At 43.0% G+C, this 72,089-nt stretch overlaps 1 protein-coding gene across 1 annotated transcript; it reads right to left on the reverse strand.

Annotated features, from left to right (window-relative positions):
- Positions 1 to 22,643: 22,643 nt before the first annotated feature.
- Positions 22,644 to 48,263, reverse strand: LOC135556228 (myosin light chain kinase 2, skeletal/cardiac muscle-like). The gene is made up of 14 exons (XM_064989246.1): positions 46,908 to 48,263; positions 39,863 to 39,956; positions 39,290 to 39,644; positions 38,920 to 39,146; positions 35,460 to 35,565; positions 34,187 to 34,280; positions 28,231 to 28,340; positions 27,828 to 27,969; positions 27,010 to 27,080; positions 26,762 to 26,890; positions 26,393 to 26,545; positions 26,183 to 26,261; positions 25,845 to 25,895; positions 22,644 to 25,714 (listed from the first exon to the last, which is right to left on the reverse strand). Exons 1-14 carry the CDS (start codon positions 47,559 to 47,561, stop codon positions 25,652 to 25,654), a joined length of 2,328 nt encoding a protein of 775 aa, XP_064845318.1. The 5' UTR covers positions 47,562 to 48,263; the 3' UTR covers positions 22,644 to 25,651.
- Between the last annotated feature and the right edge of the window lie 23,826 nt (positions 48,264 to 72,089).

A 72,089-nucleotide genomic window follows, 5' to 3' on the forward strand; every position in this document is an offset into this window, starting at 1 on the left:
AACAAGTCTATATACGATGTGAGCAAATGAGGTGAGATAAGGGAGGTAAAGGCAAAAAAAGGCCATGGTGGCACAGTAAATACAATATAGCAAGTAAAACACTGGAATGGTAGATTTGCAATGGAAGAATGTGCAAAGTAGAAATAAAAATCATGGGGTGCAAAGGAGCAAAATGAATAAATTAAATACAGTAGGGAAAGAGGTAGTTGTTTGGGCTAAAATATAGGTGGGCTATGTACAGGTGCAGTAATCTGTGAGCTGCTCTGACAGTTGGTGCTTAAAGCTAGTGAGGGAGATAAGTGTTTCCAGTTTCAGTGCATTTTGTAGTTCGTTCCAGTCATTGGCAGCAGAGAACTGGAAGGAGAGGCGGCCAAAGAAAGAATTGGTTTTGGGGGTGACTAGAGAGATATACTTGCTGGAGCGTGTGCTACAGGTGGGAGATGCTATGGTGACCAGCGAGCTGAGATAAGGGGGGACTTTACCTAGCAGGGTCTTGTAGATGACATGGAGCCAGTGGGTTTGGCGACGAGTATGAAGCGAGGGCCAGCCAACGAGAGCGTACAGGTCGCAATGGTGGGTAGTATATGGGGCTTTGGTGACAAAACAGATTGCACTGTGATAGACTGCATCCAATTTGTTGAGTAGGGTATTGGAGGCTATTTTGTAAATGACATCGCCGAAGTCGAGGATTGGTAGGATGGTCAGTTTTACAAAGGTATGTTTGGCAGCATGAGTGAAGGATGCTTTGTTGCAAAATAGGAAGCCAATTCTAGATTTAACTTTGGATTGGAGATATTTGATATGGGTCTGGAAGGAGAGTTTACAGTCTAACCAGACACCTAAGTATTTGTAGTTGTCCACGTATTCTAAATCAGAGCCGTCCAGAGTAGTGATGTTGGACAGGCGGGTAGGAGCGGGTAGCGATCGGTTGAAGAGCATACATTTAGTTTTACTTGTATTTAAGAGCAATTGGAGACCACGGAAGGAGAGTTGTATGGCATTGAAGCTTGCATGGAGGGTGTCCAAAGAATGGCCAGAAGTATACAGAATGGTGTCGTCTGCGTAGAGGTGGATCAGAGACTCACCAGCAGCAAGAGCGACCTCATTGATGTATACAGAGAAGAGAGTCGGTCATAGAAGAATTGAACCCTGTGGCACCCCCATAGAGACTGCCAGAGGTCCGGACAGCAGACCCTCCGATTTGACACACTTTCAGAACATCAGCTGAACGGATTTGGGAGAAGGAGAAATGGGGAAGGCTTGGGCGAGTTGCTGTGGGGGGTGCAGTGCTGTTGACCGGGGTAGGAGTAGCCAGGTAGAAAAATGCTTATTGAAATTCTCAATTATGGTGGATTTATCAGTGGTGACAGTGTTTCCTATCTTCAGTGCAGTGGGCAGCTGGGAGGAGGTGTTCTTATTCTCCATGGACTTTACAGTGTCCCAGAACGTTTTTGAGTTAGTGTTGCAGGAAGCAAATTTCTGCTTGAAAAAGCTAGCCTTGGCTTTTCAAACTGCCTGTGTATAATGGTTTCTAGCTTCCCTGAACAGCTGCATATCACGGGGGCTGTTCGATGCTAATGCAGAACGCCATAGGACGTTTTTTGTGTTGGTTAAGTGCAGTCAGGTCTGGGGAGAACCGAGGGCTATATCTGTTCCTGGTTCTAAATTTCTTGAATGGGGCATGTTTATTTAAGATGGTTAGGAAGGCATTTAAAAAAAATATCCAGGCATCCTCTACTGACGGGATGAGATCAATATCCTTCCAGGATACCCCGGCCAGGTCGATTAGAAAGGCCTGCTCGCTGAAGTGTTTCAGGGAGCGTTTTACAGTGATGAGTGGGGGTCGTTTGACCGCTGACCCATTACGGATGCAGGCAATGAGGCAGTGATCGCTGAGATCTTGGTTGAAGACAGCAGAGGTGTATTTAGAGGGCAAGTTGGTTAGGATGATATCTATGAGGGTGCCTGTGTTTAAGGCTTTGGGGAGGTACCTGGTAGGTTCATTGATAATTTGTGTGAGATTGAGGGCATCAAGTTTAGATTGTAGGATGGCTGGGGTGTTAAGCATGTTCCAGTTTAGGTCGCCTAGCAGCACGAGCTCTGAAGATAGATGGGGGCAATCAGTTCACATATGGTGTCCAGAGCACAACTGGGGGCAGAGGGTGGTCTATAGCAGACTGCAACGGTGAGAGACTTGTTTTTAGAGAGGTGGATTTTTAAAAGTAGAAGTTCAAATTGTTTGGGTACAGACCTTTGCAGTAGATTGCAACACCGCCCCCTTTGGCAGTTCTATCTTGTCTGAAAAGGTTGTAGTTTGGAATTAAAATTTCAGAATATTTGGTAGTCTTCCTAAGCCAGGATTCAGACACAGCTAGAACATCTGGGTTGGCAGAGTGTGCTAAAGCAGTGAATAGAACAAACTTAGGGAGGAGGCTTCTAATGTTAACATGCATGAAACCAAGGCTATTACGGTTACAGAAGTCATCAAAAGAGAGCGCCTGGGGAATAGGAGTGGAGCAAGGCACTGTAGGGCCTGGATTCACCTCTACATCGCCAGAGGAACAGAGGAGGAGTAGAATAAGGGTGCGGCTGAAAGCAATAAGAATTGGTCGTCTAGAACGTCTGGAACAGAGAGTAAAAGAAGGTTTCTGGGGGCGATAAAATAACATCAAGGTATAAGGACAGCGGAGTCAATCACCACCTTCCGGAGACACCTGAAACCCCACCTCCTCAAGGAATACCTAGGATAGGATAAAGTAATCCTTCTCACCCCCCCCCCCTTAAATGATTTAGATGCACTATTGTAAAGTGGCTGTTCCACTGGATGTCAGAAGGTGAATTCACCAATTTGTAAGTCGCTCTGGATAAGAGCGTCTGCTAAATTACTTAAATGTAAATGTAAATGTAAATGTAATGTACAGACAAAGGTATGGTAGGATGTGAATACAGTGGAGGTAAACCTAGGTATTGAGTGATGAAGAAAGAGATATTGTCTCTAGAAACATCATTGAAACCAGGAGATGTCATTGCATGTGGTGGAACTATTAGGTTGGATAAGGTGGTGAGCAGGACTAGAGGCTCTAGAGTTAAGCCAATAAACACTAACCAGAACAGCAATGGACAAGGCATATTGACATTAAGGAGAGGCGGGTTTAGCAGGACTCAGTGTCATTCCTTTGTTGGGGGTTGGTTGGGGTCCAGACAGCCAGCCAGGCCATCGATAGCAAGCTAGCATAGGATGGACGTCTGTTATTAGCCACCTCTTGCGCTCCGTCAGTAGATTAGTGGGGTTCCGTGTGGTAGAGGGGACCAATCCAAATCACACAACAACAACAAAAATAAAAACAACAGATAAAGCTAGAGGCACAGAAGAAGAAAAAAATAACAATAACAATAAAAATAAATAAATAAATTGTCCGATTATCTATTCAGATAGCAGCCGATAAGACAGCTAATGGCTAGCAGGCCGCAGTTGGGCGCCCAGGCAACGTCGCGACGGAGGAACCAGACGGATAACTCCCTCGGGTTGACAACGTCGGCAGTTCAGCGTCGGCAGTTCGTGAAGGCCCGGCGGGGCTCCGCGCAATGCAAATCCGTAAGGTGACCGCAGCCCAGGAGCGATTGATGAACTCCTCAGCTGGCTAGCTCCGGAACAACCGATGCTAAAATCAAAAACTCCAACTAGCTTCCGATTAGCTTCTGGATTAGCTTCTGGCTAGCTCCTGGCTAGCTTCTGGCCAGTTTCCGGCCAGCTCCTGACCCAGCTTGTGATTAGCTTCTGGATTAGCTCCTGGCTAGCTCCTGGCTAGCTCTTGGCTAGCTTCTGGCTAGTTTCTGGCTAGCTTCTGGCTAGCTTCTTGGAGTTTGGAGTTTCTGGCTAGCTTCTTGGATGATTTCAGACTTGAGGTAAATAATACTTTTTTATACTTTTTAAAATATAAATTGGAGAGTGTTTTGAGGATGAGTTTATGGAAAATTTACATAAAAAAAAGTATGAAAAAAGTTGTAAATATATATATATATATATAACACGACAAGACGAGGACAAATGGCGTCTGAACTGCTATGCCATCTTGGTATAAGTGATAAATACAATCCACCTGTGTGTAATCAAGTCTCCGTATAAATGCACCTGCACTGTGATAGTCTCAGAGGTCCATCATGAAGAACAAGCAAGGAACATTTCCCAAGCTTTAAACAAATGTGCAAGCAAGGAAGGAGCAAGCACAAGGAACACACCAAGCAGGTCCGAATGATAGTCCATCATTAATTTAAGACATGAAGATCAGTCAATTGAGGCATTTCAAGAACTTTGAAAGTTTCTCATACAAGGACTGATCAAGATGCAGCCAAGAGCACATGATCACTCTGATGAAATTGTCTACAGCTGAGGTGGGAGACTCTGTCCATAGGACAACAATCAGTCGTATATTGCACAAATCTGGCCTTTATGGAAGAGTGGCAAGAAGAAAGCCATTTCTTAAAGATATCCATAAAAAGTGTTGTTTAAAGTTTGCCACAAGCCACCTGGGAGACACACCAAACATGTGGAAGAAGGTGCTCTGGTCAGATGAAACCAAATTGAACTTTTTGGCAACAATGCAAAACGTTATGTTTGGCGTAAAAGAACATCATCACCCTGAACACACCATACCCACTGTCAAACATGGTGGTGGCAGCATCATGGTTTGGGCCTGCTTTTCTTCATTGGTTAAATTGATGGGAAGATGGATGGAGCCAAATACAGGACCATTCTGGAAGAAAACCCGATGGAGTCTGCAAAAGACCTGAGACTGAGACGGAGATTTGTCTTCCAAAAAGACAATGATCAAAAACATAAAGCAAAATCTACAATGGAATGATTCAAAAATAAACATATCCAGGTGTTAGAATGGCCAAGTCAAAGTCCAGACCTGAATCCAATCGAGAATCTGTGGAAAGAACTGAAAACTGCTGTTCACAAATGCTCTCCATCCAACTTCACTGAGCTCGATGTTTTGCAAGGAGGAATGGGAAAAATTTCAGTCTCTCGATGTCAAAACTTTGTGCTGTAGCAGCAAAAGGTGGCAGCTACAAAGTATTAAGGGGGCTGAATAATTTTGCACGCCCAATTTTTCAGTTTTTGATTTGTTAAAAAAGTTTAAAATATCCAATAAATGTCGTTCCACTTCATGACTGTGTCCCACTTGTTGATTCTTCACAAAAAATACAGTTTTATATCTTTATGTTTGAAGCCTGAAATGTGGCAAAAGGTTGCAAAGTTCAAGGGGGCCGAATACTTTCGCAAGGCACCCGCAGGTGGTGAAGGTAGGAAACAACATCTCCACTTCGCTGACCCTCAACACTGGGGCCCCACAAGGGTGCGTGCTCAGCCTCCTCCTGTGTTCCCTGTTCACCCACGACTGCATGGCCATTCAATCCTCCAACTCAAGCATCAAGTTTGCAGAAGACACAACAGTAGTGGGCTTGATTACCAACGACAAGACAGCCTACAGGCAGGAGGTGAGGGCACTCAGAGTGTGGTGTCAGGAAAACAACCTCTCACTCAACGTCAACAAAACAAAAGAGATGATCATAGAGACTTCAGGAAACAGCAGAGGGAGCACCCCACTATCCACATCGAAGGGACAGCAGTAGAGAAGGTGGAAAGTTTTAAGTTCTACGGCGTACACATCACAGACCAACTGAAATGGTCTTCTCACACAGACAGTGTGGTGAAGAAGGCGCAACAGCACCTCTTCAACCTCAGGAGGCTGAAGAAATTTGGCTTGACAAACTTTCACAGATGCACAATTGTGAGAATCCTGTCAGGCTGTATCACAGCCTGGTTATCGGAAACTGCACCGCCCTCAACCGCAAGGCTATCCAGAGGGTGGTGCGGTCTGCACAACGCATCACCGGGGGAAAACTACCTGCCCTCCATGACGCCTACAGCACCCGATGTCACAGGAAAGCCAAAAAGATCATCAAGGACATCAACCACCCCGAGCCACTGCTTGTCCACACCGCTACCATCCAGAAGGTGAGGTCAGTACAGGTGCGTCAAAGCTGGGACTGAGAGACTGAAAAACAGCTTCTACCTCAAGGCCATCATACTTTTAAACAGCAATCAGTTGCTCCGAGAGGCTGCTGCCTACATTGAGACTCAATCACTGGCCACTTTAATAAATGGATCACTAGTCACTTTATACAATGCACTCTATGTAATGGTACTTTAATAATGTTTACATATCTTACATTACTCATATCACATGTATGTACTGTATTTTATACCATCTATTGCACATTGCCTATGCGTTTCGGAGGACGCATGGCTTTCGACCTTCGTCTCTCCCGAGCCCATACGGGAGTTGTAGTGATGAGACAAGATACTAAAAATTGGATACCACAAAATTGGGGAGAAAAAGGGGTAACATTTTTAAAAAACATTTTTAAAGAATTATTATGTTGGGGGCAGTTAATTGTAGAGAAATTGACATTAAATTTTCTGGCAAGAGCTCTGGTGGACATTCCTGCAGTCAGCAAACCAATTGCACGCTTCCTTGAGATTGTGGCACTGTGTTGTGTGACAAAACTGCGCATTTTTGAGCAGACTTTTACTGTTCCCAGCACAAGGTGTTATGATCATGTCGTTTAATCAGCTTCTTGATATGCCACACCTGTCAGGTGGATGGATTATTTTAGCAAAGGAGAAATGCTCACTAACAGGGATTTAAACCAATTTGTGCACAACATTTAAGAGAAATAAGCTTTGTGTGCGTATGGAAAACATCTGTGGTCTTTTTTTTCAGCTCATGAAACATGGGACCAACACTTTCCATGTTCCATTTATATTTTTGTTCAGTATATATAGATTCCACAAAGCCTGGCCTCGGCTCCACGCCTTTGGTGAAGTTCATCATAAACTTCCTTCACCATGGAGTGGAGTTTGGTCCTCTAGCTGTTAACACGACTAACCACCGAGCCACGGAGACTTGATGAAAAATGTCTGTATGAACATCAAACACTGCTTTTTATTGCTGACCAGCCAATGTCACTAATGTGCATTGTACAAAAAGCTGAGAGTTTTTTGATGTGGACACGCAGACCTTCAATCAACTGCGGCCCCTCATGATGAGTTCAGATTTTTTGTGGCCCCCACCCCTATTAAAGTTGCCCATCCCTGTTATAGATGGATATCCACTGATCTCCGAAGGCCTTGTAGAGAGAAGCCTGCTGGTGAATACACACACGTATGCACACACACGCACACACACACAAACACAAACACTTATGGTGACTGTTCTCTGAAGGAGAGCCAAGTGTGTAGCTATGGCCAGTCATCTCACAGGGGATAGCAGCATGTGTGTGTGGCTAAAGTGCATGGATAGACGCAGGCCTACTCTAAATGAGCCAATGAAAGCCAATAGAGCCCAAACCCCCCCCACTCTGGGAAGAATAGTAATGCACTGGAAATAATGCAAGTCAGTAAACGTGTTTGTGTGTGCATGTGTGTGTGCATGTGTGTGTGTGTGTGTGTGTGTGTGTGTGTGTGTGTGTGTGTGTGTGTGTGTGTGTGTGTGTGTGTGTGTGTGTGTGTGTGCGTGTTTGTGTGTGTGTGTGTGTGTGTGTGTAATGTGTCCGGTATTCAAATCCTGTAACAGTGTGTTCCCGAATGCGGCCACAGATTCAGAAACCTTGGCAATAGTAATTCCGTTTGACGACCCTCTTCTCGGCAAACCCTCTGGCATAACAATAGTTCCCGGCAGCGTTGAGCATGAGCAAACATCTGGTCAGTTACGGAAACTACCCAGTAAGGGCCAGGCATGGCAATATTGACACAGTGCTTTATTGATCGAGATCAGGTATTCCCAAAATGGGGTACCCCTAAGGGGTGCACACAATGCCGTCGGGGGTACGAGCAATTCCGTCGGGGGTACGCCAAATAAAAATGTGATTCTCATTTGTTTTTTTTTATTTGTACTTTTATCACATTTCCAAATGGAGCTATACATCTGGGTGAGGTTTTTTCTCGCCTGAGTAGCGTCGTTTCACTGGCAAAAATAAAATTAAACCATCTAGTGTTCAGGGAAACAGCACAATGTGAAATACAGGTAGCCTAGTCAAATAATGAACATCCAATCACATTAACCGTTACTCTCTCACGGGAATTCCACTAACGGTCCGTAAGTAGCCAAATGTAGCTGCTGCTAATGTTGGTATCTGTACTGATGGCGCAAAAGCCATGACAGGGAGTCATAGTGGAGTGGTAACGCGCGTGCAAGCAGTTGCTCCCGACGCCACTTGGGTACACTGCAGCATCCACCAAGAGTCCCTTGCTGCCAAGGGAAAGCCAGACAGCTTGAAAGACGTTTTGGACACTACAGTGAAAATGGTTAACTTTGTTAAAGCAAGGGATTTTAACTCTCGTGTATTTTCTGCACTATGCAATGATATTGGCAGCTACCATGTAACAATTTTACCACCTACAGAAGTGCGCTGGTTATCAAGGGGCAAAGTATTGACACGTTTTTTTAAATTAAGAGACGAGCTTAAAGTTTTCTTTACTGACCATAATTTTCACTTGTCTGACCACTTGCATGATGACAAGTTTCTCACACAACTGGCCTCTCTGGGTGATGTTTTTTTCTCCCCTGTATGAGCGTAATAAATGATTTCAGGGACTCTCTGCAACTATATTCAATGTTCGGGACAAAATTGAGGCTATGATTAAGAAGTTGGAGCTCTTCTCTGTCTGCATTAACATGGACAACACACAGGTCTTTCCATCATTGTATGATTTTGTTTTGTGTGCAAATGAACTCAAGCTTACAGACAATGTCAAATGTGATATAGTAAAGCACCTGAGTGAGTTGAGTGCGCAATTACGCACCCACTTTCCCGAAACGGATGACACAAACAACTGGATTCGTGCCCTGCATCCTGTCCACTTACTGATATCTGAACAAGAGAGCCTCATCGAAATTGCAACAAGCGGTTCTGTGAAAATTGAATTTAATCAGAAGCCACTGCCAGATTTCTGGTTTGAGCTGCGCTCAGAGTATCCTGCCTTGGCACATTGCGCTGATAAGAAACTGATGCCCTTTGAAATAATGTACCTATGTGAGATGAAAACTAAATGCAGGCACTGATTGTGTGTGGAAAATGATTTAAGACTGAGACTCCAACACAACCCAACATTGCAGAGTTATGTGCATCCTTTCATCACACCCTTCCCATTAACCTGTGGTGAGTTATTCACAATTTTTGATGAACGAATAGGGTTTTATATGTAAGATGGTTAAATAAAGAGCAAAATGATTGATTATCATTATTTGTGCCCTGGTCCTATAAGAGCACTTCGTCACTTCCCACGAGCCCGGTTGTGACAAAAACTCACACTCCTGCTTATGTTTAATAAATGTAGAAATGTACAGTGTGTGTGTGTGGCAGGCTTACAATTATGGCAAAAAACAACAGTTGAGAGTACGCTGACTCTGGTGCTAGAGGGGGTACGCAGATGGAGGTTGAATGTTTGAAGGGGTACGGGACTATAAAAAGTTTGGGAACCGCTGATCTAGATCAACACATTCAGAACACATCTAAAGGATAGCAGACGACTGAGTCAACATTGTCTTAACATGGTTCAGATAAGCATTTTTAGCTGAGTGGTTCACCTGTTGTGTACTGCTTAGAGTTGGAGTCAATTCCCTTTCAATTCAAGGTCCAGGGTTTTCCATTCAGGCTTCTTATCAAGCACTGAGTGTGAAATATACAGGCTTCTTATCAAGCACTGAGTGTGAAATATACAGGCTTCTTATCAAGCACTGAGTGTGAAATATACAGGCTTCTTATCAAGCGCTGAGTGTGAAATATACAGGCTTCTTATCAAGCACTGAGTGTGAAATATACAGGCAACTTTTCAAGCACTGAGTGTGAAATATACATGCTTCTTATCAAGCACTGAGTGTGAAATATACAGGCTTCTTATCAAGCACTGAGTGTGAAATATAAAGGCTTCTTATCAAGCAGTGAGTGTGAAATATACAGGCTTCTTATCAAGCACTGAGTGTGAAATATATAGGCTTCTTATCAAGCACTGAGTGTGAAATATACAGGCTTCTTATCAAGCACTGAGTGTGAAATATACAGGCTTCTTATCAAGCACTGAGTGTGAAATATACAGGCTTCTTATCAAGCACTGAGTGTGAAATATACAGGCTTCTTATCAAGCACTGAGTGTGAAATATACAGGCTTCTTATCAAGCACTGAGTGTGAAATATACAGGCTTCTTATCATGCACTGAGTGTGAAATATACAGGCTTCTTATCAAGCACTGAGTGTGAAATATACAGGCTTCTTATCAAGCACTGAGTGTGAAATATACAGGCTTCTTATCATGCACTGAGTGTGAAATATACAGGCTTCTTATCAAGCACTGAGTGTGAAATATACAGGCTTCTTATCATGCACTGAGTGTGAAATATACAGGCTTCTTATCAAGCACTGAGTGTGAAATATACAGGCTTCTTATCAAGCACTGAGTGTGAAATATACAGGCTTCTTATCATGCACTGAGTGTGAAATATACAGGCGTCTTATCAAGCACTGAGTGTGAAATATACAGGCTTCTTATCATGCACTGAGTGTGAAATATACATGCTTCTTATCAAGCACTGAGTGTGAAATATACAGGATTCTTGTCAAGCACTGAGTGTGAAATATACAGGCTTCTTATCAAGCACCGAGTGTGTTATATACAGGCTTCTTATCAAGCACTGAGTGTGAAATATACAGGCTTCTTATCATGCACTGAGTGTGAAATATACAGGCTTCTTATCAAGCACTGAGTGTGAAATATACAGGCTTCTTATCATGCACTGAGTGTGAAATATACAGGCTTCTTATCAAGCACTGAGTGTGAAATATACAGGCTTCTTATCAAGCACTGAGTGTGAAATATACAGGCTTCTTATCAAGCACTGAGTGTGAAATATACAGGCTTCTTATCATGCACTGAGTGTGAAATATACAGGCTTCTTATCAAGCACTGAGTGTGAAATATACAGGCTTCTTATCATGCACTGAGTGTGAAATATACAGGCTTCTTATCAAGCACTGAGTGTGAAATATACAGGCTTCTTATCAAGCACTGAGTGTGAAATATACAGGCTTCTTATCAAGCACTGAGTGTGAAATATACAGGCTTCTTATCAAGCACTGAGTGTGAAATATACAGGCTTCTTATCCAGCACTGAGTGTGAAATATACAGGCTTCTTATCAAGCACTGAGTGTGAAATATACAGGCTTCTTATCATGCACTGAGTGTGAAATATACAGGCTTCTTATCAAGAACTGAGTGTGAAATATACAGGCTTCTTATCAAGCACTGAGTGTGAAATATACAGGCTTCTTATCAAGCACTGAGTGTGAAATATACAGGCTTCTTATCATGCACTGAGTGTGAAATATACAGGCTTCTTATCAAGCACTGAGTGTGAAATATACAGGCTTCTTATCAAGCACTGAGTGTGAAATATACAGGCTTCTTATCAAGCACTGAGTGTGAAATATACAGGCTTCTTATCATGCACTGAGTGTGAAATATACAGGCGTCTTATCAAGCACTGAGTGTGAAATATACAGGCTTCTTATCATGCACTGAGTGTGAAATATACAGGCTTCTTATCAAGCACTGAGTGTGAAATATACAGGCTTCTTATCATGCACTGAGTGTGAAATATACAGGCTTCTTATCAAGCACTGAGTGTGAAATATACAGGCTTCTTATCAAGCACTGAGTGTGAAATATACAGGCTTCTTATCAAGCACTGAGTGTGAAATATACAGGCTTCTTATCATGCACTGAGTGTGAAATATACAGGCTTCTTATCAAGCACTGAGTGTGAAATATACAGGCTTCTTATCATGCACTGAGTGTGAAATATACAGGCTTCTTATCAAGCACTGAGAGTGAAATATACAGGCTTCTTATCAAGCACTGAGTGTGAAATATACAGGCTTCTTATCAAGCACTGAGTGTGAAATATACAGGCTTCTTATCAAGCACTGAGTGTGAAATATACAGGCTTCTTATCCAGCACTGAGTGTGAAATATACAGGCTTCTTATCAAGCACTGAGTGTGAAATATACAGGCTTCTTATCAAGCACTGAGTGTGAAATATACAGGCTTCTTATCATGCACTGAGTGTGAAATATACAGGCTTCTTATCAAGAACTGAGTGTGAAATATACAGGCTTCTTATCAAGCACTGAGTGTGAAATATACAGGCTTCTTATCATGCACTGAGGGTGAAATATACAGGCTTCTTATCAAGCACTGAGTGTGAAATATACAGGCTTCTTATCAAGCACTGAGTGTGAAATATACAGGCTTCTTATCAAGCACTGAGTGTGAAATATACAGGCTTCTTATCAAGCACTGAGTGTGAAATATACAGGCTTCTTATCAAGCACTGAGTGTGAAATATACAGGCTTCTTATCAAGCACTGAGTGTGAAATATACAGGCTTCTTATCATGCACTGAGTGTGAAATATACAGGCTTCTTATCAAGCACTGAGTGTGAAATATACAGGCTTCTTATCAAGCACTGAGTGTGAAATATACAGGCTTCTTATCAAGCACTGAGTGTGAAATATACAGGCTTCTTATCAAGCACTGAGTGTGAAATATACAGGCTTCTTATCATGCACTGAGTGTGAAATATACAGGCCTCTTATCAAGCACTGAGTGTGAAATATGCAGGCTTCTTATCAAGCACTGAGTGTGAAATATGAGTGTGAAATATACAGAGCCTTCAGAAAGTATTCACAACCCTTGAATTTTTCCACATTTTGTTGTGTTACAGCCTACATTTAAAATGGATTACATTTAGCTTTTGTGTCACTGGCCAACACACAATAATGTCAAAATGTAATTATGCTTTTAGAAATGATTACAAATGAATTCAAAATGAAAAGCTGAAATATCTGCAGTAAATAAGTAGGGCCTATTCTACCCCTTTGTTATGGCAGGCCTAAATAGGTCCAGGAGTATACGTTTGCTTAACAAGTCACATACTAAGTGTCATGGACTCACTCTGTGTGCAATAATAGTGTTGAACATGATTTTTGAATGACTGCATCATCTCTGTACCCCACACATACAATTATCTGTAAGATCCCTCAGTCAAGCAGTGAATTTCAAGTACAGATTCAACCACAAACACCAGGTTTTCCAATGCCTCGCAAAGAAGGGCACTATTAGCAGATGCTTAAAAGTAAAAAAAGATGACATTAAATATCCCTTTGAGCATTGTGAAGTTATTAATTCCACTTTGGATGGTGTATAAATACACCCAGTCGCAACAAAGTTACAGGCATCCTTCCTAACTCAGTTACCAGAGAGGAAGGAAGCGGCTCAGGGATTTCACCATGAGGCCAATGATGACTTTCAGTATCGGAGTTTAATGGCTCAGATAACTGAGGATGGATCAACAAAATTGTAGTTACCTCCACAATACTAATTGACAGAGTGAAAAGAAGGAAGCCTGCACACAATACAAATGTTCCAAAACATGCATCCTGTTTGCAATAAACCACTGAAGTAAACTGCAAAAAATGTGGCAAAGAAATTCACTTTATGTCCTGAATACAAAGTGTTATGTTCGGGGAAAACACAACACATCACTGAGTACCACTCTTCCTATTTTCAAGCATGATGGTGGCTGCATCATGGGTATGCTTGTCATTGGCAAGGACTAGGGAGTTTTTTTATATATATATAAAAAGAGACGAAATAGAGCTAAGCACAGGCAAAATCCTGGATGAAAACCTGGTTCAATCTGCTTTCCAAGAGACACTGGGAGACACATTCACATTTCAGCAGGTCAATTACCTAAAACACAGTGGTGGAAAAAGTGCACTGTTGTCATACCCAGCAAAATACTACTTGAGTAAAAGTCTAAAAGTATTTGGTTTTAAAAATACTTAAGTGTCAAAGGTAAATGCAATTGCTAAAATATCAAATGTAAAAGTATAAATAATTTCAAATTCCTTATCTTAAGCAAGCCAGACGTTACAATTGTATTGTTTTTTTTAGCTTGCAGATAGCTAGGGGCACACTCCAACACTAAGTTACAAAGCGTTTGTGTTAATGAGTCCACCTGATCAGAGGCAGTAGGGATGTTCTCTTGATAAGTGGGTGAATTGGACCATTTTCCTGTCCTGCTAAGCAATCAAAATGTAACAAGTACTTTGGGTGTCAGGGGAAATACATGGAGTGAAAAGTACTTTTTATTTTCTTTATGAATGTAGTGAAGTAAAATTAGTTAAATATATCAATAGTAAAGTACAGATACCAAAAAAAAACTACAACAGTAGTACTTCAAAGTATTTTTACACCACTTCTAAAACACAATGCCAAATATACACTAGAGTTGCTTACCAAGACGACATTAAATGTTCCTGAGTGGCCTAGTTGACTTACATCGGCTTGAAAATCTATGGCCAGACTTGAACATGGCTGTCTAGCAATGATCAACAACCAACCTCTTTATCCTCCTCGCAGGGACATTTACTTTGCAGCACAGACTAATCCCATGAGACCATTTCTGCATTCCAAATGGAACCTTATTACCTGCATACGGGATTCTACAGAACTGATGCAAATTGGAGGTTGTAAAAAAAAAGGTATCAGCACACATCTTGCAGTATGTCAGATACACGTATCTACTTCTCGCACACTTTGCTTGTATTGTATCCTTGAAATATTTACCTGAACTCCTTACCACCCCACTAAATACGGGCGATAGGTTACATCACCTCATTCTGCATCAGAAAGTAGGCTGGCCCTCTCTTCTTGTTGATCAACGCACTGCTCTCTTTTTGTTTATAAGGCCCTCTTGTGCAAACTTCCCTCATACCTTACTTAATTGTTAAATTGCAGACATGCGAGTCACCAGACCTTATCACAGGGAAGGCTAACTCTGGAGATCCCTTCCATCTCCACTGAGTTAGGTAGATCTGCTTTAATTCCACCTCACATGTGGAATGAACTCCAAAGCACTCCAACATTTGAGAAATTGATGCCCCTAGGGCAGGGGTATTCAACTATTATCCTATAAGGTCTGGAACCTGCTAGTTTTGTGTTCTACCTGATAAGTTTCCCATTTAATTGGAACATTTGGGGTGACAGAAAATACCTTACGGGGCAATCAAATACACTGAGCAAATATCATATCCCTTATTCATCTGAGTAAAATGTGACCTTGTCTGAAAACATCTATTCCCACAGTTAGTCGGTGTCTTGGTCTGTGTCCAAAATGATAACCTATTTAGTGCACTGCTCTGGTCAAAGTACCACATAGGGAATAGGGTGCAACAGTTTGCAGGATGCAACCTCAGTCTGTCGGTAATATTATGAAAGCGCTCACTCTGACTTCCCCGGGTGCATTGCACAGCGTGATGACCGATACAATTCCATTACACCTAAATGTAAATACCGTCTCATTGGCTTTCCAAATGAAAACCACCTGCCTGGTGTCCTGAGAACCACAGAGGCTGTCCATCCACCCTTTCCGATCAAAAGGGAAAAGCTTAGAGCATTCATTTCTTCTGTGGTTTGATCTTTTCATCTCACTTCCTGCCTGTGTGTGTCTCACTGTGTGTGGCTAGGTATGTGAACCTCACTGTGTGTGTTTCATTGTATATCTGCTGGTATGTGAGTCTCACTGTGTGTGTGTGTCTTGCTGAGGAGAGGAGAGAAGCCCTTAGCACCCTTACACCCGTGTGTGTGTGTGTGTGTGTGTGTGTGTGTGTGTGTGTGTGTGTGTGTGTGTGTGTGTGTGTGTGTGTGTGTGTGTGTGTGTGTGTGTGTGTGTGTGTGTGTGTGTGTGTGTGTGTGTGTGTGTGTGTGTGTGTGTGTGTGTGTGTGTGTGTGTGTGTGTGTGTGCGCGTGTGTGTGCGTGCATGTTTGTTTGTGTTTGTAACTGTGTTGGCCACCCAAGTCTTCAGGCAGATCCTCCTAACCGCCCTCAGCTGCTAAAATATTTACAACCCTCACCTCATATCAGACATATGATAAACTACCACGTATACTCACATTTTCAGCTCAAATCAATTCATGCTAACTTTAATGAACAAAATATCAATAGTTCTAGTGCTAAAAATGCTACACAAGAGAGGGGTGCTGCTATTGGTAATGACATGTGACAAGCACGCCCATGTTCTGTGGTGGTCTCTCTCTGTCTCTTTCAGAGAGAATCCCCATGCTCTCTGTTTGTTGTGTTAAGCTCCAGCAAGTCCAGCTGGTTTTGATTCCACTCTCTAAGATCGCAGAGTAAAGGAGTGTGTGTGTGGGGGGGTAGAGGATCTCTCTTTTTCTCTCGGGTCTCAAATGTAGTTTCTCACCAATTTGGCATTGGGCCCCTGACAAGTGCTGGGTGTGGGTGTTCTGGGCGGCTGTCACACAGATATCCAGTAAGCCCTGCCCCCTAAAGCCTCAGACTCCTGAGGGCCGATGAGAGAAGAGAGGAGAGGGGAGGGGAGTAGATATGTGCTGTACTGACATGAATGCGTAATACCCCACTGTGCACTCCACATAATTTCAGCATGGAAATGTGGGTCATATTTGGTAGAGGCGTTGATCAATGAGATTTCATGTTTTATTCATTGTCACATACACCGGATAGGTGCAGTAAAATGTGTTCTTTTACAGGGTCAGCCATAGTAGTACAGGGCGCCCCTCGAGCAAATGGGGGTTAAGTGGCTTGCTCAAGGGCACATTGATTGATTTTTCACCTTTTTATTCACCCACTAAAAAAGACAGCGAGAGGAATGTTGAATTTTTTGGTTTTAGTTGTCATCAACACGTGTTATCACTGCGCTTTCAACCAATACACTTTGATTTTGATTTGATTTAAAAGCTTAGCAAAGAACTAGATGAGATCAAGAGTTAACAGACGATAGCCGACAACAGCTGTCAAATCAGAGCGGCTGCTCGTGTGGTCATTGCCATAAAGCCACGCCCGCCCCAATCCCAGCCACTTGTGTTAAAAGTTCAGAATGAGAAAGTGTAGGCTATGTGGAAATAATGATGCTCAAATTGGAAGTCATTAAACGAAATAATGAGGATTTCTGTCAGCATAATCGGGGGTGTAGATTGATGTAGATCTTTTCGAACTTGCAAATAAAATCAAACAAAATCAAATTGTATTTGTCACATGTGCCGAATACAACAGTGAAATGCTTACTTACAAGCCCTTAACCAACAATGCAGTTTTAAGAAAAGATAAGCGTTGGGACAGTATTTACTGAATTAAACTGTAAACAATAAATTTAAATTTTAAAAATGATTTTTTGGGGGAAAAATAACAAAACCTAAAGAGCATCAATAAAATAATAGTAATGAGGCTATATACAGGGGTTACCGTTACAGAGTCAATGTGCGGGGGCACAGGTTAGTCGAGGTAATTGAGGTAATATGTGCATGTAAGTAGAGGTAGAGTAACTATGCATAGTGTTTGGACCATGACAGTTTGTTGCTGATGTGGACACCAAGGAACTTGAAGCTCTCAACCTGCTCCACTGCAGCCCCGTCGATGAGAATGGAGGCGTGCTCGGCCCACCTTTTCCTGTAGTACACAATCATCTCCTTTGTCTTGATCACGTTGAGGTCTCTGACCTCCTCCCATTGGGCTGTCTCATCGTTGTCGTTGAACAGGCCTACCACTGTTGTGTCATCTGCAAACTTAATGATGGTGTTGGATTTGTGCTTGGCCACGCAGTCAAGGGTGAACAGAGAGTACAGGTAGGGACTGTGCACACACCCCCGAGGGGACCCCGTGTTGAGGATCAGCAGGGCAGATGTGTTGTTACATACCCTTACCACCTGGGGGCTCTCCGTCAGGAAGTCCAGGATCCAGTTGCAAAGAGAAGTGTTTAATCCCAGGGTCCTTAGTTTATTGATGAGCTTTGAGGGCACTATGGTGTTAAACGCTGAGCTGTAGTCAATGAATACATTCTCACGTAGATGTTCTTTTTGTCCAGGTGGGAAAGGGCAGTGTGGAGTGTAATAGAGCACCATCTGTGGATCTGTTAGGGCGGTATACAAATTGCAGTTGGTCTAGGGTTTCTGGGATAATGATAATGATAATGGTGTAAATAAGGCTGCATGGGATTTCTCTTAATACGACTCTGTGCAGCCAATGCCCATGTCTACATTAGGTATAATGCTGGCAGACTCTCTAAAGCAGTTCCACCTCAGACATCATCAAATCAACCGTTATTCGGGTGACGGGTTAGCACGGATCTGATACAATCTAGCCCAAAGTTCAAATGGGAAGACAATGTCAGATATTTTGTATTTTTACAACAACGTAATGCTATCGCTGTACTTCATCTAATAGCACAACAAAACCCGGATTGCAGTTGAGATCACATGAAAAGTACATAGTGCAAGTGATCAATGCTGTTTGAGATTCAGGGCATATTATAATACAAATGCTAAATGACTTAAATGTAAATGTAAATGTAAATGGTGGTGATCTCCATAGACCTGCAACTTTTGCATTCTATCTCGAACAGGCATACTTTATATGATTACATAAGAAGACATTATAGTTACAGTAACCTCAAAATGTGAGTGTGTCACTATTTCTAAGGTTGAATAAATACTGTTACATTAGTTTGCAAGATAGCCTTCATTTTAGGCTATTTACTGTATTGCACAAGTAGTAATGAATTGTGTTTGGTTGACAACACAACCAACAATCTAAATGTAAAAAATAAGACAAAATCAAATGAAACCTAATTTAAAGTGAATTTAAAGTTTGATTTGATTTAGTATTATTCTTTAACTTAGATTTTTGGTTGAGATGATCATGATGTGAATCCAACATACCAGACTGGGTCATTGGCACAGATGGAACTATCCAAGCAGAAGATAAATCTCCTTCAAATGTTGACATTTGGTTGTATTGACAACCAAACACAATTCAACAACCAGTTTGTCTACAAAAAATAATAACTAATATGATGGATTGACGTCATATATATATTATTTTTTTCCATCAATCTACACACAATACACCATAATGACAATGAAAAAACTGTAGATTTTTTTGTTTTTGCTACAAGCTTGGCACACCATGCGTTATAACTGTTTATGCTTTGTCATTATGGGGTATTGTGTGTAGATTGATGAAAAAAAATATTTTAAAAACTAGTCCATTTTAGAACAAGGCTGTAACGTAACAAATGTGGAAAAAGTCAAAGGGTCTGAATACTTTCAGAATGGACTGTATGAGTTGTAAAGGATGGTAACATTTCATTTGGTCCGTTACATCGACCCTTTGGAATTACTTCAATAGCAACAGTGAATATTATTACTATACTAATATTATAGAGTAGTCAGTCACAAATTTCAAAGCTAAGCAAAGGCTTGGTTAAAACCTTGGCTGGGAGATGAAATGAATAGCTCTAGACAGATCAACTCTGCAATAGGCATTGCTGCCCAGCCTATTGTTTCTTTTTCTGATATTGTATGTAACGTTGAAAATCTGACTTTGTTTCAAAGGTACAAATTTAACAAACACCTTACTGCTATTAACCCATACAACACATTGAATCACATTTTCACTGCAAGACATGTAAAAACAGATCACACCATAGACAGTTAGTGAGTTTCACGTTTGGGGAAGCTTACAATTTATCCCACGATTTCAACCTATCTGCGTGCCAGTTACGATTATTTTTATATGCGTATGTCCATGGAACACCCATTTCAATATTAGTGTTTTCTTTTCTCTAAAGTGTAGGTAGTAGGCCTATAACTTCTCTCCTCATCTAAGTAAAATACATAGGCCTAAAGCTGACAAATTAAAAACAGTATAAAATATTCTGCTGAAAATGCAGGTTCTTTCAATCACATAAATCTCTCTAAGCCCCTTTCTATCGGCAACATTATATCAATTTAGCAGATTGGGGTGCTCACGCGCTCCCTCAACTGTATCAGGGCTGAGAAACTAGACACATGAGCATCGATTTACTTTAGGGGAAGCCTGAATCCGAACAGTGCGCTGTGCACCCGCCAACTTTCCTTTCCAATTCGCAAAGGTATGAAACCAAAGATCCTTATGTTATGACGAGATTGTTTCTATTTCCACCCTAACAATGTGAGTCATTGTCCCAAAGCCAGGTGACAAGCGCACCTCAGTCAAATGATCAATATGTCATTATTTGATTTGGACAAGCAAGGAGGTATGGTAGGGCGGGCCAGGCCCCCTAAGGACAGCGAATGAACCCAATGAAACCCAGTGAGAAAGAAGGAGGCTGAAAGAAAAAAAGGACAGAGGGCAAAAGAAAGGAGTGGTGGTTCTTTTGTCCTACAGACCCTGGAACTAAACGTGAGTGTAGGTACAACATGTGATTTCTTTGGCTTCTCCTGAGTCCTCTTCTCACCCTGAAGCAACTGCTGTGTGTAAAGCCCCGCTATATCAGGCTCTATGGACCGCTATGGACACTCATTATACGTCAATAAACACATCAGGTAGATTTCATTAAAATCAATTAGAGTTCATTTGTTTATGTTTCAAGGGTGACTGATTTCGTTTTTGATGTCGGTAGAAATAGATCAGATTCCACAGTTTAGCTATAAGCATATTGGAACCTCTCACACTGCTGGTTGACCACAGGGTGACCGACCAGCTCTGTTCTATTCTTTGACCTACAAAATACTCTACCAAATTTTCTCTCTCTCTCTCTCTCTCTCTCTCTCCCTCTCCCTCTCTCTACATGATCAAAACACCCCCATTAATCCCGCCATCCCTTCAGAGTTTATTTGTTCAGGTGAGGTGAATATATTGGCTTCTCAGTTGGAGGGCCTAATTACGTCTAGAACCTGCTGCTTTCATCTTGCTCTGCATGACACGCATATCCCGCTGCCGCATCGCTCAGGGCCTGGTTTTAAGGTAAATACCTGGAGGCAGGGCACAAGAAGCACGAGTAGCACACCCATGGTAAGAAGTCAGGTCCTGCGGTCTAATCATGAGCCCACCACAGACATCAAGCAGAAGTTAGACCTGTAGGTTGGTTGTCTAGGATCAGGTACTGTAGGCCTAATAGAAAGTTATAATCTAGCCACCGTCTCACTTTTGTCCTATTGGACCAGCATCAGGTCTGACCAGCCAATACATTTACCTCTTAGGCCAGGTTTTCCCAAACTCGGTCCCGGGGCCCCGTTGGGTGCATGTTTTGGTTGTTGTCCTAGCACTACACAGATGTGACAAATAACCAGCTTCTCATCAAGCTTTGAATATTTGAACCAGCTGCGTAGTGCTAGGGCAAAAAAACTAAACGTGTACCCAGGAGTGGCCCCAGGACCGAGTTTAAACTATATGTTTCACAATGATTACGTCTGTGGGGTGAATAAAAAAAGGTACATCTAAATAGGCATTGAAGAAGTAGTGTTAATGGTTTTGTTATAGCCCCTATCCAGAGAATATGTATAGGGTCCATAAACAGCCCATCCAACTACCTCATCCCCATACTGTATTTATTTATCTTGCTCCTTTGCACCCCAGTATCTCTACTTGCACATTCATCTTCTGCACATCTACCATTCCAGTGTTTAATTGCTATATTGTAATTACTTCGCCACCATGGCCTATTTATTGCCTTACCTCCCTTGTCTTACCTCATTGTATATACATTTTTATTTTTTCTACTGTATTATTGACTGTATGTTTTGTTTATTCCATGTGTAACTCTGTTATTGTATGTGTCAAACTGCTGTGCTTTATCTTGGCCAGGTCGCAGTTGTAAATGAAAACTTGTTCTCAACTAGCCTACCTGGTTAAATAAAGGTGAAATAAAATACATTTTAAAAATGTGTTTTCTCCATATTTAGGCAACTTGTCTTATGCCTAAACCTATGTCGTCTTCAAAAAGAGATATAAAATACTAGAAATATGGTGTTGATTCACCAGGGACTATCAAAGCAATATGATGTGGACCTTAAACAAATCAAGCATGAGCCGCACTGCTTGAAATATGGGGCTGCCTCAGTCAGTATGAGGGTTGATTGTTGCCGTCTAATACTGCTCTCTGGTGGCCAGTACCAGACATAAACAAAAGTCTCCAAATTATTACTGATTGATATGCCCTGTACAACAGGGATCCCATAGGGCTACAAAAGAGGGGAAATTTGGTTGTGATTCAGCAGTTTTTCTCTTGCTATTTCAGTCACTCAAATAGCCCATGTCAGCAAAACATTTTTAGATTTATAAATGAGTCTAGCCAGCAGAGAGTAGGCCAGCTATCTAAACTTGGTCAAATTACCGACCATGGGCCCCCATTGATTTTTTTACTCACTCAAATATCCTATTAAAAACTGTCAACATTTCCCTCAACCCTATGGCAAAATTTGCAAAATTGCAGGAAATTAACTCTAAACCTATATTTTTTCTCTCCGCTGTTAAAAGGGGGATGCTAAAATGTTTTGCTCGCAAGGTGGAGGAAACACAAGTTGCCCATCCCTGCTGTAGAAAATAGGAGGATTCTACTGCCTCATGATTTTCCATAACTCATTTCAATTAACTTTCTCTATACTGTCAATTAAAGTATTGTTCACATTGTAGAGTAAAACCAGGAATACATCATGTCAGGATTTGTATTTATTTATCTTTCTACATTTCTATCTAGGAATCATCACAGGAAAACAAACTTGGAAAAACAAATCACATATTTTGTAACAATTCACAACGCTTTTCCACTTTGAAAGGGTATAAAGAGAACAACTTGATATCATGGAGGGCACATCTGACCAAGAAATAATCTGACAATCAATCAATATATGACCAAATAATAATCAACCCACTATCCATAGTTTGAGAATAGCGAGGCAATAATACACACATTGTATTCCTCAAACACTTCAAATGTTATCAGTAGAACACAAATAAATAAATAAACTCTTCTTTTATGTGTTTTATTCTCTCCTGGGTCTTATATACTACTATATACCCTTCTCATGGACGCTAAGCCTTGCGTTTCAAGTAAAATCTGTTTAGGAACCAAGACAACTCATGAACATACATTCTAACTTCATAGCCTGGTCCCAGATCAGTTTGTGCTCTTGCCAACTTCATTGCTGTCAGTGTCAAGCTAATTATAATTGACATGACAAGAAATTGGTGTGAGAGCACAAATAGACTGGCACTGGTTGAATCAGCGTTGTTTCCATGTAATTTCAAACCCAAAAATCTATGTGATGATGTTGAATTAACATGTAAAACTATATGGAACAAAAACGTGCAAAAAATGTCAACAATTTCACTGATTTACAGTTCATATAGGGAAGTAAGTTAATTTAAAATAATAAATTAAACCCTAATCTATGTATTTCACATGACTGGGCAGGGGCGCAGCCATGGGTGGGCCTGGGAGGGCTTCGGCCCGCCCACTGTGGAGTCAGGCCCAGCCAATCAGAATGAGTTTTTCCCCACAAAAGGCCATTATTAAAGACAGAAATACTCCTTAGTTTCATCAGCTGTCTGTGTGGCTGTTCCCAAACAATCCCGCAGGTGAGGAAGCCAGATGTGGAGGTCCTTGACTGTTACATGTGGTCTGCGGTTTTGAGGCCAGTTGGACATACTGCCAAATTCTCTAAAACGATGTTTGATGTGGTTATGGTAGAGAAATGAACAATCAGTTCTCTGGCAACAGCTCTGGTGGAAATTCCTGCACTCAGCATGCCAATTGCACGCTTCCTCAAAACGTGAGACATCTGTGGCATTGTGTTGTGTGACAAAACTGCACATTTTAGAGTGGCCATTTACTGTCCCTAGCACAAGGTGCACCTGTGTGATAATCTGGGATGCAACTTTGGTTTTAGAAGTGGGGGAGACAATAATTATGATTATTATTTTAGAACTTGTTTTCAGTTGGATAAACATTCCTTACAGCCTACCCGACCGCTCGGAGGCGTCTGCATGGTCCTAAAGCACACCGTTGCCTTGTTTAGTATCACATTCCACTGATAAAACTGGGGGGTACAAAAATGCAATTTCAGAATGTGGGGGGGACATGTCCCTTGTTTCAGCTCATGAAACATGGGACCAACACTTTACATGTTGTGTAAATATTTTTGCTCAGTATAATTGGATTTACATTATCAACGTGAGGGCATTTCATCTTTTTTTCACCCAACTTTTAACATAAATCTTTTAACCTAAATAATTATTGAATTCACGTTAGTTGACAACTGAACCAAATGTAAATCAAAACTAGACGTCGAACTGACGTCTGTGCCCAGTGGATGGCGATTAACTTCAGTGATAAACATGAATTATTCAATCATATAGGTAGTGTTCAGTAGTATGCCTTCATGGAAGGTGAGAGGGCTACTCCAAATGGCCAAAGCAAAGCAGGGTCAAAGGTCAAGCCAACAGCATGCAAGCACAGAGGTGGTTTTATAGTAAATTCACACCTGTGGTGCCAGGAGAAAGTAACGTTAGCAGCAATGGGAAGAGCAAATACTAAGGAATAATCTGTTAATGTTCCAATTTCAATCAATTAATACAACAAACTTCAATGGGGCAAATGAAGAAGAAATGGACAGTATTGTCAAATGTAAAGAAGAAAAAAAGCACTCCTAACTCTAGAAACTATGCTGGGAAAATACGAGGAAAAGAAATGCTCCCACACCAGACTTCTAATTCAAAACCTCTCAAATAAATAAAAAAGCACTGGCATGACAAGACTGGCATGACAAGAAAATGTACATAAATAATATGATGGGGGTTCCGTTTGTACTCGATAGTGATCCATTAAAATACAGGGCATGATGCTTATAACATATGACTGTGCAAAATACCTTTATTAATTACACAAAACTATTATGATGGCAGCCATCATATAAACACATACGTTTCTTTATCAAGTAATGTCAAGTTTTAGGTAACCGTCACACCACATTCATTGCAATATGATAAATACTACATCAATACTGGATACAATTTCAACTGGGGGAAAACGGGCACTCCGCTATTTCACGCCACGCCTCATCTTTCATTCAGCAGGATGATGCCTTACTGGGTCCGAGGGGCTGTGCAGGATGTTCTCTCAGACTAGAAGCCCTCCTCCTAAACCTCAGCCCGGGGGCTGCACAAGTCCGCTCTGTCCCAACGGGGTTCTTTCAGTTACCCAACTGAAGCTAGGAGAGCAATACACTGGCCCATAAGGGACATTCAGCTGCTGAACAAACAGTTGTTGGCCACCCCACCTGCAATCCGCTCTTCCCTTGTCAGGGCGAAGCTTCCTTCTTCTTGTGTTTGCAGGACTGAATGACCGCATGGTGAACCGCGCGCCACTGTGGACATTGTTAGCTGGGTTGTTAGCTGAGAGTCTTTGGTGATGTTGTGGCCAGAGTAACAGAGTGGGAGGGGGCTGGCGTTGGAGGTAGAAATGTAACCCTAAACTTCCTGCCGGCCTCACAGCCTCCCATCTGTGGCGAGAGCTATAGCGAGCCGCGGTGCAAAGATAACGAATGCGAGGATGTGAGGCAGTGCAGAGAGTAGTGATCGAGTAGCCATACAGGTACAGCAGTGTTGGTCCAGGTTGGGCCCCGCCCCTGGCCCCAGTGTCAACAATAGGCACCTGCCCGTGTCATCATAAGGTGCCCACAGGGTCTTGGGAGTCCTTTTGAAGGGGAGACTCATTCTGGATGGGGGACTAAACCAATAGAAAAGAAAGACTGAATAAGCCCCTGATGTTTGGCACCTACAGTATATTTGTGAATATAGATGAAAGGAAAGTCAATAAGGTTTGTGAGCTGGTTGGCTGGGTGGTTTTGAGGGCTTACCGGTCTAGATTTTCGTGGAGGGTGAGGGTGCGTTGAGTGGCACTTATTTTTCTGTAAGAAAATGTACAGTGTGTTTACCATGTTAGTGTACTGTGATACAAATGGGTTAAATGCATCATACCAAACAAAACTCAAGGATGGAAAGTAGTTTGTGTGTGTGTGTGTGTGTGTGTGTGTGTGTGTGTGTGTGTGTGTGTGTGTGTGTGTGTGTGTGTGTGTGTGTGTGTGTGTGTGTGTGTGTGTGTGTGTGTGTGTGTGTGCGTGCGTGCGTGCGTGCGTGCGTGCGTGCGTGTGTGCGTGTGTGCGTGTGTGCGTGTGTGTGTGTGTGTGTGTTTTACCTTCTGATGCAGGCGGTAGTGAAGATTACGGTCCGACAGCCAGGAATGTTTCAGTGACTGTGAGGCACTCATCCTCCAACTAGGGAACACACCCACAAACACACACACGCATGATTGAAACACACACTATCACAGGGATACACAGGTCTACAACTGAATAATAATACAACCTTAGACATCTCACAAAAAGTAACACACAGTAACTTTTACCTATTGCTCTTGATCAGCAGGCGCGCAATAAAGTCTTTGGCCTCCTCAGAGATGTCGGTGAACTCCTCCTCCTCAAAGTTCCACTGACAGGCAAGGATGTTGTTCAGTGTCTCGTTGTCATCGTCACCAAGGAATGGAGACAGACCAGTCAGCCTGGAGGCACAGCGAGAGAGGTGAGCCACAGTGATGACATTGAGGATAAGTGATCACAAAAGCTCTGACAAAGGCCAGGAGGCTGAAACATTAGCTATTAATACCATGCAAGCTCCGTTGCGCGGGAGCTCGTTTCCTTTGAATAGTGTTATATCGGTGTCAGCAGATTGAATTAAAACCATGTCGCTGGAAATGTTATTGTTTATGAGAACTCACAGCATGTATGTGATGACCCCCAGACTCCACATGTCTGTGGGGAATGAGACAAATTCATAGTTGATGACTTCCGGAGCTAGGAATTCCGGCGTTCCAAAATTAACCCTCAACTTTTCCCTGGGCTTATACCTGAGACAGGGATAGAGGAGGGAATGAGGAGAGAAGAGTGTTAATAAGAACATGTAGAGAATGCCCCTGAAGAGAGACAGAGAAATAGACCATATATACTGTAGATATTTGTATCTTACCTTCTTGCAAGCCCAAAGTCTATTATTTTGATCTTGTTTGTAGCTCTGCTCACACACAGAATGTTCTCCGGCTAGGAAAGGACACAAAAGAGTGAGACAAAGAAACTGGCTAGCTATTCTAAGACAATTACCGAAAGGTGGTGATACAGGCAAGGTCTTCAATAAAGATAAATAGAGAGAAGTGCACAGTTGGAGGAGAAAATGGGAAAGAGATCCATCCTCAAAAAGTTCTACAGCTGCACCATCGAGAGCATCCTGACCGGTTACATCACCACCTGGTATGGCAACTGCTCGGCGTCCGACCGTAAGGCACTACAGAGGGTAGTGTGTACCTCACAGTACATCACTTGGGCCAAGCTTCCTGCCATCCAGAACCTATATACTAGGCGTGTCAGAGGAAGGCCCAAAACATTGTCAAAGACTCCAGTCACCCAAGTCATAGACTGTTCTCTCTGCTACCGCATGGCAAGCGGTACCGGAAAGCCAAGTTTAGGTCCAAAAAGCTCCTACCCACAAACCCATAAGACTGCTGAACAATTAATCAAATGGCCACCCAGACTATTTAAACATTTACCCCCCTCCCCCATATATAGCCTCGCTATTGTACATTTATTGTGTTACTTTTTATTTTATTTAGTACTTCAGTTTATTTAGTAAATATTTTCAAAACTATATTTCTTGAACTGCTTTGTTGGTTAAGGGCTCGTAAGTAGGCAGTTCGCAGTAACTTCTACACCTGTTGCATTCGGGCGCGTGTGACAAATAAAATGGGATTCGATTTGAATGGCAAACGAAGACCTAAAATGTGTGTCATATACCTTGAGGTCGAGATGTAAGATGTACATCTTGTGCATGTACTGTAATCCCTCACAGATCTGTCTGATGAACAGCACAGTGTCCAGCTCTGTCAGGTTGTAGTTCTCGTCTATGATCCGGTCAAACAGCTCCCCTCCATCCACACTGTGTATAGGTGAGAAATACAGTCACACACATTCTGGATGGTAGAGCGGAGAGAGATCCCGTTACACACAGGAATATAGACCGGTGATATATGGTGTAGCGCAAAGAGGAGAAATACACACACTTTAGATACTTTATTTGAATCTTCAAAATCACACTACAAACGGAAGGATTCAAACATTTCAAAGGCCACAGATACAAACTCAGATATATATATACCTGTATATATACAGAGAATAAGAGAGAGAGAGGGAGACCCACTATTCCATGACGAGGATGATGTCGTGGTGTGACTCGAAGGCAGCGTAGAGCTGGATCAGGTTGGCGTGATTGAGTTGGTTCATCACCTGGATCTCATTCTTCACCACATCCTGGGAAACAGGTCAATACTTTAGATAGACAGAGACAGACAGACAGACAGACAGACAGATAGACAGATAGACAGAGACAGACAGACAGACAGACAGACAGACAGACAGACAGACAGACAGACAGACAGGCAGACAGAGTGGCAGACAGACAGACAGGCAGACAGACAGGCAGACAGACCAAACGAGGTCCGTTTTTGAGACCTACAGCACCACACAGAAACTTGAGCAGGCTACGGCTTTGAGCCTGGTTAACTACACTTTATGAATATCTGAAATGACAACGTAAGCATTCAGCGATGCACTGCCACAGACATCTGATGGCTATCTCATCTCACATGTCATACTAAGCTGAGATGAGACTGACTCATGTGCCATGAGTATTAGGGGGGATTAAGCTATATCTATTTAAAAATGTTTCTCTATTCTTTATGGCGTTGTGGTATTATAAAATATCCTTCCATCTTCATGGAGGGGACATTGGACACATACTGTACAACTGACATAATGGCCCCTTTCCAAATGGCACTGTACTCCCTATGTAGAGCATTGCTTTTGACCAGGGCCCTGATCAAAAGTAGTGCACTAGATAGGGAATGGGGTGTCATTTGGGACATACTGTCATGTCTTGTTATGTCTGTTCCTGTCCTTTCTCTTCACTCTGTCTCTCTCTGCTGGTCTTTTTAGGTTACCTTCTCTGTCTCTCATTCTTCAGCTGTTCTACATCTCCCCTAACTAGCTCATTCACTCTTTCCCACCTGTTCTCTCTTCCCCCTCTGATTAGGTCTCTATTTCTCTCTCTGTTCCTGCTACTTTCAGTGTCTGATTCTTGTTTGTGTTTTTGATGCCAGAAGCAAGCTGTCGTCTCGTTTGCTTCCACCTTGTCCTATCCTGTCGGAGTCTGCCTGGCAGGTGCATCCTGCATTGTACTACGTTCTTTTTGTTCCATTGACTACGTTGGAAGAGGATTTATGCCATTCCTGTTTTTCATTAAAGAACTCTGTTTTCTGTTAAAACCGCTTTTGGGTCTTCACTCAAGTACATAACAGAAGAATCAGACCAAGAATGGACCCAGCGGCTCCGGACCCTTTTCACTCCGCCGTCGAGATCCAGGGAGCGATGCTAGGCAGACACGAGGAGGAATTGTCTGCTGCTCGACATGCCGTTGAGACCCTGGCCGTCCAAGTCTCCGACCTCACAAGACAGGTTCACCAACTCCACCTCGATCCACCGCCCACTTCCAGGGTTTCCGAGTCTCCGGAGCCCAGGATCAACAACCCGCCGTGTTACTCTGGGGAGCCCACTGAGTGCCGCTCATTCCTCACTCAGTGTGATGTGGTGTTCTCTCTCCAGCCCAACACTTACTCCAGGAGCGCAGCCCGCATCGCCTACGCCATTTCTCTCCTTACCGGACGGGCGCGTGAGTGGGGCACGGCAATCTGGGAGGCGAGGGCTGAGTGTATTAACCAGTATCAGGACTTTAAGGAGGAGATGATACGGGTTTTTGACCGTTCTGTTTTTGGGGAGGAGGCTTCCAGGGCCCTGTCTTCCCTATGTCAGGGGAATCGATCCATAACGGATTATTCTATTGAGTTTCGCACTCGCTGCCTCTAGTGACTGGAACGAGCCGGCTTTGCTCGCTCGTTTTCTGGAGGGTCTCCTCGTCGAGGTTAAGGATGAGATCCTCTCCCGGGAGGTTCCTTCCAGTCTGGACTCCTTAATAGCTCTCGCTATTCGCATAGAGCGACGGTTTGATCTTCGTCGCCGAGCTCGTGGAAAGGAGCTCGCGTTCTCCGTTGCTCCCCTCTCCACATCACTGCCACCTGCCGCATCACTGCCACCCTCCTCCGCCGGCTCGGATGCTGAGCCTATGCAGCTGGGGGTATCCGCATCTCGGCCAAGGAGAAGGAACGGAGAATCACCAATCGCCTGTCTCTACTGCGGCTCCGCTGGTCATTTTGTCACCTCATGTCCAGTAAAAGCCAGAGCTCATCAGTAAGAGGAGGGCTACTGGTGAGCGCAACTACTCAGGCCTCTCCTTCTGGATCACGCACTACCTTTCCGGTCCATCTCCGCTGGCCCGGTTCATCTGCTTCCTGCAGTGCCTTGATAGACTCTGGGGCGGAGGGCTGTTTTATGGACGAGACCTGGGCTCGGGAACATGACATTCCTCTCAGACAGTTAGGGAGCCCACGGCCTTGTTCGCTTTAGATGGTAGTTCTCTCCCCAAGATTCAGCGTGAGACGCTGCCTTTAACCCTCACTGTCTCTGGTAATCATAGCGAAACCATTTCTTTTTTAATTTTTCGTTCACCTTTTACACCTGTTGTTTTGGGTCATCCCTGGCTAGTGCGCCATAACCCTTCTATTAATTGGTCTAGTAATACTATCCTATCCTGGAATGTTTCTTGTCATGTGACCTGTTTAATGTCTGCTATCCCTCCTGTTTCCTCTGTCTCTTCTTCACAGGAGGAGCCTGGCGATTTGACAGGGGTGCCGGAGGAGTATCACGATCTGCGCACGGTGTTCAGTCGTTCCAAGGCCACTTCTCTCCCTCCACACCGGTCGTATGACTGTAGTATTGATCTCCTTCCGGGAACTACTCCCCCCCGGGGTAGATTATACTCTCTGTCGGCTCCCGAACGTAAGGCTCTCGAGGATTATTTGTCGGTTTCGCTCGACGCCGGTACCATAGTCTCCTCCTTCTCTCCCGCCGGAGCGGGGTTTTTTTTTGTTCAGAAGAAGGACGGGTCCCTGCGCCCATGCGTGGATTATCGAGGGCTGAATGACATAACAGTTAAGAATCGTTATCCGCTTCCTCTTATGTCTTCAGCCTTCGAGATCCTGCAGGGAGCCAGGTTTTTCACCAAATTGGACCTTCGTAACGCCTACCATCTCGTGCGCATCAGGGAGGGGGACGAGTGGAAGACGGCGTTTAACACTCCGTTAGGGCACTTTGAATACCGGGTTCTTCCTTTCGGCCTCGTTAACGCTCCAGCTGTCTTTCAGGCACTAGTTAACGACGTCCTGAGAGACATGCTGAACATTTTTGTTTTCGTTTACATGGACGATATCCTGATTTTTTCACCGTCTCTCTCGATTCATGTTCAGCACGTGCGACGCGTCCTCCAGCGCCTTTTGGAGAACTGTCTTTATGTGAAGGCTGAGAAGTGCACTTTTCATGCCGCCTCTGTCCCTTTCTCGGTTCCGTTATTTCCGCTGAGGGCATTAAGATGGATCCCGCTAAGGTCCAGGCTGTCATTGATTGGCCCGTTCCTAAGTCACGCGTCGAGCTGCAGCGCTTTCTGGGCTTCGCTAATTTCTATCGTCGTTTCATCCGTAATTTCGGTCAGGTGGCAGCTCCCCTCACAGCCCTTACTTCTGTTAAGACGTGCTTTAAGTGGTCCGTTTCCGCCCAGGGAGCTTTTGATCTTCTTAAGAATCGTTTTACATCCGCACCTATTCTTGTTACACCTGACATCTCTAGTCAGTTTGTTGTTGAGGTTGACGCGTCAGAGGTGGGCGTGGGAGCCATTCTTTCTCAGCGCTCTCTCTGACGGCAAGGTCCATCCTTGCGCGTTTTTCTCTCATCGCTTATCGCCGTCAGAACGTAACTATGATGTTGGTAATCGCGAACTGCTCGCCATCCGCTTAGCCCTAGGCGAATGGCGACAGTGGTTGGAGGGGGCGACCGTTCCTTTGTCGTTTGGACTGACCATAGGAACCTTGAGTACATCCGTTCAGCCAAACGACTTAATGCGCGTCAGGCTCGTTGGGCTCTGTTTTTCGCTCGTTTCGAGTTTGTTATTTCTTATCGTCCGGGCTCAAAAACACCAAGCCTGATGCTTTATCTCGTCTCTTCAGTTCTTCTGAGGTCTCCACCGACCCCGAGGGGATTCTCCCTGACGGGCGTGTTGTCGGGTTGACTGTCTGGGGAATTGAGAGGCAGGTAAAGCAAGCACTCGCTCACACTCCGTCGCCGCGAGCTTGTCCTAGGAACCTTCTGTTCGTTCCCGTTCCTACTCGTCCGGCCGTTCTTCAGTGGGCCCACTCTGCCAAGTTAGCCGGCCACCCCGGCGTTCGGGGTACGCTCGCTTCCATTCGCCAGCGTTTCTGGTGGCCCACTCGGGAACGTGACGCGCGTCGATTTGTCGCCGCTTGTTCGGTCTGCGCGCAGACTAAATCTGGGAACTCTCCTCCTGCCGGCCGTCTCAGACCGCTTCCCATTCCCTCTCGACCGTGGTCTCACATCGCTTTAGATTTTATCACCGGACTGCCTTCATCAGCGGGGAAGACAGTTATTCTTACGGTTGTCGATAGATTCTCTAAGGCGGCTCATTTCATTCCTCTCGCTAAGCTCCCTTCTGCTAAGGAGACGGCTCAGATCATTATCGAGAATGTTTTCCGAATTCATGGCCTTCCGTCTGACGTCGTTTCCGACAGAGGCCCGCAGTTCACGTCTCAATTTTGGAGGGAGTTTTGCCGTTTGATTGGGGCTTCCGTCAGTCTCTCGTCCGGCTTTCATCCCCAGTCTAACGGCCAAGCCGAACGGGCCAATCAGACTGTTGGTCGCATTTTACGCAGTCTTTCTTTCGTAACCCTGCGTCTTGGTCAGAACAGCTCCCCTGGGCAGAGTACGCCCACAACTCGCTTCCCTCGTCTGCTACCGGTCTATCTCCTTTTCAGAGTAGCCTCGGGTACCAGCCTCCGCTGTTCTCATCTCAGCTCGCCGAGTCCTGCGTCCCCTCCGCTCAGGCTTTTGTCCAGCGTTGCGAGCGCACCTGGAAGGGGGTCAGGTCGGCACTTTGCCGTAATAGGGCGCAGACTGTGAGGGCCGCTAATAAGCGTAGGACCAAGAGTCCTAGATATTGTTGCGGTCAGAGAGTATGGCTCTCCACTCAGAACCTTCCCCTTAAGACAGCTTCTCGCAAGTTGGCCCCGCGGTTCATTGGTCCGTTCCGTATTTCTCAGGTCATTAATCCTGTCGCAGTGCGACTTCTTCTCCCGCTATCTTCGTCGCGTTCACCCGGTCTTCCATGTCTCCTGTGTTAAGCCCGTTCTTCGCGCCCCCGCTCGTCCCTCCCCCCCCATCCTTGTCGAGGGCGCACCCATCTACAGGGTTCGTAAGATTTTGGACATGCGCCCTCGGGGCCGTGGTCATCAGTACCTAGTGGATTGGGAGGGGTACGGTCCTGAGGAGAGGAGTTGGGTTCCCTCTCGGGACGTGCTGGACCGTTCGCTGATCGATGATTTCCTCCGTTGCCGCCAGGTTTCCTCCTCGAGTGCGCCAGGAGGCGCTCGGTGAGTGGGGGGGTACTGTCATGTCTTGTTATGTCTGTTCCTGTCCTTTCTCTTCACTCTGTCTCTCTCTGCTGGTCTTTTTAGGTTACCTTCTCTGTCTCTCATTCTTCAGCTGTTCTACATCTCCCCTAACTAGCTCATTCACTCTTTCCCACCTGTTCTCTTTCCCCTCTGATTAGGTCTCTATTTCTCTCTCTGTTCCTGCTACTTTCAGTGTCTGATTCTTGTTTGTGTTTTTGATGCCAGAAGCAAGCTGTCGTCTCGTTTGCTTCCACCTTGTCCTATCCTGTCGGAGTCTGCCTGGCAGGTGCATCCTGCATTATACTACGTTCTTTTTGTTCCATTGACTACGTTGGAAGAGGATTTATGCCATTCCTGTTTTTCATTAAAGAACTCTGTTTTCTGTTAAAACCGCTTTTGGGTCTTCACTCAAGTACATAACACATACGAATTCTTTACGACTTAAACCATTGATTTCTGAAATATATACCTGGGAGGCCTCTATTAAAGTATCTGTTTCAGGTCTAATATTTAGATCAAGGTCTTTACCTTCTCTTTCTGGCTCCTGGCTTTGATAATCTTGGCAGCCAGCTTCAGTCCAGAAGAGTTCTCTACGCATTTATGGACTTGTCCAAAACGTCCCCTATGGACTCAAAGTCACAAACATTGTAGGGCGTAGGCATGCAAACACACTCTCTCTCTCTCTCTCTCTCTCTCTCTCTGTAATGACGTCAATCAGTAATATAAATTATGTGTCACCATTGCAGCTATCTGGGAGATGTGTTAGCGTGCAGAGCAGTAATACAGTAATCAGCAGATACAGAGCCTGGGTTTAATTAACACTGGCTGACTGGCTGGTTGCATCAGAGAGGCATGTCACACACACACACACACACACACACACACACACTGGCTGGTTGCATCAGAGACCCCTGTCACACACACACACAGTGGTGTAAAGTCCTTAAGTAAAAAAATACTTTAAAGTACTAATTTTGGGGGGGTATCTGTACTTTACTATTATATTTTTGATTACTTGTACTTTTACGTCACTACAATCCTAATGACAATAATGTATTTTTTACTCCATACATTTTCCCTGACACCCAAAGTACTCGTTAAATGCCTTGTGCCCCTGGCTAACCGTAATTTTAAAAAACAAGAAAATTGTGATGTCTGACATGCATAATATTAAGGAATGTAAATTATTTACACTTTTACTTTTGATACTTAAGTATATTTAAAACCAAATAATTGTATACTTTAACTCAAGTAGTGTACTTGGTGACTTTCCCTTTTACTTTCACTTTTATTTTCTATTAAGGTATCTTAAATGTTTCTCAAGTATGACAATTGGGTACATTTTCTACCACTGCGTGCGCGTACTCACACACACACACTTTGTCATTGTGTAATAAATGCCCCCTGGGCTGTCTAATCATCTGCCATTGAAAGGGCATTTAAAACAGCTCTAGAAAATACTGTAACTGGCCCCACCACAAGTGTGAGATTTCCCCTGATTTCATTCCAACTGGGGGGGGGTTCACATACTGTGGAGTAAAAATAAATGGCCTGACTGTGATGTTATGAGAGCTAAGGTTGGGGGTTTTAGTGTAGTGTGTGTTTGAGGGTCTAATTGAACTGTGAGTGTATTATGGATCCCCTGCCTGGGCCTGCCATCCTCTCTCTCTCCATGTCTCTCTCTTTCTCTCTCCCTGTCTCTCTCCCTGTCTCTCACTCTCTCTCTCTCTCTCTCTCCATGTCTCTCACTCTCTCTCTCCCTGTCTCTCTCCATGTCTCTCTCTCTCTCCTTCCAACTCACCCTCCTAGGACTTCCTCTCTGTTAATGGTGTAGAAGGTAGTAACCTGGTGAGGTTTCGGAGTCACGATGCGGTGGTCAAAGGGAGCTGCTGGCGGAGGGCTAGAGTCTGGAGAGAAGAGAGAGAGATGGAGGAAAGGGATAAGGGATATCATGGACATGGAGAGAAAGGGTGTGAGGGGACAAAAGTGAGGATAGGGAGGAGCATAGAGAAGACAGATTCCTTTCTGTTCTTAGTAACCAAACATAACATATGGCGTAATGCCAGCATTTCATAATCCAATATGCCAGCTGTGTCATGTGTGTGAAGTTCATACATGCATGGTGTTAAAGAGATACTTTGGGAATTTGGCAATCTATTTCCCCAGAGTCAGATGAACTCGTGGATACCATTTTATACCTCTGCGTGCAGCCTGGAGGAAGTTGCAAACTAGCATTAGTGTATAGTCTGGAAGTCTACAGGTACAGTTGAAGTCAGAAGTTTACATACACTTAGGTTGGAGTCATTTAAACTCGTTTTTCAACCACTCCACAAATTTCCTGTTATCAAACTATTGTTTTGGCAAGTCGGATAGGACATCTACTTTGTGCATGACACAAGTCATTTTTCCAACAATTGTTTACAGACAGAATATTTAACTTAGAATTCACTGTATCACAATTCCAGTGGGTCAGAAGTTGACATACTCTAAGTTGACTGTGCCTTTAAACAGAAAATTGTGTCATGGCTTTAGAAGCTTCTGATAGGCTAATTGACATCATTTGAGTCAATTGGAGGTGTACCTGTGGATGTATTTCAAGACCTCCCTTCAAACTCAGTGCCTCTTTGCTTGACATCATATGAAAAGCAAAAGAAATCAGCAAAGACCTTAGAAAAAAATTGTAGACCTCCACAAGTCTGGTTCATCCTTGGGAGCAATTTCCAAATGCCTGAAGGTACCACCTTCATCTGTACAAACAATAGTACGCAAGTATAAACACCATGGGACCATGCAGCCAACAAACTGCTCAGGAAGGAGACGTGTTCTGTCTCCCAGAGATGAACATACGTTGGTGCGAGAAGTGCAAATCAATCGCAGAATAACATCAAAGGACCTTGTGAAGATACTGGAGGAAACAGGTACACAAGTATCTATATCCACAGTAAAAGGAGTCCTATATCAACATAACCTGAAAGACCAATCAGCAAGGATGGAGCCACTGCTCCAAAACCACCATAAAAAAAACAGACTAGCGTATCGTACATTTTGGAGAAATGTCCTCTGATGAAACAAAAATAGAACTGTTTGGCCATAATGACCATTGTTATGTTTGGAGTAAAAGGGGGGAAGCTTGCAAGCCGAAGAACATCATCCCAACCGTGAAGCACGGGGGTAGCTGCATCATGTTGTGGGGGTGCTTTGCTGCAGGAGGGCCTGGTGCACTTCACAAAATTGATGGCATCATGAGGATGGAAAATTATGTGGATATATTAAAGCAACATCTCAAGACATCAGTCAATAAGTTAAAGCTTGGTTGCAAATGTGTCTTCCAAATGGACAATGACCCCAAGCATACTTCCAAAGTTGTGGCAAAATAGCTTAAGGACAACAAAGTCAAGGTATTGGAGTGGCCATCAAAATCCCTGACCTCAATCCTATAGAACATTTGTGGGCAGATCTGAAAAAGCATGTGCAAGCAAGGAGGCCTACAAACCTGACTCAGTTACACCAGCTCTGTCAGGAGGAATGGGCCAAAATTCACCCAACTTATTGTGGGAAGCTTGAGGAAGGTTACCCAAAATGTTTGACCCAAGTTAAACAATTTAAAGGCAATGCTACCAAATACTAATTGAGTGTATGTAAACTGAGAATGTGAAGCTGAAATAAATCATTCTCACTATTATTATTCTGTTATTTATGACATGCCACATTCTTAAAATAAAGTGGTGATCCTAACTGACCTAAGACAGGAAACTTTTACTAGGATTAAATGTCAGGAATTGCGAAAAACTGAGTTTAAATGTATTTGGCTAAGGTGTATGTAAACTTCTGACTTCAACTGTATCTACTAGCATACTAGCATTGGCTATTGAAATGTCCTTTAATTTCCTGTATTCTGGACACAGAAACATAGACATGTTATACACAAGTTCATCTGGCTCTGGGAAAGTACTCAGAAGTATCCCTTTAATGTAATGTGATCTGTGGTGTGAGTGACTGAAAGTCTAATGTCCCTAACTAGAAAGACAGTAGTAGTTAGAGTTTCTGAATGTTTATCAGACTGCTTGCCCATCCAGGGTAATATCAAGATTCTTGGATATAGGGGGCGCTCTTTTAATTTTTGGATAAAAAAACGTTCCCGTTTTAAACAAGATATTTTGTCACGAAAAGATGCTCGATTATGCATATAATTGACAGCTTTGGAAAGAAAACACTCTGACGTTTCCAAAACTGCAAAGATATTGTCTGTGAGTGCCACAGAACTGATGCCACAGGCGAAACCAAGATGAAATTTCAAACAGGAAGTGCCCCAGATTTTGAAGGCGCTGTGTTCCAATGTTTCCTTATATGGCTGTGAATGGGCCAGGAATGTGTTTACACTTTCTGTCGTTTCCCCAAGGTGTCTGCAGCATTGTGATGTATTTGTAGGCATATCATTGGAAGATTGACCATTTTACACTACATCTACCAGGTGCTCGCTTGGTGTCCTCCGTCGCAATTATTGCATAATCTCTAGCTGTGTGTATTTTTCCATTTGCTTCCGAGGAGAAACCCAACTGCCACAAATTATTTATCATTGAATAGATATGTGAAAAACACCTTGAGGATTGATTCTAAACAACGTTTGCCATGTTTCTGTTGATTTTATGGAGTTAATTTGGAAAAAAGTTCAGCGTTGTAATGACTGAATTTTCTGTTTTTTTCTTAGCCAAACGTGATGAACAAAACGGAGCGATTTCTCCTACACAAATAATCTTTTTGGAAAAAATGAACATTTGCTATCTAACTGAGAGTCTCCTCATTGAAAACATCCGAAGTTCTTCAAAGGTAAATTATTTTATTTGAATGCTTTTCTTGTTTTTGTGAAAATGTTGCCTGCTGAATGCTAGGCTTAATGCTAAGCTAGCTATCAATACTTTTACACAAATGCTTGTGTAGCTATGGTTGAAAAGCATATTTTGAAAATCTGAGATGACAGTGTTGTTAACAAAAGGCTAAGCTTGTGAGTGAATATATTTCTTTCATTTCATTTGCGATTTTCATGAATAGTTAACATTGCGTTATGGTAATGAGCTTGAGGCTATGATTACGCTCCCGGATATGGGATTGCTCGACGCAAGAAGTTTTTAAATTAATTAACAGACAATATCTCACTACCCTATTTTATTTTAGGAATGTTGCCAGAATGGCAACAAAAGTCCAAATTACCTTTGTTTTCAAACATTTGCCAATTTCCCAGTCTGAAAAATGATGAACCTTACCAATGATGTACTCTTTTGGCTGTCCATCATCCACCTCCTCTTCCTTCTCCGTCTTCTCTGCCTCTGATTGGGCAGCCTGAAGCTCTGAACCCTCGGGAACTCCTTCTTCCTCCTCTTCCGCCTCTTTCCTTTCCTCCACTCGACTCTTCTTCAAGTTATCTTTCACCCAACACTCCTCTTTGATTCCACGTTTACTGCTGGCAGCCACCTCACCTAACTCCGCAGAACTAAATAACGAACAAACATCAAAACAACTATCAATTGTGTTAAGTAAGTAACTGCCAGTAGTTATTTTGGTAAGCGAATACAGAAGTTGAGATTTACAGTCATAGTAGTAATGTCATAAGATGGGTTGAGTGTCGAAAGGTACCTTTCTAGAGGTTCTGATGACTCTTTCTCCCCTCCTTCCCCACTCTTCTCCCCGTCTTCCTCTTGAACATGCTTCACCTTAATCTTCAGTGCCTCTCCCTCTCTTCCCTCTTCCTCAGGGTCAGATTCACCAAATATATCCCCCTCCTCTTCCTCTTCTTCCCTGGCCCACTGCTCTTCCTCCTGCTCAGGGGTTTTCCTCTTCTCCTCCTCCTTCCCCTCTAGCTCTTCCATGTATTCTGGTTGGACAACAGGGATATGGGGCATGTCCAGAACCACCCCATTACCATGGGAATGCTCAGCATTCTGCCTGTTGAGCTTCTCTACCTGGTCTAGAAGGAGGGCCTCTACAGAGTCTGATGAGGGACAAACAGAGCAGACAACATCATGCTTTGGGGTAGATTCACTCCATCAACATCTTTATTTTCCTGAAACAATCATCCTTACTTTCAAATAGCAGCCTTCATTGGATGTGTATTACCAAAGAGCACTCCTGCTCTAGTTCATTTACATTTATTTAACTGCTTCATTGTGTTAAAAGTTGAGGTGAAGTTTGTGTGTCTATCTCTGCTACCTGATGCGTCTGGAGGCTTCTTCTTCTGGGCTTTCAGGCACTTCAGGCTGAGCTTGGCCTTGTCCTTCCCATCCCTCATGCCGTTGCCCTTCAGCTGACAGGGAGAGAGGAGGAGACATAGAAACATTAAACTCACATAGCAAACCGAAGAAATCCCCATGAAAAGCTGTCCGTTTAAGCTAGAGATATGTTTTTTTGCATGGGCTGTGTTTCAATCCCCCACATCCTCCAATGTCGGCCTTCTGCATCTTAGCTAGAAGGTGGCCGAGCTACATCTGTGTTTGTCAGACCAGAAGACATGTCCGAACGGTTTGGCCTACAAACTAATAGGGAAAGGTGAGACACTCAAGGACACTTACATGTCACCTGTTTTGCTCAAGAACGCCAACAAGCATCACGGGACTCCTCTGAAGTCGGTACCGGCAATCTGCCAACTTCTGTTTGTAACGTCCGAACAGTATGGACTACATACTTATATGACCCCTCTATGGAAAAGGTGGGTTTTGTTTTGCTCTAGGACACCCACCAGCCTCAAGACTCGCCTGAAGGCAGCCTGGTACCACTAAACAAAACATGTGCGAAGTAAACAGCGCCTTCAGAAAGTATACACACTTCTTGACTTTTTCCACATTTTGTTGTGTTAAAAAGTAGGATTCAAATGGATTTAATTGCCGTTTTTATTTTGTCAACATTCTATACAAAATGCTCTGTAATGTCAAAGTGGACGAAAAATAGGAACATTTGTGAAAAAAATCATGAAACATAAAACACTAATATATCTTGTTTAATGCTATGAAGTATTCAACCCGCTGAAAATCACCTTTGGCAGCGATTACAGATGTGGATCTTTCTGGGTAAGTCTCCAAAAGCTTTCCACACCTGGAATGTGGAACATTTCCCCATTTATAATTTTCAAAATGTTTCAAGCTCTGTCAAATTGGTCATTGCTAGACAACCTTTTTTCAGGTCTTGACATAGATTTTCAAGCGAAGTTAACTATGTAACTGTTTTAAAGTCACCATTGGCCTCATGGTGAAATCCCTGAGTGGTTTCCTTCCTCTCCTGCAACTGAGTTAGGAAGGACGCCTGTATCTTTGTGGTGACTGGATGTATCGATACACCATCCAAAGTGTAATTAATAACTCAGAACTTCATGGTCAAAGGTATATTCAATGACTGCTTTTTTTTCACCCGTCTACCAATAGATGCCCTTCTTTGCGAGGCATTGGACTCCCTGGTTTTTGTGGGTGAAATTCACTGCTCGACTGAGGGACCTTACAGATAATTGTATGTGTGTGTGGTACAGAGATGAGGTCATCAACAAATAATTTTAAACCCTGTTAGTGCACACAGGTTGAGTCCATACAACTTATTATGTGACTTGTTAACCTTTTGTGACTAGGGGGCAGTATTTTCATTTTTGGAAGAAAAAAACGTTCCCGTAGTAAACGGGATATTTTGTCAGGACAAGATGCTAGAATATGCATATAATTGACAGCTTAGGATAGAAAACACTCTAAAGTTTCCAAAACTGTAAAAATATTGTCTGTGAGTATAACAGAACTGATGTTGCAGGCGAAAGCCTGAGAAAAATCCAATCTGGAAGTGCCTCATGTTTTGAAAGCGCTGCGTTTCAATGAGTCCCTATTGAGCAGTGAATGGGCTATCAACCAGATTACTCTTTCTCCGTATTCCCGAAGGTGTCTACAGCATTGTGACGTAGTTTTACACATTTATGTTGAAGAATACCCGTAGGCGGCTACATTGCGCAAATGGTCACCTGATGCTCCCAGAGAATTTCTCGCATAAAATACAGAGGTAGCCATTACTCCAATTGGTCCTACTGAAAAACTAAGCGTCCCGATGGATATATTATTGAATAGATATTTGAAAAACACCTTGAGGATTGATTATTAACAACTTTTGCCATGTTTCTTTCGATATTATGGAGCTAATTTGGAATATTTTTTGCCGTTTTCGTGACTGCAATTTCCGGGCGATTTCTCAGCCAACCTTGAACAAACGGTGCTATTTCGCCTACAAAAAGAATATTTTGGGAAAAAAGGAACATTTGCTATCTAACTGGGAGTCTCGTGAGTGAAAACATCCAAAGCTCATCAAAGGTAAACGATTTAATTTGATTGCTTTTCTGATTTCCGTGACCAAGTTACCTGAGGCTAGCTGAACAAAATGCTATACTAGGCTATCGATAAACTTACACAAATGCTTGTCTAGCTTTGGCTGTAAAGCATATTTTGAAAATCTGAGATGACAGGGTGATTAACAAAAGGCTAAGCTGGGTTTCACTTGTGATTTTCATGAATAGGAATATTTTCTAGTAATATTTATGTCCGTTGCATTATGCTAATTAGTGTCAGATGATGACAATGGTTCCGTTCACGGGATGTGGTGTCACTAGAGATTAATGCTATGATAGTGAATATAAAGAGAAGGGAGTGATGGAAAGAAATTTAGAAGGGAAAGATTTGAGACTCCAAAAGTGTTGGCACATTCGTTTGCACCTCCCATTACCAACAACATATATGGCCAGGGTGCTTTAATTATCTGTGAAAGCTATTAGTTCAGATTCCATGCATGTATTATATAACAGAGTGTGCATACAGCAGCACATTTCCGTTAGCAACAGTTAAGTTGTATCTTTCAGTACTCATAAACAGATGCAGGTGTTTGTAGCCTTTGCTATGGTTGCCATCATAACTGAAGCATGGTTGTCATGTCGGACAGATCATCTCCTCGACAGGAACAGTAGAGGGCTATCATGTCATCTCGGTGTGTGTGTGTGTGTGTGTGTGTGTGTGTGTGTGTGTGTGTGTGTGTGTGTGTGTGGCGTGTGTGGCGTGTGTGGCGTGTGTGGCGTGTGTGGCGTGTGTGGCGTGTGTGGCGTGTGTGGCGTGTGTGGCGTGTCTCACTAGACTTATGGGAACCAGAAGTCCCCACAAGAATAATTAACAAACAAAAACTGGAAAGGGTTGAGGTTAGGTTTTGAGTTAGGGTTAGAGGTTAGGGGAAATAGTATTTTGAATGGGAATCAATTGTGTGTCCCCACAAGGTTAGTTAAGCAAGACTGTGTGTATGTTTGTGTGTGTCAAATGTTATTTTATTTTGTTATTCACATGCGTCGAAAAACAACAGGTGTAGACTAGCAGTGAAATGCTTCACTCTGGTCCTCCCCTACAATGCAGAGAGAAAGAAAATAGAGAAATAATAGAAAAGTGAATATGTAATAATAAAAAACAAAAAATGCAATATGAGTAATGAGAACATGGCTATATACACAGGGTACCAGTCAGTAGCGGTCGGTGCCGTTAAAGATGAGGGAGAACAATCTTTTTTTTATGACCATGGCCTTATTTCTATTACAGCATGTTACACAGTTCACTTTCAAAGCAGCCATCTACGCACTCTCCTCCTCTCACCTTTTCCATTCATTTGTGGACTTCAATGCAAAATACATCAGCGGTCTGGGATTAGGCAAAACAAAAATCCAACAAAAACCTTGATAACGTAACCGCTAAACACAGGCTACATTGTTGTCACCATATTAGTTAAAGTAACGTCATAGTCAACACAGCTAATAGAACTAATGCGTTAGTAAACCCGCTACAATCATGCAGTACTGTGTTCAGTCAGTAAGCAGTTTAGCAGTTACACCAGCGGGCCCCGGTGGAAGTAAATTAGTATAACAAAAGCTTACCTTGACTTGGAAGAGTTCCAGTGTTGGATAGTCATAGCCAGCTAGCTAACATAGCATCCCGTCTGTTTGAGCCGGGTGTTTGAATATTCTAAACTAGCAAGCTGATTTAGTTAGCTAAGAAAATGAAAGTGGAAAGAAATATTGCTAGCACCCTCTCGCATCTTCTTAATTTCTGAAGAAATTGATTTGTTCAAAACTATTCAACTATTCTCTCTCTCTCTTTGAGTCAACTACTCACCACATTTTATGCACTGCTAGCTAGCTATAGCTTATGCTTTCAGTACTAGATACATTTTCTGATCCTATGATTGAGTGGACAACATGTCAGTTCATGCTGCAAGATCTCTGATAGGTTGATAGGTTGGAGGACGTCATCCGGAAGTTGTCATAATTACTGGGTAAGTTTATGGAATGGAGGGAGAACCATGAGCATCCTAGGTTTTGTATTGAAGTCCATGTACCCAGAGGAGGACGGAAGCTAGCTGTCCTCCAGCTACACCATGGTGCTACCCTACAGAGTGCTGTTGTGGCTACTGTAGACCTTCATTCAGCTCTTTTGTCTTGCTGAGGGAGAGGCTGGGATGATGGTGTTGATGTGAGCCCTGACTTTCAAAGCATTTCATGGCTACAGATGTGATTGCTATGGGGAAATAGTAATTTAGACAGTGTACCATGGCATTCTTGGGAACAGGGACTATGGTGGTCTGCTTGAAACATGTAGGTATTACAGACTTGGTCAGAGAGAGTTTGAAAATGTCAGCAAAGACACTTGCCAGCTGGTCAGCGCATACTCTGAGTACATTTCCTGGTAATCCATCTGGCCCTGCAGCCTTGTGTATGTTAACCTGTTTAAAAGGTCTAACTCACATCGGCAATGAGCGTGATCGCACAGTCACCCGGAACAGCTGGTGCTCTCATGCATGGTTCAGTGTTTCTTGCTTCAAAGCGAGCATGAAGGCATTTAGCTCGTCTGGTATGCTCACATCACTGGGGAGCTTGTGTCTGGGTTTGCCTTTGTAATTCATGATAGTTTGCAAGCCCTGCCACATCTGACAAGAGTCAGAGCCGGTGTAGTAGGATTCAATATTTGTCCTGTATTGACACTTTGTCTACATGATGGTTTGTCGGAGCATGTAGCAGGATTTCTTAACAGCTTCTGGATTAGTGTCCCGCCCCTTGAAAGCGTCAGCTCTAGCCTTTAACTCGGTGCTGATGTTACCTGTAATCCATGACTTCTGGTTGGGATATGTATGTATGGTCACTGTGGGGACAACGTCGTCGATGCACTTCTTAATGAAGCTGGTGACCGATGTGGTAAATTCCTCAATGCCATTGGATCAATCTTGGAACATAGTACTTCAGGTTTGAGTTTTTGCTTGTAAGCAGGAATCAAGAAGATAGAGTTATGGTCAGATTTGCCAAATGGAGTGTGAGGGAGAGCTTTGTATGTGTTTCTATGTGGAGTAAAGGTGAGCTAGGGCTTTTTGCTTCTTGTTGCACAGGTGACATGTTGGTGGAAATGAAGTAAGACGGATTTCAGTTTTCCGTAATTAAGATCACCGGCCACTAGGAGCACCTCTGGATGAGCATTTTCTTGTTTGTTTATGGCCCTATACCACTCCTTGTATGCGGTTTTAGTGCCAGAATCAATTTGGGCAGTGAATAAAAAATGGATGAAAACTCTTGGTAAATAGTATGGTCGACAGCTTAACATGGGGTTTTCTAACTCAGGCGAGCAGTACCTCGAGACATCCTTAATATTAGAGATTGTGCACCAGCTAATGTTAACAAAGAGACATACACCTCCCCCCTTGAGATTACCCGACGCTGCCGTTCTGTCCTGTCGATGCATAGAAAAACCAGCTCGATGTATAGTATATTAAACATGTCCGTGTTCAGCCATGACTCTGAGAAACATAGGATATTACAGTTCTTCACGTCCAGTTGATAGGATATTCTTGAATGAAGTGTGTTCTGCAGTGAGTGTGTGTGTATGTTTGCCAATAGAACGGAGGGTGGATGTAGTTTTGTCAGGGTGCCTTCACATTGTCCTCTCTAACGCCACCTTTTTCTCTTCAGAGTCTTGGGGATTAAGGCCTGGTCCCGGGTGAGTAGTATGTCCTGGGCCTCTGATTCGTTGAAGTAGAAATCTTCATCCAAATCAAGGTTAATGATAGCTATTCTGATGTCAAGACGCTCTTTTTGGTCATAGTAAACAGTGTCAGAAACATTATGCCCAAAAATAAAATAAATCATGATCAATTGCAAAAAAAAATAATACAAAATAGCAGATTTGTTCAGGAGCCCATAAAACGGTTCCTATCAATTACAGGGGTACATGCTATGTCCCGACAAGAGCTACTGAATCAGCTGAAAGCAGGTATAAATGATACCGGACTCATGTGTGCACATCACGCACACAGACAGAGTACAGTATTGTTCAGTTCACACAAACTTACAGACACACAACGATAAACACACAATGTAAATATGAAATTAGCCTGAATACATAAGCACAAAGAAAACAGACACATGGTATACGGTTCGACATTGGTTAAACCTAAAATATGTTGGCTGCTTCTAAAGTGTTAATAAAATCAACACCAGTCATCTAAAAAACCCACGAGCACTCCACTTGCCTTTAGTTCTAGGTCGGAGCAATATTATCTCAGCCTTGAGAATAGGACCTCCATACAATGGTTGAAGGATTGTTAAAGGACTAAGCATGGTTGACAAGCACAGTGTAATGCTGGATATGTGGGGATGCCTCCACAAAGCCAACTGTCCAACTGGTAGACTGATGAATCATGAGAAGTCATGTCACACATTAAGAGAGTTATCCACTAACACAATTATCCTCTATAAATGTCTGGCTCAGTCTCTGACTTCTGGACTACTTCACTGGACACTGAATTTAGCTCACATAATGCTAAGGAACCCTAATATTAACGCTCAGAGACCAATCATTTTTTTCTCATTTCACAGACACTATAGTCCTCTCCAATGCTGTGTAGATGATATGAGCAGGGTTGAATATGGACATTCAAAGTTTTGAGTGGTGATTCAAGCTAGCGAAGCCTCTAATGAAGATACAAAGAGGACCAGCTATGGCGTGTGTCAGCCCTGATATTAAGATACAGAACCCTGGCTTCAATATAAAAATGGAGAGAAAAAGAAGGGTCAGCATTCACGTGATTATGATGTACAATTGAAGCTTTTAATTCATTCTCTTTCATAGCAACGTGTCTTTATACACCACACACTGGCATGCGTTTCAGCTAACACTTTCCCCGGGGCGTGTGGTGTGTGTAGTGTCCCCTACAAACTCACCTTCCTGGCTTGTTTGGCCTTAGCCCCCTTACAGCCTCCAGGCTTATTAAACAGCAGCTCAGCCAGCAGAGAGCTCTTCACCACCTCTCCGATGAAACCGATGACCTGATGCATTCCTTCCACCAGCCTCTCCACTCCCTCCAGCCTCTTCCCCTGCTGCTCCACTCGCTGGCTGGCCTCCTGCACCACCCCCTGGAGCACCCTACAGGCCACAGCCACCTCCTGGGCCTGACCCTCCACCTCCACCCCCTGGGTCTGGGTCTTACCCTGGGTCTGGCCCAGACCTCCAGATGACCCCCAGGCCCCGGCCCGGAGAGAGGCCACCTCCCTCCCCACGCCCCCCAGGTCCCGGGACAGGCCGTCCAGCCGGGTGATGACGGTCTCCTGGATGTTAAGCAGACGCTCCATCTGGCTGCTTAGAGAGTCCATGCGGCTTTCAGTCTCAACGCACCATGTAACAATGACCGGAGAAGAGGAGGAGGAGGAGGAGGAAGAGGACGGTGTCTGGGGTTGTTTGTCAGGTCCAGTGGGTGAACGTATCAGCTTTGTCCCGGCCAGTTTCTGACCATGAAGAGGGTTGGGGTCGTACACCTTGGCAAGAGAGTTGACCAGACTGGAGCTCATGGTGGGTTCCGCAGCAGAGCGGTCAACCATGGTCAATGGCTGGTTAAACCGTAATGTAACCACCTGTGTTCTTCACGCTCAGCAGCTACGGTCGGTCTTCCCTGCTCTTCTCAAACACAAGCAAGTTCCATCCTTGGTTAAACAACAGTCAATGGTTGGTTGAAATGAAATGTAACCCTCCTCGTCCTGTACTTCCTCTAAATGGGAACCCAGGTTGATTGTTCCTTTTTCCTTATCTTAAACCAGCACCTCTTTCTGAGTCCAGTCCACTAATTACAAGATGATACTCTTTCACTCCTTCACTCAGCAGCTAGCTCGTCTCGTCCCTGCTCTCCTCAAACACAGAAAACTCCCTCTGTGGTTATAGTCCAACCAGAAAACCGTCAGATCGTCCAACCAATTGACTGTTTGACCACTGAACACTCTTCACAATGGAATTGGAATAACGTCCATTAAGTCCAATTCCAGCTTGTTAATGAAGAACAATGAAATTAAAATAATTTCCCAAAGACAAAAATACAGTCAGAGGAGACTGTGAAGAGAGACAGAGAACAGAGTGAGGTGCCAGTATGTCCTCTTTTCTACATAGCTCAACAGAGGTGGAGTTTTATGAAGAGAATGGGGCATAGAGGGTGTCCTCCGAAATACAGTGCAGCCCGTATCTGACGTCAGAACCTCACAGTGGTGAGTGGCTAGTGATGGGCACTAGAGGCTGGGGGTTGAGCACTGGTGGGTGCGGAGGGGGATGCATGGGATATCTGTGTGACATCTGAGATGCTCCAAAAGCTTCCAGTCAGATGTCACGATCCTGAGAATGTTCTTTTGAAACACAAGCCACGTCTAAAAGACAAATCAGCCAACATCCAAAGACAAAAAAATAGAAATACAAACAGCCGCTGCAGTGAAGAGTGAAAAAAGCGAGGGACAGTTCAGACCATTTGAACCCCGTTGGTTTGAACACAGGAACTTGATTCTTTAATGGCTTGGTTGGTGTGTCAGTTGTTGCTCTCACATTGTGTGTGTGTGTGTGTGTGTGTGTGTGTGTGTGTGTGTGTGTGTGTGTGTGTGTGTGTGTGTGTGTGTGTGTGTGTGTGTGTGTGTGTGTGTGTGTGTGTGTGTGTGTGTGTGTGTGTGTGCGCTGAATGCATGTGACAGGTGGGAGTGCATGCAAGGCCACTAAGACTCTATTAACTCTTCTGAACCTGTGTTACAAACACAACACATCGGGAGTATTTCTGAACCTCTCCAAATGCCAACCGGTCATTTCCAGGGTCAAATCTTTCCTGGAGAGTCTGCCTTCCACTGATCTCAGCACAAGTCTCGAGGCCTAATTCACGTTGACATTAAAAGTTCTCAATTAGCGACTATGATGAGACGGATAGTATAATTGCTGAGTGAATACAAAAATGAATAAGAGACAAGAGGGGTTAAGTAGGTTTCCAACTTCTTAACTTAAAGTGATAGTTCACCCAAATTACAAAATTACATATTGGTTTCCTCAGTTTGTAAGCAGTCTGTGGACAAGGTATGACAGTAATCAATGGTTTGGTTTAGTTTCCCTGGCATTGTTTCCACATGCTAACGTTTGAGCATTCGTGGCACAAATTCCACTGTAAGTCAAGGGATGGGTATTAGCATTTTTCGTGTATCATATTCACATGATCTAAAAGTGACTTTGTTAAGCTTCACTGTCAATTTGAGATACTTTTGGATGATTTAGACATGTGCGAAAAATGTCATATCGGTCCTGTGACTATAATCGGATTTGTGCCACAAATGCTAAAATGTTAGCATGTGGTAAAGGTGCCAGGGAAACTAAACCAGGGTTACTCATCAACTAAACCAGAAACTAAACCAGGGTTGCTCATCAAGACCAAGAGACAAAGTCAATACACAATGGTTATTTTAATCTAGATCATCTGTATTCTGCACACCATCCTGTAACACTATACACCATCAGCTATCCCCTCAGTCAGCCCACGGTAATAGACTGACTTCACAACATGGGAGGAGGGACTGGGAGCATACCTCAGCCTGAACACAAGGCTACAATAATAGCCTCAGATGAAGAGGAATAGAATTAAGCCGCGCTAGCTCGTCGTGCTAAAATAAAGGCATCTGTTACATTGTATAAAAGGTTCAGACTACACCGTAGGAGATAGCTTAGCATAGCCACTTGCTACATAATTAGAATTCAGTTTCTGGTTACATATAGGAGATTGTGTAGCATAGCTTAGCTTAGCCACTAGCTACAATACATTAATAGCCGTTGTAGATTACTTATCAGGTAGATGACTTGTCTAGAATGTGAAGGTAGAGAAGGAGAGACATCCGTAAGAGTGGACAAATTATCCGAATATAAACAAACGCACCCCACACACACACACACAAGCCTAACATGTCCTGTACACTAGCCCCCTCAACCCACAGCCCGTCTCTCAAGCCTGACGTTATGTGTCACTGGCTTGTTTATCTTTGTCACTAGTATGTATCGGTATGTCCTTTCATGGTCACTGGACTGTGTCAGTGACGTCCAGATATGACACGTACTTTCCTAATTCTGAATGACCTTAGAATCTGATTTAGTTGAGAGATTGTTTCCATGTAGAGGTAGCTAGTGATGTCAGCTTTGTGAGCTGCTCGCTGACCAATAGGCTACATACTAAATTGGCCACTCATGCGGGGGACACACATTAACACACAAACATAAACACACAACGACCTATTTCCCAGGATTATATTATGTAACTTTGCTTATGCCTTCAAGACAACTTTTTCGGAAAAGAAGTACCCGTAAGCCGGGTTTTCTGGGTAAACTGTGCCTTTTGACCCTGTGGTATGAGCAGTGGGATGACTTCTCCTCCTAGCCCGGACACATGCATGCACACATGCGCATACACACACAGACCAAGGCCACACTGAGAAGGCCAGGGTGTTAAAAGAATAATAACTCCAGCCATCCTCAGTTACCCCTGGTGAAACAAGAGATACTTAAAAACCAAAAACTCATAACAGGATATTATTTAGAAACATACTGCACATACCTAATTTTACAAACTATCGCCAAGCAGTCCTCAAAGGACAGTCCAATGCAAGACAGCATACTCTATCCTGGTTCTCACCTGTAATTAAATCTTAAGTGTCAATCAAACAGTAGCCAATTAGCTGGTTATTCAAGAACCATTATTCATCTTTCGCTCCAACTGGAGTCAGAGAGGGTTGCGCAGAATTAGAAGTCAGATTATATTTTAATGAAGTTACTCCTGTCCTTCCTTCCCCGACCACTAGAGATCAGGAGAGACACACAAACTCTCCAGGATGCTACAGAACTGGCCTCGTCAGTCACACCGACTGAATCGTTTAAGTACATGGTAATCCATTGGTGTCCCTGGAAATGTTGTTAACTAATCACACATCAGAGGGTTATAGTTGGCTCTGTAGTCAAGTGGTTGAATAAGAATAGACTACAAACATCCCACTGGGTACAGACGTCAACATCTAGTTTTGATTTACATTTGGTTGAATTTAAATGTGAAATTAACAAAAAAATGTCACCATGTCATTGGATTTAGGTTAAAAAAACAGGGTAAAAAAAAAACGATCGAATAAATGCCCTTGCATTAATGACTTTTTGAAATTCCAATCAGTTTTCCACATTGATTCAATGTCATCATGTTGAATTGTTAGGTTGAAATAATGTTGAAACAACATTGATTCAACCAGTTTTTTCCCCAGTGGGTTCGCTTATCCATGTTCTCTGATGTCTTCTTGTATATCCATGTCCTCTCTGATTTCTCTCTGTCTCTATCCATCGGTCTGTCTCTTTCAAATCTAGTCATCTATCCGTCTTTAAAAGCCCAACGCGCTGACAGCCCATAAAGTGGGACTGCAGTAGAATAGCTCTTTAACTACCTACTGTAATCGTGTGTCAGTCAAAAGCTCAATTCAACTGTTTTCTCTCCTCCCTCTCTCTCTCTGCACTTCCTCCTCCCATCATCCCTCCTCTTTGTCCAGTGCTACATGGGTGATGTAAGAAATAGACACTCTTCTGCCCCTTTGACACTCACCTTCCCTTCCCTCCCTCGAAACCCTCAAAATGTCTCCCGAGCTTCTATTCCTCCCACAATCTCGCTCTCCTTCACACTCACTCAGTATGTTTGCCCCTCCTCCATCCCTCCCTTCCCATCTCATCTCGCTATCATTGGCCTTAGGGAGACATGGGATGCGGCTGGGCTGGTCACATGACTCCGGGTTGTTGGGGAGACACACACACACACACACACACATGGACCACAGGCAAGAGCTACTAAACACACTCACTTTCAAACACATGAAACACAACTGGCACAGTTTGCAATCATTATAATTTATTGCATGAGATACTGCAAGACGACATACATAGTAAGCGATAGAGGCACCTGTTTCTATGTGTGTGTGTGTGTGTGTACAATTTCCTGTATGTGCATCTGCACAGGGTGCATCTGTTTGTGCTCTGAGTTCTGACCAAGTGTCAAACAGCAAGCCAAGTAGGTGCCAGGCTGCGCTAGTAATGGGTTACACAAACGTCCCATTTCCAGACACCAGAGGCACACTGGCGTAACACAGTTACTCTGGACCCCCGCAAGGTTGGAGTTCGAGCCCTCCACTCCTCTCCCCCCTCCACAAAGTGTAGACTACCAATCACTGTCTATGGTGCGGTCTAATGGTGCTGAAATTGTGAAACGTCTATGCGGGGGCATATCTATTGAATTGATAATATGCTTTCTTTAGTGCCCGGGCAAGTACAGCTTTTCTTTAGATAATAGATAAATGTTGATTAACAGACCTATTTGGTGGTCATATTCTTATGTTAAGCCTAACATTTCACAAAACTACAGAGATTGCGAAAGTATTCACCCCCCTTGGCATTTTTTCTTTGTTGCCTTACGACCTGGAATTAAGACTTGGTTATAACCAGTGAAGATCAACACAGTAAGACCGCCCTCACACAGTTTAGGAACATCATTTCTTCACATTGAATAAGTAAGTAAGTCACTGTGGCTTTGTCTGGAATACTGCAAGCTTCAGTCGTATCAGTACATTTCAATGCTAAAAAGGTCACACTTTTTCAAATTCAGATTTAAACCTGAGATCTTTGAAAAAGTTATAAATACATCAAGGGCTGGAGAATGGACTATTTGGGCAACCTTGCCTTTCTCCTCTGTTGACTTCAAATCTAGGTGATGCACCATTGGCAACTTTTACTATTTACTATTTAGCTGCTATTTATGAACAACATAAATAAAATACACATCCAATAGCCTAACAATGAGGGAAAAAAGTAGTCAGATTGAGGATAAATTCAGACACTATTTATTGTTGAACACAGCTAATTTTGTCTGGCTAATAGCCTACGCAAATGGAATGCATTATTCAAGGTAAATTAACTCAAATTAAATCTAACTTGAGAGACTCCCATGAAGTCCTCAGGAGACTAGATCCAGGTTGCGACCCCCAATGTTTTCTATACTGAATATTGCCGAGCCAGACAGTCTTTCCCGAGACATTGTGCTACACACTATTTAAACGTAGTCTTGAATAATGCAGGCCAAGATATACCAGCGATAAGGAACTGTTTAAAGCCTAAAGAATCGAACACTTCCTAGCGCATATGGAAATGTAAAAATTTTATGAATGACTTTTTGCGCTTGTGTCCAGTACACCAGTACACAAACACAGAGAGAGAGAGAGAGAGAGAGAGAGAGAGAGAGAGAGAGAGAGAGAAAGAAGAAGCGAGAGAGCCAGAGAAAGAGACAGAGAGAGAAGAAGCAAGCGAGAGAAGAAACGAGCGAGAGAGAGAGAAGAGAAGCGAGAGAGAGAGAGAGAGAAGAAGTGAAAGAGCGAGTGCGAGAGAGAATCGTGTCATTTTGGGGTCACCATTTTTTTTACAGGACCTTGCAAATACACATGTTCTATGGGCTTAATAGTAAAGACATGTCATTTAACTGTATATATTTTTTAATACCTTTTAATTTAACCAATCATGATGTTTCATCATATTGTCAAACAAATCAATTCAAAAAGTAGGCTACCTGAGCTTAACACCTGAAAAGGTGTTGAGATTCGGGACTGTCCCGGGATGACAAGTGCAGCAACATTGATATAATTTTCTTTTAACATGACACAGAAGTGGGGTGTAAACATTTTATTAATGTTTACCACTGTAGCAGTACAAGCTGCAACTTAAACAAATAGGAGAATGGTTCAATTAGCATTATTTAGAGATCCAATGTTTGACCCCCTGTAATTCGCACTGGCTGTAGATGAAAACTGACTCTTCATAGAGAGAGTAGAAAAGAGAGAGAGACAGACAGAGATCTTCACATCTTCTGGGTAAAAGTGAGAGAAGTCAAGCTTGTCCTTTAACTAACGTATCTGTGGTCACACTGTATTACCGGACACACTAATGACACGCATAGACCTCACAGAACCACATGATGACATATTAAGCTGTGTTCTTTCGCCACTGACACATACCAACCACATACCCACTCAGTCTCTCTGACATACACAGACACGCTCTCTCTTTTTTTAACCTCTCAGCTCCTGTCTCTATACTGTAGCTGTTTGCCACCCTTTACAACCCAAATTGGATATCTCTTTCTTAGAATTCAGCCATCTTTTTGTTGATCACTCTACCTATGACTGTGTCCTTCTTCCTTCCTCGCTCTCATTCATTTCTGAGTAAGCTAAATCAGTCCACCCACTGGGGAGCCAGACCCACCCAATCAGATTGAGCAAAACAATTCAATAAATGTACATCTAATTTAAGATTTGCAGATTACATAGAGTCTAAAATATGATCACCATACTGCAGATACAGTGTATTCGTAAAGTATTCAGACCCCTTAACTTTTTCCACATTTTGTTATGTTACAGCCTTATTCTAAAATTTATTAAATTGTTTTTGCCCTCAATCTACACACAATACCCCATAATGACAAAGCATTTTGAAAACAGAAAATGGAAAACAGAAATACCTTATTGAAATATTACATAAGTATTCAGACCCTTTACTCAGTACCTTGTTGAAGAACCTTTGACAGCGATTACAGCCTCAAGTCTTCTTGGCACAAGAAGGTACAAGCTTGGCACAACCTGTATTTGGTGAGTTTCTCCCATTCTTCTCTGCAGATCCTCTCAAGCTCTGTCAGGTTGGTTGGGTAGCTTTGCTGCACAGCTATTTTCAGGTCTCTCCAGAGTTCTTCAATCGGGTTCAAGTCTGGGCTCTGGCTGGTCCACTCTAGGAAATTCAGAGACTTGTCCCAAAACCACTCCTGCGTTGTCTTGGCAGTGTGCTTAGGGTCGTTGTCCTGTTGGAAGGTGAACCTTCACCCCCCCCCCCCCCAGTCTGAGGTCCTGAGTGCTCTGGAGCAGTTTTTCATCAAGGATCTCTCTGTACTTTGCTCCGTTCATCTTTGCCTCGATCCTGACTAGTCACCCAGTCCCTGCCGCTGAAAAACATCCCCATAGATGCTGCCTCCACCATGCTTCACCGTAGGGATGGTGACAGGTTTCCTACAGACATGGCGCTTGGCATTCAATCTTGGTTTCATCAGACCAGAGAATCTTGTTTTTCATGGTCTGAGAGTCTTTAGGTGCCTTTTGGCAAACTCTCAGACCAAAAGTGGGCTGTCATGTGCCTTTTATCCAAAGAGTGGCTTCCATCTGGCCACTCTACCGTAAAGGCCTGATTGGTGGTGTCTGCAGAGATGGTTATCCTTCCTGAAGGTTTTCCCATCTCCACAGAAGAACTCTAGAGCTCTGTCAGAATGACTATTGGGTTCTTGGCCACCTCCCTGACCAAGACACTTCTCCCCCAATTGCTCAGTTTGGCAAGGGTGCCCAGCTCTAGGAAGAGAATTGATGGTTCCAAACTTCTTCCATTTAAGAATGATGGAGGCCACTGTGTACTTGGAGCCCTTCAATGCTGCAGACATGTTTTGGTACGCTTCCCCAGTTCTGTGCCTCGACAAATTCCTGTCTCTGAGCTAAACGGACAATTCCTTCGACCTCGTTGCTTGGTTTTTGCTTAGACATGCACTGTCAACTGTAGGACCTTAAATAGACAGGTGTGACATTCCAAATACCACAGGTGGACTCCAATCAAGTTGTAGAAACATCTCAAGGACGATCAATGGAAACAGGATGCACATGAGTCTCATAGCAAAGGGTCTGAATACTTATAAGGCAAACATTTCTAAAAAAACCTGTGGGGGGTATTGTGTGTAGACTGCTGAGGACTTTTTTGTATAATCCATTTTAGAATAAGGCTGTAACGTAACAAAATGTGGAAAAAGTCAAGGAGTCTGAATACTTGTGTGTGTGTGTGTAGAGTGTGTGTGCTAGTGTTTCCTTGTGTATGCGTGTGTCTGTACCTTTGTGTGCCTCTTCACAGTCCCCACTGTTCCATAACATGTAGTTTTATCTTTAAAAAAATCTGATTCTACTGCTTGCATCAGTTACCTGATGTAGAATATAGTTCCATGTAATCATGGCTCTATGTACTACTGTGTGCCTCCCATAGTCTGTTCTGGACTTGGGGATTGTGAAGAGAGCTGTGTGCTCGTAGTTTAAACAGGAGAGCTCAGTTCATTGCTTGTCAACACTTCTTACAAAAACAAGTAGGGAGGAATTCAATCTCTCCTCCTCTTTGAGCCATTAGAGATTGACATGCATATCGTTCAATTTAGTGCACCATGTACATTTAAGGGCCAGCCGTGCTGCCCTGTTCTGAGCCAAATGTCATTTTCTGAAGTCCCTCTTTGTGGCACCTGACGACATAACTGAACAGTAGTCTAGGTGCGACAAAACTAGGGCCTGTAGGACCTGCCTTGTTGATAGTGTTGTTAAGAAGGCAGAGCAGCACTTTTTTATTGACAGACTTCTCCCCATCTTAGCTACTGTTGTATAAACATGTTTTGGCGATGACAGTTTACAATCCAGGGTTACTCCATGCAGTTTAGTTACTTGCTCAATTTCCACATTATTCATTACAAGATATAGTTGAGGTTTAGGGTTTAGTGAATGATTTTTCCAAAATACAATGCTTTAAGTTTTTGAAATATTTAGTACTAACTTAATCCTTGCCACCCATTCTGAAACTAACTGCAGCTCTTTGCTAAGTGTTGCAGCCATTTCAGTCGCTGAAATAGCTGAAGTGTGTAGTGGTGAGTCATCCGCATACATAGACACACTGGCTTTGAATGGCTGCAACACTTAAGTAAAGTAAAGATAGTAAAGATTGAACAAACTAAGGGGCCTAGAGTGCTGTCCTGGGTATTTCCTGATTCTATCTGGATTATGTTGGAGAGGCTTCCTTTAAAGAACACCCTTTGTGTTCAGTTAGACAGGTAGCTCTTTATCTACAATATAACAGGGGGTGTAAAGCCGTAACACATGTTTTTCCAGCAGCAGACTATGATCGATAATGTCAAAAGCCGCACTGAAGTCAAACAAAACAACCCCCACAATCTTTTAATCATCAATTTCTCTCATCCAAACATCAGTCATTTTGTGTAAGTGCTGTGCTTGTTGAATGACCTTCACTATAAGCGTGCTGAAAGACTGTTGTCAATTTGTTTACTGTAAAATAGCATTGTATCTGGTCAAACAGAGTTGGTTTCTGGCTGATTGGTTGGCTATGCTATTTTTAGGTAGCGGAATTACTTTTGCTTCCTTCCAGGCCTGAGCACACACACTTTCTAGTAGTAAGATATGACAAATAGGAGTGGCAATATCGTCCTCTATTATGAACAGTAATTCTCCATCCAAGTTGTCAGACCCCGCGAGTCTGAATCAGGCTTATAACTGGGAGCATGTAAACAGTGTGCAGCAACTCCAGTGGCGGTGTTCCGACAACTCTCCATTTGACGTCAATCAATGATTTACTCAAGTTGTGCACACTTACTACCTCTGAATTGGACACCATGTCCTTGTCATGGTTTTGATCCTCACCAGATCTGTAGCTGCACCATAGAAGCAGAACCTTTTTTTTCTTCAGATCTCTCTGAGAGAAAGCTGTGTGTAACTAAATGCAGCCACTGCCACCCTCAGATCACATGGACATAGTTCAGATGAGAGATGGCCAGGTCTTCTTTCCAAGGCCTGTGACATGATCAATCAAACATATCACAGTCTACCCAGCACGTTGTCTCGCCTGGCAGTTTGGACATAGTTGTCTTTCCAACATGGTGTCAGAGCATTTTGTATTATTCTGTACGTAAATCTGAGAAACTCCGTTTAGTATGATGTGTTATATTTTGTATGGTATGTACAGTGGGGCAAAAAAGTATTTAGTCAGCCACCAATTGTGCAAGTTCTCCCACTTAAAAAGATGAGAGAGGCCTGTAATTTTCATCATAGGTATACTTCAACTAAAACAGACAAAATGAGGAAAAATAATCCAGAAAATCACAGTGTAGGATTTTTTATTAATTTATTTGCAAATTATGGTGGAAAATAAGTATTTGGTCAATAACAAAAGTTTATCTCAATACTTTGTTATATACCCTTTGTTGGCAATGACAGAGGTCAAACTTTTCACAAGTATTCACAAGGTTTTCACACACTGTTGCTGGTATTTTGGCCCATTCCTCCATGCAGATCTCCTCGAGAGCAGTGATGTTTTGGGGCTGTTGCACGGACTTTGAACTCCCTCCAAAGATTTTATATGGGGTTGAGATCTGGAGATTGGCTAGGCCACTCCAGGATCTTCAAATGCTTCTTACGAAGCCACTCCTTCGTTGCCCAGGGGGGGTGTTTGGGATCATTGTCATGCTGAAAGACCCAGCCACGTTTCCTCTTCAATGCCCTTGCTGATGGAAGAAGGTTTTCACTCAAAATCTCACGATACATGGCCCCATTCATTCTTTCCTTTACACAGATCAGTCGTCCTGGTCCCTTTACAGAAAAACAGCCCCAAAGCATGATGTTTCCACCCACATGCTTCACAGTAGGTGTGGTGTTCTTTGGATGCAACTCAGCATTCCTCCAAACACGACGAGTTGAGTTTTTACCAAAAAGTTATATTTTGGTTTCATCTGACCATATGACATTCTCGAAATCTTCTTCTGGATCATCCAAATGCTCTCTAGCAAACTTCAGACGGGCCTGGACATGTACTGGCTTAAGCAGGAGGATACGTCTGGCACTGCAGGATTTGAGTCCCTGGCAGCGTAGTGTGTTACTGATGGTAGGCGTTGTTACTTTGGTCCCAGCTCTCTTCAGGTTGTTCACTAGGTCCCCCTGTGTGGTTCTGGGATTTTTGCTCACCGTTCTTGTGATCATTTTCACCCCACGGGGTGAGATCTTGCGTGGAGCCCCAGATCAAAGGAGATTATCAGTGGTCTTGTATGTCTTCCATTTCCTAATAATTGCTCCCACAGTTGATTTCTTCAAACCAACCCGCTTACCTATTGCAGATTCAGTCTTCCCAGCCTGGTGCAGGTCTACAATTTTCTTTCTGGTGTCCTTTGACAGCTCTTTGGCCATAGTGGAGTTTGAAGTGTAACTGTTTGAGGTTGTGGACAGGTGTCTTTTATACTGATAACAAGTTCAAACAGGTGCCATTAATACAGGTAACGAGTGGAGGACAGAGGAGCCTCTTAAAGAAGCTACAGGTCTGTGAGAGCCAGAAATCGTGCTTGTTTGTAGGTGACCAAATACTTATTTTCCACCATAATTTGCAAATAAATTAATTAAAAACTGGATTTTTTTTCTCATTTTGTCTGTCATAGTTGAAGTGTACCTATGATGAAAATTACAGGCCTCTCATCTTTTTAAGTGGGAGAACTTGCACAATTGGTGGCTGACTAAATACTTTTTTGCCCCACTGTATTACTTTGTAGATGTCCATCACCTATTCTGTATGATATGTTACGATTTCAAATTCATATTATACACTAAATGACCAAAAGTATGTGAACACCTGCTCGTCAAACATCTCATTCCAAAATCATGGGCATTAATATGGAGTTGGTCCCCCCTTTGCTGCTATACCAGCCTCCACTCTTCTGGGAAGAATTTCCACTAAATGTTGGGACATTGCTGAGGGAACTTGCTTCCATTCAGCCACAAGAGAATTAGTGAAGTTGGGCACTGATGAGGGCGCGATTAGGCTTGGCTTGCCGTCGGCATTCCAATTCATTCAAAAGATGTTTGATGGGGTTGAGGTCAGGGTTCTGTGCAGGCCAGTCAAGTTCTTCCACACAGATCTCGACAAGCCATTTATGTGCGGAGCTCGCTTTGTGCCCGGGGCATTGTCATGCTGAAACATGAAAGGGCCTTCCCCAAACTGTTACCACAAAGTTAGAAGCACAGAATCATCTAGAATGTCATTTTACATCCATTTTATATGCCAACCCAACCACCCTCTTTTCATTTTTTCCTTATATAAACATCTGCCTTATGTAACCATACCAAATGTAACATATCATACTAAATGCAGTATCTCGTATTTAAATACAGAATAATACAAAATGCTCTGAGACCAGGTTGGTCTTTCCTAGCCATTAGGGCCTAGAATTGTATAAACTGATCCTGCAAAACCAGAGGGCTCCCAATCCAGCATAGTCCTGGATTTTAAAGCATGCTCAGTTGAGAATCTTCATTGAAAGTAATTTTTGTCCAGGACTAGGCTTATTCTGTGTACAGGAAACCGGTTCTAAGTCTCTTTCACGTAACGACAAAGACTACAAACTATCACTGTCTATACACATGTCAAGCCATTTGAGTATGCATTTCAAAGTCCCTATGGATTAACATGTCTGTTAAGGTGATAATGTGTCATCTTTCAAGACATCACTTCCTCCTACAGGCCAACTGGTACTCTCACTTTCTGTCTCTCTATCCTCTACCATCTTTGAATTATGACAGGATGATGAAAAACATGAAAACAGCCTGTGTAGAACTTGCTTCACTAGCAAAAATGTCCAAATCTGATGGGTCAAAAGGTGAACAGAAACTCACCTCCGCAAAAAGATTCTACCAGTCACACCTGCACTACCTGAGCATGCACAAAGCCCCACAATCATGTACCCTTTTTACTCTATCATGCTGACCTAAACTATACCATTTTATTTTTACATTGTCCTCCAGCAACAATAGTGGATGCATAAACCAGCCAGCACAGTTCACTTTGGCTCAGCTCAGTAGTATGAATGAACCCATTAAGACAGCAAACTACTAGTACCTGTATGTCTGGGGAGGGTGTTTCCCTGCCCCTCTTCCTCTTGTATGTGAATAAATTCCAGATCCGTTGCCATAGGAATGATGCCACCAGACACATGCTGCCTACTATCCAAATATCCTTATCCTTCAGAAAGTTCTCCATGGTAACTGCTGCTCTTCCTCCTGCTCCACTTTATAGTCTCAGCTCGGGGCTGGATTATTTCAATCTGTCGCTCTCTAGTCGACGGCGGCGACGATCGGGTCTCGTGGGGCGATCGGCAGCAGGTTGGGGCTGTTGACATGGAAACCACAGTGGGCGCCAGCAGTTACGAAATAGTGAGGCCTATCTTTGTCGCTCTCTGACTGATCTGATCACACTGTCATTCAGACACTCCCCCCCACTCAGAACAGAACGACAGGCACGTCTCTGTCCAGTCACGCTGTGCCAACCCACCCCCCCATTGACCATGTTACCCTGACCCCCGACCCTCCACCCCGCCTGCCAAGGGACCTAAAAGGAGAGAACATGCTGTCTCAGAGACGAGAGGGGGACAGGTGTGTGTGTGCTCCGTTGGCTCTATCCCAAATGGCACCCTATTCCCTGTAGAGTGCATTACTTTTGACCAGAGCCCTTTGGGACGCAACTCATGCCTGGTATCCTTTAACTTTGTCCACAGCACTTCATGCCTGCAGAGTATATTCTCCATACTCTTGCCTACATCCACAAGACACTAACTATTTCTGTTGTTGTGGAGTCGCTTATATCTTTCTCTCCCTTCCTCTCTCTCTCACACACACACACACACACACACACACACACACACACACGCTCCTGTGTTGGCAAGGTGCTAAGTACATATGTTGTGCACCTCTCTCTCTCACTGACACACACACGCTCAGACAACACATATAGTGCCTTCAGAAAGTATTCATACACCTTGACGTATTCCACATTTTGTTGCGTCAGTCCCGGAATTAAAAATGGATTAAATATACTGTAATCCAAAGAACATAAATAAGACAGCACTCCTCAGCGTGCAAGGCAATGACAATCAATGTCACAACATTTCAATTGAAGTTAATTTACCGGAGTGCTGTCCTATAGTTTCTGCTCTGACCTGCACTGTCAACTGTGGGACCTTATACAGATAAGCGTGCTTCTTTCTAAATCATGTCCAATCAACTGAATTGGTCACAGGTGGACTCTAATCAAGTTGTAGTGCCGTCAAGGATGATCAAAGGAAATTGGATGCACCTGAGCTCAATTTGGAGTGTCACGGCAAAGGGGGAAGACTTGTGTAAATAAAATAATAAAAAATTCTGAACTGCATTGTTGGTTAAGGGCTTGTAATTAATTAAGCATTTCACGGAAAGGTCTACACCTGTTCTATTTGGCGATTATGTAAAATGTGATATTTCTGTATTTAATTTTCAATCATTTTGCAAAAATGTCTAAAAACATGTTTTCACTTTGTCATTGTGGGGTATGAATTCAGGCTGTGAGACTACAAATTGCGGAATTAGTGAAGGTGTATCGATACTTTCTGAAGACACTGTAAAACGGTAGGTAAAGCAATGACTTGGGGAACAGCATATTGAGACAGGTCCACTGTCACCGATATCGCCACCCTATCTGGACTGCGGTCTCTGGCACCTATCTGTCTGGCCAGAGGGGTTGATTTACGGTCAACCGTGCGACGCCACCTCTACACACTGTGAAGCAAATCCCAGCGGTGGTCGAAACCTGGTCTCCTGGACCTTTAACAGGCAACAGCAGGTGGGAGAGCAGAGAGCAGGTGTGCTCCCCACATGGCACCCTATTTCCTATATGGTGCACTATTCCCTATGGGTCCTGGTCAAAAGTAGTGCAGTATATAGGGAATAAGGTTCCATTTGGGATATAACCAGGGGTTAGAGAGCAATACCTCTTCGATGTATACTGGAAAATAATCTGACCTCAGTAAGGAACAGGGGCCTCATTTGTCAAAGGTGCGTGTGCACAAAAATAATACTCTAAACCTAACATGTGCCTGTTTTCCCCACAAAGGTTGGTATTTATAAATTTTGAACTTGCACATATGCACAACTTCTAGTGGTTGATCAATTGCATTACAAGCATATTGCTCTTTGGGGGGAAATGGAGGTGTTTGATTTGACAAATATTAGGCAACCATTTATCCACTGCTCCTTCAATAACCAACCATGCTTGAAAGTAAATAGACTGCTACAGAGGACACTGTCATTTATCTCATAGGCCTAATGTTACTGTAGAGCCATAGCCGTGGGAAGTACTGTAGTTTGGGGGTGGAGGGGGCTTTCACTTAATTTTTTTTCTCCAAAATGCTATTTGGAGAACAGCAACAAACAAAAAAGAACAAAAAAAGACCCCAGACATCAATTATGACTGCAATATTAGGTTCAAAGGTCTGCAGCATGGCGTGGAAAATGTACTACTCAACCTCATCATACATAGGCTCCATTGACTCATTTACTTGTGGAACAGGTATACAGTGCAACATGAAATAGATGCATAAAACACGCTATCAAAGCCGACTTCAAACACCAACCTCAATGTGAAAGTAACCAGAGCATAAAACAACTGACTAATTGCATACGGTGCCAGATAAATCCTACACATGCATTCAAATAAAAGGCATACAAAGGCCATACTAGGGCCTACAATCGACAAGGACAAATAAAAACAAACAAATCTGACCAGGGAATTAAGAAAATCACAAAATACAGCTATTTTCAGGTCTCTCCAAAGTCCAGGCTTTGGCTGGGCAGCTCAAGGACATTCAGAGACTTGTTCCGAAGCCACTCCTGCGTTGTCATGGCTGTGTGCTTAGGGTCATTATCATGTTGGAAGGTAAACCTTCACCCCAGTCTGAAGTCCTGAGCGCTCTGGAGCAGTTTTTCATCAAGGATCTCTCTGTACTTTGCTCCGTTCAGCTTTCCCTCGATCCTGATTAGCCTCCCAGTGCCTACCGCTGAAACACATCACCACAGCATAATGCTGCCACCACCATGCCTCACCGTAGGGATGGTGCCAGGTTTCCTCCAGACGTGATGCTTGGCATTCAGGCCAAAGAGTTCAATCTTGGTTTCATCAGACCAGCAAATCTTGTTTCTCATGGTCTGAGAGTCTTTTGGTGCCTTTTGGCAAACTCCAAGTACCTTTTTACTGAGGAGTGACTTCTGTCTAGCCACTCTACCATTCTGCAGAGATGGGGGTCTGAATATTTTCTGAATGCTCTGTATCTCCCCTGACATGGGCATGTTTTCAATACCAACTCCTTTTGTCGTACAGTACTCCATGTAAGGCATCCAGACCTTTTGAAAGTTGCACAGTGTGCCTCTTGTAATAAATCAAATCTAGTGAAACATGACTTTTCTGCCATCCATTGTGACATTGTGGGAAGATAACCAACCATCTAATTAATGGCAAATAGTATGTTCTATAGATGGTCTTAAACTGTAGTCATTCATGAGATGATATGAACATGACCGGGCATTCAAACACATCTGTATCCGTTCATCATCATCAATAGCTTCTACCACTTCTTCCTCACATTTTTGGTTCACATGTTTTGTGTCATCAGGAAAAGCCTCTATCAAACCTTGATACATTTTGGAAATCAACTTTAGAGGTCTGTCAGACTGCCTTAAAATAGTTTCAATCTTATATCCAGTGTTTTCTGCACAGAGAGACAAAACTGTGTGACAAAACTGCACATTTAAAAGTGGCCTTTTATTGTCCCCTGCACAAGGTGCACTTGTTTAATGATAATGCATTTATTGATATGCCACACCAGCCGGGTGGATGGATTATATTGGCAAAGGAGAAATTCTCAAAAACAGGGATGTAAACAAATGTGTGCACAAAATGTGAGATAGATAAGTGTTTTGTGCATATGATACATTTCTGGGATGTTTTATTTCAGCTCATGAAACATGGGACGTGTGAAGTACTTAAGTAAAATACTTTAAAGTACTACTTAAGTTGTTTTTGGGGGGTATCTGTACTTTACTTTACTACTTACATTTTTGACAACTTTTGCTTTTACTCCACTACATTCCTAAAGAAAATAATTTACTTTTTGTTCCATATGTTTTCCCTGACACCAAAAAGTACTTGTTAAATTTCAAATGCTCAGGCAGGACAGTAATATGGTGTTGGAGTGTGCCCCTGGCTGACCATAAATGTAAAAAATTGTGCTTTCTGGTTTGTCTAGAATAAGGAATTTTATGTATAGTATTTACCTTAACTTTACTTTTACTCAAGTATGACAATTGAGTTAAAAAAAAGCAAATAATGCAAGCAGAGCAGAATTAAGCCGATACCCGCTAAAATCCAAGAAAGGGAGTTAAATTCTACAATTTAATAGACCACCAAATGCAGACCTGGCTCTCGAGAAGACAGGCTATGTGCACACTGCCCACAAAATGAAGTGGAAACTGAGCTGCACTTCCTAACCTCGTTCCAAATGTATGACCATAGAGACACATACAGTGCCTTGCGAAAGTATTCGGCCCCCTTGAACTTTGCGACCTTTTGCCACATTTCAGGCTTCAAACATAAAGATATAAAACTGTATTTTTTTGTGAAGAATCAACAATAAGTGGGACACAATCATGAAGTGGAACGACATTTATTGGATATTTCAAACTTTTTTAACAAATCAAAAACTGAAAAATTGGGCGTGCAAAATTATTCAGCCCCTTTACTTTCAGTGCAGCAAACTCTCTCCAGAAGTTCAGTGAGGATCTCTGAATGATCCAATGTTGACCTAAATGACTAATGATGATAAATACAATCCACCTGTGTGTAATCAAGTCTCCGTATAAATGCACCTGCACTGTGATTGTCTCAGAGGTCAGTTAAAAGCGCAGAGAGCATCATGAAGAACAAGGAACACACCAGGCAGGTCCGAGATACTGTTGTGAAGAAGTTTAAAGCCGGATTTGGATACAAAAAGATTTCCCAAGCTTTAAACATCCCAAGGAGCACAGTGCAAGCGATAATATTGAAATGGAAGGAGTATCAGACCACTGCAAATCTACCAAGACCTGGCCGTCCCTGTAAACTTTCAGCTCATACAAGGAGAAGACTGATCAGAGATGCAGCCAAGAGGCCCATGATCACTCTGGATGAACTGATCTACAGCTGAGGTGGGAGACTCTGTCCATAGGACAACAATCAGTCGTATATTGCACAAATCTGGCCTTTTTGGAAGAGTGGCAAGAAGAAAGCCATTTCTTAAAGATATCCATAAAAAGTGTCATTTAAAGTTTGCCACAAGTCACCTGGGAGACACACCAAACATGTGGAAGAAGGTGCTCTGGTCAGATGAAAACCAAAATTGAACCTTTTGGCAACAATGCAAAACGTTATGTTTGGCGTAAAAGCAACACAGCTCATAACCCTGAACACACCATCCCCACTGTCAAACATGGTGGTGGCAGCATCATGGTTTGGGCCTGCTTTTCTTCAGCAGGGACAGGGAAGATGGTTAAAATTGATGGGAAGATGGATGGAGCCAAATACAGGACCATTCTGGAAGAAAACCTGATGGAGTCTGCAAAAGACCTGAGACTGGGACAGAGATTTGTCTTCCAACAAGACAATGATCCAAAACATAGAGCAAAATCTACAATGGAATGGTTCAAAAATAAACATATCCAGGTGTTAGAATGGCCAAGTCAAAGTCCAGACCTGAATCCAATCGAGAATCTGTGGAAAGAACTGAAAACTGCTGTTCACAAATGCTCTCCATCAAACCTCACTGAGCTCGAGCTGTTTTGGAAGGAGGAATGGGAAAAAATGTCAGTCTCTCGATGTGCAAAACTGATAGACATACCCCAAGCGACTTACAGCTGTAATCGCAGCAAAAGGTGGTGCTACAAAGTATTAACTTAAGGGGGCTGAATAATTTTGCACGCCCAATTTTTCAGTTTTTGATTTGTTAAAAAAGTTTGAAATATCCAATAAATGTCGTTCCACTTCATGATTGTGTCCCACTTGTTGTTGATTCTTCACAAAAAAATACAGTTTTATATCTTTATGTTTGAAGCCTGAAATGTGGCAAAAGGTCGCAAAGTTCAAGGGGGCTGAATACTTTTGCAAGGCACTGTATTTCCCTCAGATTACTCAGACCCACAAAGAATTCCAAAACCAATCCAATTTTGATAAAATCCCTCATCTATTTGGTGAAATACCACAGTATGCAATCACAGCAGTGAGATTTGTGACCTGCTGCCACACGAAAAGGGCAACCAGTGAATAACAAACACCATTGTAAACCTATATTTATGTTAATTTATTTGTCCTTTTGTACATCATTACAACACTGTATATAGACATATGACATTTGAAATGTCTTTATTTTTTAGGAGCTTTAGTAAATGTAATGTTTACAGTTGAATCTTTTATTGTTTATTTCACTTTTGTTTAACATCTATTTCACTTGCTTTGGCAATGTAAACATATGTTTCCCATGCCAATAAAGCCCCTTAAATGTAAATAGAGAGAGAGAGAGAGAGAGAGAGAGAGAGAGAGAGAGAGAGAGAGAGAGAGAGAGAGAGAGAGAGAGAGAGAGAGAGCAGTCTGATTTAAATAGCCAGGAATCTTGAGTTACACTTACATGCAGCCCAGAGTCTAATTGGAACCTTTCCCTGGGCTCTCATTGGCTGTTGCTTGGGCAAACAGTGGTATAAATAGAAAATGAAAGCAGAGCACAGTTCATTTGCTGCTCAGCCTGCAAAAGAGAACCCACTTCTGCTGTGGTGCACAAACAGCTATTTTGTAAGGAGATTTTACTTGAAATGATATTGATAATTATGCCTACTTTAGTTGTATGCACTGACAAAAATACATCGCTGTGATGAGACCACTTCGTTTGGATATCTGACCTCTTCAAGCCCACACACTTATGGGCACGTGTAAAAAATAAAATAATAATCAACACAGATACAGTATAGCGGAAACACAATTATGGCATGTTCAGTAGCAGCACATTACTGTGGTTTTCTGGTTAACTATTGTGAAATATTTTACTCCGTCCCTAGACACCACCTTGCGGCTCTAAGTAATTATATGCTGGATTCAGTGCTGTCCTCACCATAGTTCCACTGTAGTGAGTGAGAGGGGCTCTCAATGCAGATTCACAGAGCCATAGCCTCCACTAGTGTTAGAAGTGAGATATTACACCAGCCCGCGTGTGCTGTGTTGCATGTTTGGCCTGTTCCACATAGCGAACGTGCATGTAAACTTGTGAGATCAGGCTGCTTGCGAGGCTAGAATAGATCCTGCTACGTCCCAAATTGGTCCATATTCACAACTTTTGACCAGGACCAATCGGGTGCCATTTGGGATGCAAATCCTGCCTGGACTAGAAGAGCTGCTTATTTAAAGCAGCTGGGATCCTACGTCAAACAAGCTGGTGATACTGAAGGTTGTGTAAACGTAGCTCTTAAGAAACAAATAAAGGAGAGACGCACACTCTAGGAGCTCAGATGCAAAAATGTTATGTCCAACGTTTCGACAGACAAGCTGTCTTCATCAGGGTAAATGTAGCTGCCATTTTTTCACCAACAGAGGGCAGTACAACACCACAGTAAGAAAGCACCTGTGCCTTTACAGTACAGAATACATAGAGAAATAAATGCACACCAGTGGAGGCTGCTGAGGGGAGGACAGCTCAAAATAATGGCTGGAACAGTGTTTGTATCAGTATCAAACCATGTCTTTGATATATTTGATATCATTCCACCTATTCAGCTCCAGCTATACCACAAGCCCATCCTCCCCAACTAAGGTGACACCAACTTCCTGTGATGCACACATACACAGAAAAACACACACACACAAACAAACACATACATAACCACAGGCTAAAAAAAGCTCTGAATAGGTGAGTGAACACACGGTTTAATGCTTGTCCTCAACAGGGCCACCTTTTGGCTGTAATGGTGGTGAGGGTGTAAAGATAGGGGTAATAGTCCCAGTGGTTTTGGCAGAAATCCTTTGATGGCCGTAAGGCCAGACAGATTACCAGGACGTGTACTCCGAGCATGTGCTGACCAACTGGCAACTGTCTTCATTGACATTTTCAAACTGTCCCTTACTGAGTCTGTAAAACCAACATGTTTTAAGCAGACCAACATAGTCCCTGTGCCCAAGAACACTAAGGTAACCTGCCTAAATGACTACTGACCTGTAGCACTTATGTCTGTAGCCATAAAGTGCTTTGAAAGGCTGGTAATGGCTCACATCACCATTATCCCAGAAACCCTAGACCCACTCCAATTTGCATACAACAGAACCACAGATGATGCAATCTGTATTGCACTCCTCACTGCCGATTCCAACCTGGACAAAGGAACACTTATGTGAGAATGCTGTTATTAATTGACTACACTCAGCATTCAACACCATAGTGTCCTCAAAGCTCATCACTAAGCTAAGGACCCTGGGACTAAACACCTTCTGCAATTGGATCCTGGACTTCCTGATAGGCCACCCCCCACAGGGCCCCCTCAGGGGTGCGTGCTCAGTCCATTCCTGTACTCCCTGTTCACTCATGAATGCATGGCCAGGCATTACTCCAACACCACCATTAAGTTTGCCGATGACACAACAGTGGTATGCCTGATCAACAACAACGATGAGACAGCCTATGGGGAGGATGTCAGAGACCTGGTCGTGTGGTGCCAGGACAACAACATCTCCCTCAACGTGATCAAGACAAAGGAAATGATTGTGGACTACAGGAAAAGGAGGACCGAGCATCCCCCCCCCCCCATTCTCATTGACGGGGCTGCAGTGGAGCATGTTGAGAGCTGCAAGTTCCTTGGTGTCCACATCCCCAACAAACTATCATGGTCCAAACACACTAACACAGTTGTGAAGAGGGCACGACAAAGCCTATTCCCCACCAGGAGACTCACAAGATTTGGCATGGGTCCTCAGATCCTCAAAAATGTATACAACTGCACCATTGAGAGCATCCTGACTGGTTGCATCACTGCCTGGTATGGCAACTGCTTGCCCTCAGACCACAAAGCACTACAGAGGGTAGTGTGTACGGCCCAGTGCATCACTGGGGCCAAGCTTCCTGCCATCCAGGACCTCTATACCAGGCAGTGTCAGGAAGGCCCTAAAAATTGTTGAAGACTCCAGCCACCCTAGTCATAGACTGTTCTCTCTGCTACCACACGGCAAGTGGTAACGGAGCACTAAGTCTAGGTCCAAATGACTTCTTAACAGCTTTAACCCCCAAGCCATAAGACGCCTAAACAGCTAATTAAATAGCTCCCCAGACTATTTGCATTGCGCCACCTCCCTCCCCTTATACTCTGCTGCTACTCTCTGTTTATTATCTATGCATAGTCACTTTAACTCTACCTACATGTACATATTACCTCGACTAACCGGTGCCCCTGCACATTGACTCTGTACCGGTACCCCATTTATATAGCCTCGTTATTGTTATTTTACTGATGCTCATAAATTATTTGTTACTATTATTTTTTTTATTTTACTCATCTATTTTTGACTTAACCAACATTGCAGTTTTAAGAAAAAATAAGTGTTAACTTTTTCAGCATACAGGGCAGTGTTCGCAATTTCGATTGGCTGACATGCCCAAAGTAAAATGCCTGTTACTCAAGCCCAGAAGCTAGGATATGCATATGATTGGTAGCATTGGATATAAAATACTCTGAGGTTTCTAAAACTGTTACAATAATTCCTGTGAGTATAACAGAACTAATATGACAGGCAAAAACCAGAGGCAAATCCAGCCAGATTTTGTTTTTATGAGGTCACAGGCCATTTCAATGCTAGCCTATGGGATATACACAGATTGCGGTTCCTATGGCTTCCACCAAATGTCAACAGTCTTTAGAAGGGGTTTTAGGCTTGTTTCTTGAAAAATGTACAAGTAGTTGTAGTTTTTCCAAGGTGTCTCTCATTAGAAAAGTAGTCTTGGCGCATGAATGAGGTGCGCACTCTTCGTTATTTATCTTCCCTATTGAAGATACTATTCTCTGTCTTAAATATTATTGTTTATTTTGATATTAGAGTACTTGAGGATTAATTATAAACATAGTTTGACTTGTTTGGATGAACTCTACTCTCTTTGTATGCAAGTTGAACGAGTGGATTACTGAGATCATTGGCATCAACAAAACGTTTTTGGATATAAAGAAGGACTTTATTAAACAAAACGACCATTCATTGTGTAGCTGGGACCCTTGGTATTGCAAACAGAGGAAGATCTTCAAAGGTAAGTGATTTCTGATCCTCAGATAATCGCATGGTATGCTTTCGCCGTAAAGCCTTTTTGAAATCTGACAACGCGGTTGGATTAAGAACAAGTTTGGCTTTTAATGGTGTAAGACACTTGTATTTTCATGAATGTTTAATATTACGATTTTTATATTTTGAATTTCGTGCTCTGTAATTTCACCGGATGTTGTCGTAGGTGTCCTGTAAGGTCTACTACACCTGTTGTATTTGGCACAAGTGACAAATAACATTTGATTTGATTTAGTAGGAAACAACTTTGCCAACATTATCATGTCATCAAATGTACTTTAAACAGATGGAAATGTTACAGTATCATGAGCTATTTTGTTGATGTAAATTGAGAAGAGCGTGGGGCCTAGGATTGAGCCTTGGGGTACTCCCTTGGTGACAGGCAGTGGCTGAGACAGCAGATCTGATACATTGCACTCTTTGAGAGAGGTAGTTAGCAAACCATGCCAAAGACCCCTCAGAGACACCAATACATCTTAGCCGGTCCACAAGAATGGAATGCTCCACTGTATCAAAAGCCTTGGCCAAGTCAATAAAAATAGCAGCACAACATTACTTAGTATCAAGGGCGATGGTGAAATCATTGAGGACCTTTAAGGTCACAGTGACACATCCATAACCTGAGAGGAAACCAGATTGCATACCAAAGAGAATACTATAGACATCCAGAAAGCCGGTCAGTTCATTATTGACACTTTTTTCCAACACTTTTGATAAACAGGGCAAAATTGAAATAGGCATATCACAGTTAGGATCAGCTTGATCTCCCCTTTAAATAAAGAACGAACTGTGGCTGCCTTCCAAGCAATGGTAACCTCCCCAGAGAGGAGAGACTCTCAAAAGGTCAATCGATAGGCTTGGCGATGATAGGGGCCGCAACCATAAAGAAGAAAGGGTCTAACCATCTGACCAAGATGTTTTTTGGGGCTCAAGTTTAAGGAGCTCCTTTAGCACCTCAGCCTCAGTGGCCGTCTAGAGTGTGAAACTTTGTTACTTCTTTGGGAACGGGGGGCAGTATTGAGTAGCTT

Source organism: Oncorhynchus masou, chromosome 15, assembly GCF_036934945.1.
Source record: "Oncorhynchus masou masou isolate Uvic2021 chromosome 15, UVic_Omas_1.1, whole genome shotgun sequence".
Classification (NCBI taxonomy): domain Eukaryota; kingdom Metazoa; phylum Chordata; class Actinopteri; order Salmoniformes; family Salmonidae; genus Oncorhynchus; species Oncorhynchus masou.

Bases quoted from the DNA above. Each gene is read 5' to 3' on its own strand.
- LOC135556228 (XM_064989246.1), bottom strand. From the start codon at position 47,561: ATGGTTGACCGCTCTGCTGCGGAACCCACCATGAGCTCCAGTCTGGTC. The intron at 35,566-38,919 runs GTAAGGTTCATC...TCTTCTCTCCAG, and splicing joins GCCAAAAGAGTACATCATTG to ACTCTAGCCCTCCGCCAGCA. The intron at 27,970-28,230 runs GTGGGTCTCCCT...ACCTATACACAG, and splicing joins ATCATCCTCGTCATGGAATA to TGTGGATGGAGGGGAGCTGT.